The following is a 72,089-nucleotide window of genomic DNA, read 5'->3' on the forward strand; positions in this document are numbered from 1 at the left end:
AATAATTATCAATACATGTATGTAAATTATGTATTGATGTTTTTTTACGAAATGATGTACGTTTTCTCATTCTCATTCTTCTTCTTCTCCTCCTTCTTCTTCTTCATCTCCTTTTTATTATCATAATAATTATAATGATAAATATTATTTTTGTTATTATTATTATTATTTTTATTATTATTATTATTTTAACTTTTAGTATTATTATTTTATTATTTATTAACTTCATATCGGTTTGTATTTAGACGAGTATGTCAAACTACATTTGACCTTATTGGGAAAGCTTGTTTGCATAAAGTCCTAGACTATTTAAATGATGTGCTCATTTTATTTCTGGCGAAAAAAATGCATCATTATAATCATTATGTTAAGCTTGTATGCATAGAGACCTAGCGCTACTAATTTAAATTGTGTCTTAGTACATGCAATGTACTGCATATGAACACATTTATGTTCAATTTATGTGGAAACATGTACGAGTGTACTATACGATATTTGCATTATTGCTTTATAATATTTAGATAAAAACATTATATTCATATTACATAATAAATACCTTTGATCTTCTTTAAATTATTTACCTGCATTATTGAAATGGTAACACGGGCTTTACATGCAGCCTCTATTAGGTCGCAAGATTTATCCTGCAATAGTTTGGACAGTCGCACCAATAAGGACAGCACATGCTCAACCGCAACCAGAGTGACGATGAAGTAGAAGTTTTTGATGGAATAGCTATACCCTGCTGCCTTCGTGGCACCGCGATCATTAGCTAGCTCGTCAACGGATGTCACCACAGTTCTGAGGAAATAAAGAACGTGCATATAATTCTATACAGAACGAAATATTTGTGTATTTATAACTTAAATTGAAACGGGTTTAACGAACCGTTCTGTTCCTGTACTGGTTTCAACAAAAGTTTAGTCGTGTTTATCTCGGCGGCAATGGCATTTAACCCTTGTATGTTTGCAAGATTTTTAATTATGAAAATGTATAATTGCGTTAATGCATAGCAATTTTATGACAATATTATAAACGTGGTAATATTAACCCGTATGAGCACAGGATAGTATGTAAGGCGTCGGATCTGGCGGCCGTGCGAGTCTCGCACAAAGACTGTTACTTGGATCGTTTATCCATATATTCGCGGCATACACTGTCATCATTTACATTTTCTTATAACTCAGATAACTCTTCGTTAAAAGAAGTTGAAATCAAATGCGACAGTTTGTACTGTGGACATCATATTTCTTCCAAGAACTTCCTCCGGCGCATTGATTATTGTCAGGTTAAGACTATGTGACTTACAGTGTGTATAGACTACACCTAGGATACGGGCTTCTAATTCTAGATTGTTCTTTTCTGTGGATATCAGACATGTTGCAATTTGCGAATACAATGAAGTCTTCGAACAGTTCACCTTTATTTGTATCGTTATATCTTAAACATAGCGTCATTTGCACCATCGTGCTGGCATCGGTCGCTTCGTCGGCAATTAACCGGAAATATTTGGATTTATTACAGGCAATTATTACGTTTTTATCAGAAATCAAATTGCCATAATTGCCTTTCAATTCATTTTTTTTTAATGTTTTGGGATAGGTACTTGGATCTCGGGTAGCCATGATCAAGGTGTTGTCTTTGTATTTATTGTTTAAAAGGCAGTCCCTTTTTTGCATAATTTAATATCTAAGAATCAAATGAAATGATATAGAACCATTCTTTTTCCGAGTAGTATACTTAACAAACACATCACTATCAGTAATAAAGTTATTTTTTATTTTATAAGAATAGTTATAATATAACAACGGAATTTATTGGCTTGTTATACAGCACTCTATATCTTCTTCTAACCTCTCATGACTGCTGTGGAATTATCTACGACCTGCCCTTCTGACTTGGCATGATTTCCAATTACTTTGAATGCATTGCGCCAGTTTTGAAAAAGATGTTTTACAAGTGTGAGGATCTGGCCCAGCAAATAAATGACAAGGAGCACAGAAAACACCGTCATTTTTGATAGAGTGGAAAAACCAGTTGTATGTTTCAAAATTTTCGCTTGAAGAGCTCTTTGTCTTTCTTTGGCGTATCTAAAACAATAAATGGTACACATGTACTGATGACCAACGTGCATGTATCAATATCCTTAAAAGCAAACCCCGTTTTGCATAATTTAATATTTTGGAAGAAAATAAAATTATATAGAACCATAGCTTTTCCGAGTAGTATACATGAACTCACTTTAAAAACACTGATCAGTACATGAAATAAAGTTAATTCATTTATAACAATTATAGATAAACAAAATCAATGTCTTCCCTCGCCTATATTATCTTTTGTGCAAATATCATTTATATAAATACAATGAATAAATTTGAAATGTCAATGTAATAATATACAAATTAGTATCCTGTATACATTATTTGGAAAACATTGCTATGTTCGAATCCCATTAGTAAGATACTAACCTAGAAGGACACGTATATTTATGAACATCGTCCCAAGTCGCGGTTAACAACTTGCATTTTTTATTGTCGTCCATTGTCCTGCCAAACATGTCATCGTATGGTGGATTCGATGACGCTGAATTAACCGCTTCGTAAACATCATCTTAATCCCAGTACAATTACAGCAAAAGGGTGACATACTTATCATCTAGTATACTTAATTGTTCAAGCAAAAGAAAACGAAGAGACACATTGATAATTCTAAAAATATTATTATTACGCGTCGTCGTTACTGGCTATATTTAGGTTGTGAGGCTGCGGTCAGGGTTGGGGTGTCCACCCGTTGATTGTCCTAACGATACCAAGCCAGAAATGATTGTAGCGTGTATTGAAGTATTAAAATGTATTGATACGCACTAGCAAACATTGACCTACGCAGAATGAAATGTGTTTGAATACAGTTAAAACCACTACCCAACTCTTCATTGGTATGCGGTATTTAGGCGTTATTTATGGAGTACTCCCGGCTCAAGGAGATTTTTAATTATGCATTAATCGTTACAAAGACTCTAAAATAGTTAAAATGTTTTTGCTGCGCAAGATTCCAATGGAAAAGAACGAGACAATAAAGAATTGGGATAGGGACCTGATATAATAATTTAATACTTTGTATATTTGTTTATACACAAGTTATTTAGCTATATTTACATACTCTGTTTATAATTGTTATATCAAACAGAACGATGGTCATTATTGTGTTACGTCTTTTTTAATTATAGAGTTATTGTGTATTACATTACAATTACTTGTGTGTATATACGTTTGTGTCTTGGCCTTATAATACCATTTAATACCACATGGAGATACCAAAAAGCAAAGATAACGCGTATTGAACTTACTCCCCAGTGAGATTGCAATGCCCCTGAATTATCTGTAGATGACACTTATATAAGTATCCCAAAATTGATATGAGTTGAAAGGCATTCAGTTATAAAGCCATTTCAAACATTAAGTGCAAACTTTCATAAAGTTAAACTCGGCAGCGTGTACAGGCCAATGGATTTTTGTTACATTTTTTTTTCATTAACTGTTGAATCAAAATTCACGGAAAAGCTTGTAAGCATTGTTGACTTTAAGATAATTTGTAGGAGTTCGTTTTTCGTATATTCTGCATTTGCATTGATACGTTAAAATCGGGAAAAGGTGAAGAGCCTGCTTCTGCATTCATAAGACATGAAATTGGTATGTTCGTCAACAGAAGTGCATATATGAGCCTGTCAATTTAACTAAGCGAAACTTGAAAACGCTAAACATAGACATACACAGTGTATAGAGTGACGATGGTGCGCAAATTTTTCCGCGATGTTCTTTATTTGAAGGATATTTTAATTGTTGTGCTGACGCCTTTGATTTTGTTGCCGTTTCTGCTAGTAGATGGAGCAGGGGAGGTAATGTAAATTATAACACTATTGTTGACTTTCATCCATTTACTAAAATATCCATTATGATGTTTGACTTAATGTATTCATATATTCATAGTCATTAATTTGAATTTCACCTCATTCAATATTTATTCTGTCATGCTTTTCATTTAAGTCTTGAAAATTAAATTTCCAAATATCAACGATCATTCCTAATGTTTCCTTACGACGTTAAGTTTGTTGCATCAAAAATATACACTGATATCAAATGCATAACCGTCTGCTGTCTTATTGCCCGTTTGCATGCTAAACACCACCGCGTGTTGTTCGGAAACGGACATGTTCTGTACATGTTCTTTGGATATACTCAAATGTTTAAGCAACAACTGTTAACGTTTGCAAAACCATATGGACCGCTTTATATGTTTTAAGGAGCTATTGGTGTATTGCAAAAACGTTAACGGTTCTTCATGTTTATATCATGAAATGATTACGTACGATGGAATCACAAGGTTTATAATTTATGAAAGTGAAGACACGTTTATTTTTAAAAGCGTCGTCCATGTTTTTTCATGTGTTTTAAGTGTACGTGTTATCTTTTTAAATGCCCAAAGGCGAAAACTCTCCACTTTTTGTCAGTATAATTGTTAAAAAAAACAGCAATGGTTGCATAAGGGTTCTTGAACGCTTTTTTTTAAAAACAATCGAAAATGACGTTTATCGTAAAACTTTTATACTATAGCTAATTTGTTTTTTTTAAATGTATTCAAAAAGAATCAAATAAACCTCAAGTGATAGTGTTTAAATGGCGAATTTCATAAGAAAACAAAAGACATTGTGTGCATATTCAGTGGCAAGAATATGTCTATCAAATGATATACCGTTTCAACACATTTTCTTTTACATTCTATACAAATAACTGAAGTTCAGAGTTACAAATGGAATAAATAAAATTAAAAACCCGTGACATAGTAAGTAATGTTGCATGACAGACGAATGATAGATTTTCGGCTGTCCGATTTGTTTCTTTTCATACAGTTTTTTTTAAACACTATGGTCTTAATTCTGTACAACTATCTTAAATGTAAATATTTCAACTGAAGATTAAAATCCCGTAGCATATAATACAATGAAGTCGCATAATCTAAAAAGAAACAAATAATCGGTTGGCGTATTTGCTTTCCTTTTAATATCTGAAATCGATTAGTTGATAGAAGACGGGAAATACAATCTTCTTAGTGTTTGTCCTGAAACAAGTTCTTCCATCTTGGCAAGAACAGAGATGCTAAACCTTCCATTTTTGCATGGTTTTTTTAATTCATTTACAGGATTTGTCCCCCATTTATCAAAATAACGTAAGCTTAAAGCTTAATTATCATATTTTATTCAGCCATATTAATATCTTAAGCTTGATTTTTTTAAGCCGAATCATAGTTAATCATTATTATTTGTTTAACTCATAACAGCAATAAACGGCTGTTTACTGCGACAGACATTCAAATTTCCATAAATTGTATACCTAACAGTTTTAAATCACCACTACGATTATCAATTTGAACCCAAACAAAAGTTTATAGTCGTGATGTTAAAAGGTAGAAACCCCATTAACATAAAATTATACAGTTGAACACCGCTATTCCGAACACCGTTTATCCGCAATTCTCGCTATTTCGAAATTATTTTTCGGTCCTGATTTTATTCCTTCCTTGTTTAGCTAAATTTCTAATATTTTATCCGAAATCACTAATCCGGAAAAATAGTTATTTCGAAGTAAAAATTACGGTCCGATTTGGTATTTCACACCTATTTATCAATTCTTATTTCGAACTCGATCATCTCATAGTTTTTCACACCATGCTTCGAATGCAGTCGGGCATCGGCTTGAGGTGACAATGGAGCACAATTAGTGCTTGTTAAAGAATGACATCGTTGTCAGAAAATAAGCGATTCATTTGGGTGCTGTAGTGTGTATATAATTGCTGGTTAACACAACCTGAATATCATTCTCATCAGATTCGATCGCCGCATTGACTACTCGAACCGCTACCGAACATTCCAAAGAAGGCCCGGTAACTCCTGTGATATGTTCCGAATGCATACATGTGCTGTCATTTTGCTTTAAAATGTTTAATGTTGTTTTAAAGAAGTATAATAACGATTTAATAAACAATGATTCAACAAACATGTATACGAAAGATCACACAAACCGAATGTATCGTATTGGAAATGTATAACCGACATTGCAATCTTCACGACTTAATATTTCACGTCATCTATAACTCGCGAACGCTGTCATTTTCTGAAAATTGTTAATCCGAAATATCGCTATTTCGAATTATTTTTTGGGGTCCCTACGATTTCGGATTTACGGTGTTCAACTGTATATCAATAACAAGTGTTCTACAAATAGTATGCAATGATACATTTTTCTCTCTCACTTCTTACGCAGGTTATTTGTGACAAATGACAATCAATACAGGTGTTGTGTATTGTTCTATATTAAAAATGTTTAATAATTTGGATATGAACCAATGAATTTCTAAGTAATTATATTGTACATTCCAATCCAATGCAATTACAGGGAAGAGCCATGTAGCCAAACCTTTAAGGGCCTTAAACACTGCAAACGTGGGTGGGAAAAGCCAAAACTTTTTTTTAAAGTTTATGTTTTATTTAGTTTTGAGGAACCCTCTTTTTCAGGAGTAAAACATGAATCCTTTTCAAAATGTTTTAGGTAATACAGAGTTGACCATTAACGACTGACGAATTTTATCAGGTGTTTTATCAAAAAGCATTTGCACTTTTTCGGAAATGTCTGTTTTATGTATTTAAATGCCCCAATCTACCGCATCTACATTATATTATGTTTTTTTGATGATATCGTACAAAACACGGAAGATATTCATTAAATAAAAGAAAATAGAAAAGTAAGGCAATATATGGAATCACCACATAGCTACAATACATCGTTTTGTGGTAATGTTAACTGTAATGACCCTGAGGCATATTCATTTGTGTAAAGACATTTCCGAAAAATTGCAAATGCTTTTTGATAGAAGATTTATTTTATGTAAATTGTTTAAGTACAACATGTTGTAAACTATATGTATCAGTGTGTGTATATCGCGTGATAAATTACGTCATAAAAGTTACGTTTGATGGCAACATATTTTTCAAAGGAAGACTTTAAACAAATATAACTTAACTATTTGGTCACCATTTTAGATGAAACATGGCACAGTCTATGCTGCTAACATACTCCCCCCGCTTCGGTCTTTAACTAGAGTTTGATTGAGAGTATGGTTTCTAAAAACACTTCGAAAAACACAGCCTGATGAGTAACTGTCTAAACCTAGTTTGGAAACAGGTTTGTCAGAATCTAATCACCTCATCAAACTCCGGTAATAAAATGAAAGCGGGCTCTTCATTTGGCATGGACTGCCATTTGTTTCATTTAAAGTGACGAAGAGAAAGTAAAGTTATCTTTGTTTTAAATCATCATTCGTAGCAAAACATGCCTAACGACGTAGCATATATGACGTAATTCACCACGTGGTATATTCACACACTGTGTATTATGCTTTTAATTATTCAACCTCAATACTTACATTTTCAGGTCGGAAAATGTGCTTACTGCGTTTGTATAATGGCTATCTTCTGGATCACAGAGGCGCTTCCTATTGCTGTGACGGCACTGATTCCCGTGTTCCTCTTTCCAATGGTTGGCATTCTGTCTGTTAAAGACACGTCACACGAATACATCAATGTATGTATGTTTTGCACTCAGGGTTAAAAATAGGTTGAACAGGGGAAACATTTCTTAATAAACAATCTAATAACGTAAGTTGAAACATCTTGGTTTTGGTTTCGCGAATTGTTCTATGATATACATGTTTCAATATCAAACACGTATACCTTTATACATGACAAATTCTAAATGTATCATGACACATAATATTGGATTTGAATTATTATTTCAATTACCAACTTCTATTCAATAAATTGTCTTGGTAAATCACAAAAAGCCACACAATCATTCAATTCAGAATTCTCAATAGCGACTCAATTTAGCACATAAGACCGTTGTAAGTTCAAAATATCGCATGATTTTATCGAATAGATAAGTGAATTATATAAAAACATGTTTTGACACAATTGTTTTTCGCAATAAATAATAAAATTAAACCAACGTTTTTTATCTACAACATATAGAATGCGTGTTTAACAAGAATTGAACCAGGTCTTATGTGGTTAAATGTGATTAGATGACTTGACAACCAGGACCAGGCCTCAAATATACAGCATTGAATCTACATACAATCTTATTCAGCTGATCAACCTTACTGCCTATTTCATTTTTGTATGTTCTCAATAGCACAATGAAAGCAGCGAACACGTCAAGTAGCCGATAATTTAACCAATATTATAGTTAAACCCCAACTATCAAGGTCATACATCATTTAAAAGTTCATATATAAACTCCATTTAAGACCTCTAATCATGTGTATTCTTGCTAACGTGCCCAAGGGGTGAGCCTCTACCATACATCTCAAAATGGCGAAAATGGCCACTTTAACTTTACTTTTGTGTAATTTTCAATTGTTTGCTTTTTGTTGTTATTTAAAAATGGAACCACGCTTGACCTAACGTTTCAAGGACACAAACATGCTGTTTGTGGGCGGGCTGATCGTTGCCGCCGCTATTGAACACTGGAACATCCACAGACGTCTTGCCCTAAAAATCCTCCTCAAGGTTGGATCTGAGGCGAAATGGTGAGTAGCAGTATTTTCAGTTGAGTATTATTTCTTTGTTCAACATTCATTTTACTTTTATGTTTGGATTTATTTACCGTTAATACTGTAATGACTCTTTAAACGAACTGAAGGAGTTTGAATAATATTTTTTACGTATTACCTTAAAACTTTAAATATGCAACATGTATGTGTAATGTCGTCATCGTGGTTACAACGTGGCGAGAACGTCGAACAACATATAATTACGTAGGAAAACGTAACCGGTCGATACGTTCTTTTGCTTTTATTGGCGCAATGCAATGCCGCGGTATGGCACGCTATTACTCGTTGCGACAGGATTAAGTACGTTATGAGCCACGTTATGCTATGTTACTATACGTTGTTTGAGGTTTCGCTTCATTTATACTATGTTGTGGTACGTTTTGTCACGTAATGGTACGCGTAAATGATATGCGTTGGCCCTCAAAGATGTCAGATGCCATCTTCCAGAGGACCATTTGTACCTCAAATCATTTGTGGTCTTCCTAAGCCCATTTGCTTTATCTTCCCTGAATGCTGCAAAATGCATGGATCAACGCATGCCTTCAAAATATGTTGCTGAAATAGTTCAAAAGAAGGAGAAATGATCGGGCTAGCGCAAAATCTTCAGATACTTGCTTCTGCAACTCAATGATTTTGGCCAGTACCATTAACTCATGGCAAAGCTTAGAAGGAATAATTTGACCTCTTTTAAGAGCTTCTTCATAGTTTAACGTCTCCAATTCTTGGAGCTGGTGAACAGGTTGACCACAAGAACATATAATAATGACATCTTGTCCGAAAAGGCGATGGTTTGAAAGCTGCGGTCACTATCCGTCACTTGCCACTGTTGTCAGCTACCACTCGCTAATATATTCATATTATAGCCCATACGACTTTTTCCTACAAGGTCAAAAAAGTCTAAGTTCATCGTAGCAGAGTATTTTGAAGAAAGCCTCAACATCCCCACTGCCCTAGACGATTAACGAGGTGCCAAGGGAAAGTCAACACTAGATAGCAGTTTCCACATGCCATCGGAGAACTAGACGCGAAGCCATAAAAATAAAAAGGGGCGAATCAATGTTATGTAACCTCAGAGAGCACATCGTCACCAACCGTGTCGGCTGGCTACATTAAGACTCTCTACCAAATGATGACAAGGTTAGGCACTGCAACATAATTCTTGAAGAAACATTCGTTCTCCAAACATTACTGATGAAACCTTTCGCAAGGCGGCACTTGAACCATGGAAAGAGACAGTTGCATGGTCAAAAACGAATATAAAAAACTGGCCGACCACTTCACCTGTCTGCTTAACATGTCGAAGCAAAATCCGAGTACGGTCCAACGACCTCGCCTACGTTTGCCTGCATGTCATGATGAGAGTCCGCTAAGCGCACAACCATAATGACCTTGTTGACGAAGAGGACAACATTCACCAGGTTATCCCGGAGACCTGGCAACAGGTGGCGAACTGGGACGATATGCAACACTTGATGGGGTGGGGGTTAATGTCCACAACAGGGCAACCAGCTTCGATGCATAACGAAGCACAGCGTTGAACAACTTCGCGACTACGAGTAGAAAGCGTGGAAGCAACAAGGCATAACACGACTTTGTTATTCGTTTGCGTCTGTCAATCGTGTCATGACGGGACTACAACGATGCTAAAGCGTGGATTGCACGTGGCGACAACGAGTAAGATTGTTGCATCCGACTGAACTATTCAAAATCGTGGGTGTCAGAAACCGGACAGACGCGGCCAAACATGATAAATCTTTGAATTCTCGCATGAATTTATCGTCTGTTTGAGGTGTTTGTACGTGTGTATGTTGCCATTGCCTTGTACCTCTTGTAAACACAAGTTTGTTATATACAAAAAAGAAAACCTGTCATATCCCTGTATTTTTAACTGTATAACTGAATTAATATCATTTTCTCATTTGGTCCAGGTTGATGCTAGGTTTGATGGGTCCGACATGGTTTCTGTCAATGTGGATCAGTAACACCGCTACAGCCGCAATGATGGTGCCAATAACGAACGCTATCCTTATGCAACTGAAGAACACAGAGGATGAATACAAAAACACTGAAGGCATTTATTTTTATCACTGTCAACAAGGATAATTATAGTGAAGTATCATTTCTGAAGCTGTAATTTTGTTGAATTCGAAGAACTATCTGGGTTATTTCAAGTGTTCATGTATTCAAAGCTATGATACATACGATGCTTACCAATCATAAAAGACGTCACGATTTTAGATTCGGAAAAATATGCCTTTAATTCATATATCAATGTTAATATATATGGATTAATCGTATTAAATCAAAGTCTACTTATCCATCTTAATATCTGAAAAACCGACACATTTCAATTATTGTAGAGACAATATATTTTTTCAGTTGAATTTAAGCATTATTGATTTTCACTAGCATTCGACAACCCTGCTATGGAACTTGATGAGATCGCAGTGACAGTTCTTCCCGAGGATGGCATAGCCAATGGTGAAACAAAGAAATTGAAAAGAGAAATGAAGACAGCAGACGCCACTAAACTAGACGATATTCCGTAGGTACATTGTTGATATCAACATACTAGACGATGTGATATCCGTAGGTATATTGTTGATGTCTCTACATTAGAGGATATGATATCCATGGGTTTATTATTGATGTCACTACACTAGACGACATCCCGTAGTCATAATGATAACACATCAAGACAGTATCCCGTAGGTACATTTTTGATGTCACTACACTAGACGATATCCTGTACGTATATTGTTGATGTCACTTCACTTGACGAGGGTATATTGTTATGATCAAAATAAGGGAACCTCTGTTGATTCTCTGGTCCAAATTCTTGAAACTTCTTAATCTTAAAAGGCTTAAGCAGCTTTTATGTACTTAACTGTGAGTTATATATATGAAAAACGGTCTATTGTGAATATCATAAAGAAAAGTCTGAGTTAATGTATATGTAAATCAAGGAAAATGAGCTTAGCTGAACCTCATTTTAGAGGACTAAAGATCTGTCGAATAATATGGGCCTGATAATTAGTGAAAAATTAACATAATTGTTGTGCTTACTTATATATTTCCGTGGAAAAACAGAATCTGAAATCCCCCAGATATTAACAAGTCAAATAAAGATTTATTTTAGCGCAATATTATCAATCACGATATCCGGATAAGAAAGTCAGGTTAATGATATCTTGTTATCCCCAAATATTTTGAGGTTGTAATATGTCGTCAACTTCAGTCAAGATTAGTTTTAAGTGTTTGCTTTTCACCATTATAACCATTTAGAAGAAGAAATTGATAGCGCATACTTGTTTTTATCTCTATTTAACATGTGCATCATGCATGGATATTACCTGATTTTCTTTACTTAAGCCAAGACAAAATAATGTTAGGTTTCTCATTGAAATTGTTTTTTTTAAATACGTGAGAGCGCGGATTTTTATTTGACATCACTTTGATTTATAATATTTGAGCGGTAACCAACTAAGTCATTTGATATTCCTGCCTAAAATGAACTGCAAACATTATCAGCTTCAGAACAGTTCCATAAGTCACATAACATATAAGTAAAATGTTTTTGAGTATTTTAATAAAAAAACAACAACAGTACATGCATCATTTTGATTTTCAAACTGTGTTCGTAACTACATATTAAACCTTGAAATATAACGAATAAGGTGTCCGAGCATGGGGCGTTAATATTTTGTTTGCGTATAAAGTGGGGATCGAAAACAGGATAGGTTTTCGAACTCGGCCCTCAGAGCCACTAACTGTACGCGTGGTCGTGCATGGTAAAATACAGTTTACTTTTGATATTGTTCTAATTTTTTGATGTTTTAAATTCAAATATAAACACATCAATACAGTTGTTGATATTATCTGCACGTTTGAAATGTGAATAGTTGAAAACTGCTTTCGTCAACTTTGGCTATTTCTTAATGGAATGGTATATACAAAGGTAAATCTTTCAACATAGGAAGGGTAGAGAGAATGGAATGGTGGTCAGATTCTAATTCATAAAAGACGTATACGTGCACATGCCTACACTGCATTTCAAATAATAGTTCGCTTTTCAAATATTAATCAAAACCTGCTGTTGTTAATAGCATTCATTGACGTTGTCACGTTATACGGTAAAAACAAACGGTAACTTCTTAAACTTTGATGTAGTTTTCAATGCTCTTATTGCGCATTCTAGAATTAAAATCCATTTATTCTAGAGATAATATTTTGGAAGACAACACAAAGGAAGCGTTTACTCGCCTCTGCAAGTGTCTAACATTGAGCATCGCGTACGCGGCCAACTGCGGTGGCATCGGCAGTCTCACAGGAACTGGACCAAACCTTGTCATGAAGGGACAGCTCGACATGTAAGAAGACATACACCAAGTGTTTTCTTCTTTGTTTACGCTGACTGCCCCAATCCTGAAACCCGAATAGTTATTGACGGGCAATTGACTGAAATTGATGTTTGCTGTATGCATTCTGTTGTGTTTTTCTAAACATAAATTTTATAAAAAATGCTGCTGAATCAGCTTCAAAGATAAATTCAGCTTTGATGTTTAAACACCATATTTGCTAAGGACAATAAATAAAACAATTTCCAATTCGCTTTCGGCTTTTCCGTTCTACAAGAGCAAAGTACAAATCTATAAAAAAAAGAAACGTAACCTCATTATTACATTTATAGTACCCTGATCACTCGTAACGCCTGTTGCTTTGTTTCCAGAGTCTTGGAGGAGTATGGCATTACGCAGTCCCCAATCACCTTCGCATCGTGGATGGGGTTCGGAGTACCTCTGTCCTTTACCTTAGTCATAATTGTCTGGATCTGGCTGCAGATCATGTTCCTCAGATGCAAGTAAGTGATTGAAGTTTAAGCCCCCAGTGAACTCGTGTTTCATTGACTGCGAGGTCATACTTAATTTGCACTTACCATTCCAAGACAGCTCCTTGTTAACTATGCGACTGACATGCGATATTGGTTGAAATAAGGCTAGTTGATATTCCACTGTAGTGTCAATTGTTTTATAATATGACTACCTCCTGTTCTTGAGATGATCAGAAAGTCGAGGATTGATTTAAAATTAAATGCTCATTTTTCTTCATTATCGAAGCATTGGTTGTTTTTCGCAGAAAAGCTGTTTTTGTCATCAAATTCTTGGTAATTTGAATTTAATACAGAAAAAAAAGTTGAAATTTTCAACCTAAATTGGGATCCTGTTCAAGTTGAACTAGCTGAAGCAAAGCTATAATGTTTTGTTTTTTCATCATAGAAATTGTTGCGGATCCAGAAATCCGGAAAGAGCAGCTAGGGTGAAGGCTGCAATCCAAAGGGAATACGAAAAATTGGGACCAATTACGTGAGTGGATATGTTTCAAACTGTAACTTAACGCGAGCTATATTCGATATATATTATATAACTGTATATAGAAGCGACAAAATACCGAGACAAATTATAGAGCCGCGTGTTGGCATAATGTAATCCTTTTCAATTAAATAAAAGTCGTGTTTCTTTTCGGTAAAATGATTAGTATTTGTTTTCAGAAACGGAAAAACCATCATTTAAATATGACAGTTTACGGTCCTTTCCTCTCAAGATAACTATAATTTCAGATTTGGTCAAGGTGCAGTGATGGCTCATTTCATTGTTCTGGCGATCCTATGGGTTACTCGTGATTTGGGCGGAGAATACGGTTGGGGAAAACTCTTTAAACAGGGGTCAGTTATTTATATTAGTTCACGGACTAATGCGATAAATAAATCTCAAAGTGTCACCTTGTGTCTCTAAACAGGGTTTACATTTTACATTTTACCTAAAGTTTTGACTATTGGACGTGCCCCTGAAGTTTTGACTATTGGGCGTGCCCCTGAAGTTTTGACTATTGGGCGTGCCCCTGAAGTTTTGACTATTGGGCGTGCCCCTGAAGTTTTGACTATTGGGCGTGCCCCTGAAGTTTTGACTATTGGGCGTGCCCCTGAAGTTTTGACTATTGGGCGTGCCCCTGAAATTTTGACTATTGGGCGTGCCCCTGAAGTTTTGACTATTGGGCGTGCCCCTGAAGTTTTGACTATTGGGGGTGCCCCTGAAGTTTTGACTATTGGGCGTGCCCCTGAAGTTTTGACTATTGGGCGTGCCCCTGAAGTTTTGACTATTGGGCGTGCCCCTGAGGTTTTGACTATTGGGCGTGCCCCTGAAGTTTTGACTTTTGGGCGTGCCCCTGAAGTTTTGACTATTGGGCGTGCCCCTGAAGTTTTGACTATTGGGCGTGCCCCTGAAGTTTTGACTATTGGGCGTGCACCTGAAGTTTTGACTATTGGGCGTGCCCCTGAAGTTTTGACTATTGGGCGTGCCCCTGAAGTTTTGACTATAGGGCGCGCCCCTGAAGTTTTGACTATTGGGCGTGCCCCTAAAGTTTTGACTATTGGGCGTGCCCCTGAAGTTTTGACTATTGGGCGTGCCCCTGAAGTTTTCATTTTCTTTCATGCTTTTTGATGAAATATTGAGTTTTATCAGTGAAATAATACAGTGAAAATATTATTTTGATATTTTCAATGCAAAATAAGGAGTGAAAATATCATTTTTCAGAACTACTTTTAAAATCAATAGTATTTATTTCCCCTTGATCAAAACAGAACACTTCACTTTGAACCAGAAAATATTTTTAAAATAATTATATTTAAAATAAGAAATAATGTTACATAAGTTAAAATAAAGATATTATATTTGGAAATTTACAACTTACAGATTATTAGAAAGTGGTTATGCCTATCCCGTTTTTCAAACAGTTTGTTGACTTGATCTAGAAGCCGTGTGATGTTGCATGGATTACATAGCTTATTGGTTGTCTTTGCAGGTACGTGAAGGACGGTGTACCCGCGGTGTTTATAGCCGCTCTTCTCTTTATATTTCCTTCTAAAGTTCCAGAGGCATTTTGTAGAAGAATTGACGGTAATGGGTAGAGATTTCATGGTAGTTATTTCCACAAATACATGTACACTGAATGTTTTTCTATGGACGATAATTAGGGTGTCACTTGTCGATACACACTGAAATTAGTTTAGTAGACTAGTTGACGGTTATTAGTCAATCTTAAGGGTGGCACTTGCACATACACACTGAAATGAGTTTAGTAGAACAACTACGGTTATTAGCAGCTCTCCAAGGAAGGTACTTTCAGATATGCACAATGTTGAGTTTTGCCTGTGTTATACATAGACTGTTTTATAAAAAAACAAGCTTTGCAATTGTTGCAGTTTCCATTAATTATTAATTTAATTTGGCCAGTAAGCGCAGAAGTCAGCGCACTCGCTTCCCATGAAATCGTCCCGGATTCTGATTACCTAGTCGGACAAGTGTTTCCTCCGGTAACTGAGTCCCCCCCCCACCCCCGCATAAAAGACACCACTCTCGCGTAACATCGTGCCAGCGAGAGCAATACATATAATGTTGTATAAAGTGTTAATACAACCAATAAACATACATACTTTCTAACCAACTTCAGGTACCCGAGCTCCGTTAAAGCCTTTATTATCGTGGCGTGCGGCGGTGGATAAGGTACCATGGGGTGTGGTCTTCCTGCTCGGCGGAGGCTTCGCTATGGCCAAGGCATCAAAGGTAACATGCATGAGCAATTGTAAGTAATATGAATAAAAAAAATCCTGAAGTAAATAACAACAAAACTGAAACAAAATACCACGTGTACATGCATCCTGGGTATCGAAAATAGAGTAGAAATGTGACCACTTATAATCAAGCTCTATTAGGAGGTGGGGTATGATGGTCGGTTTAGTGTTCGAGCCATCCAATGAACTAAGATTGATTAAAATATATTTTCCCTATTCGAATAAATAAGACTACCTAAATCATGCTGCATACTATATGTATATTCTACAGGAATCCGGTTTGTCCGCCTGGGTTGGGGAGAAGCTGTCAGTTCTCGATTTTCTAGAGCCATGGGTGCTTAACCTCGTGCTTTGTTACATCATCGCTGCCATGACGGAAGTGACGTCAAATACCGCTACGTGCACGCTCATGATGCCTATCCTTGCTAACCTGGTATGTACATTTTAACAATGGATGCATTCTGGATGTTGAACTTTATAATTATCCAATCAAATCACTTTTATCTATTACCCGTTGACGTAGTCACGGATAAAAGAAAATATTCCTAAGTATGGAACCAGATGACTTAAGAACAACTTTTCTGTCTTTTTAAATCAATAAAATGGATTATTATCAAATCGCTGAGAACAGTTTTCATATGTATGCCAACAATACAAATATCCTTTCGTATAATTTGATTAACTCATTACATTTACCCGTGCTCCAGGCAGTGCACCTGAAGCAGACTCCCATATACCTGATGTTCCCAACGGCCATAGCAACGTCATTCGCCTTCATGCTGCCTGTGGCCACGCCTCCTAACGCCGTCATCTTCTCCTATGGCTATGTTAAGGTCACGGACATGGTATGTTTGTTTGCTATGGCTGTTATCTTATTGGCTTCGCCTTACTCAATTTTGATTTTTTAAACCGAATTTGCTATGAGCCATCTATGTCAATTGATATTTTTTTCATCGACTGATTATGAGAAATAATTGAATGATATATTTAATCATGATAAAGTGTTCAATTTTAGTGTTTAACGCTATACTAAGACAATATTTTCTTGTGCTCCTGAAGTGTTTGATAGTAAAATGTTGTTGTTATTTGAAACATCTAAGTATTGCTTATTCCTTTGTTTTGTTACTTTTTACCTGTAAATATGTTAAAAACAAGCTTGTTTATATTATTGGACCTGCATTTTCTCAACTATGTGCGACTGCTCGCAGTTCAGCTCCATCCCTAAAAGACCAATAACAACAAAAAACAACAACAACGAAAAACCCTCTATCATTGAAATTACCATGAACATTTACTCTTTCAATTTCAGGTTAAGGCAGGCTTCATATTGAACGTAATATGTGTGTTGGTGCTCATCGGGTTCACTGAAACGCTTGGAAACAAGCTGTTTGACTTTCACACACTTCCGCCGGAAATAGCTTTATATTACAATAACACGACTTGACATAGAACTTCGTAATGTAAACAATTGTTTTGATCCTGTGGATATATTAGCTTACATGAATGATAAAACAAGGTGGCAATTAACCGACTTTATACGTCTTGCTGTATTAAACACACGTATACACATTTTTATACAACATTTTGTGTTCGACTGTTGTTTAATGGCACAATATCATGTATATATTGTAATAACATACAACTTCGACGTATAGTACATACCAGTAATCTTATGTGTCAACTAGACTAATAATAATTACTTCTCAGTATAATCATGCATTAGTTTGTTCAATCCAATTGTATTGTACCGTTGTTTTCTGTTCTTAAATATGCAAACTTGCATACGTTTTGCTGATTATGAACGCAATCCATTTCCAATGTTATCATAGTATACAAAACATAAATTATATTCAATCCATGTTTTGTGTGTTGTATATACTATTTGCACCGATGACGAGATCATGGCTTACCATATGGAGTCATCGTTATGTTTGGCATGCTCAGTCGTGCCTGTGGACTGCTTCCTGCGATATACATTACCGAACTTAGGCTATACCTGTACCAAATCCGAACCGAATTCTTTGTATTTTTTCATTAATTAGTTCATATTTAAATACACATATAATAAAGGGTGTGATGCTTGTTTTTCTATGCTTGGGTCTTTTAAAGCCTAGGTGCCGCTTAGGATAAAATATTTATGGAAAAAGTGAGTTTATGGCTATGATGGAAAGGTTTCCAAATGTCTTATGTTTTTTATGAAAGTCTTGGTGGTCTTGTGAATAAGGTCTCGATTAACTTGGATTATTTTTTCTTGATTGACCGGCGTGGGTTTGCACCCCACTTAATCCAACATACGTTTTTATACTATAATCCTACTCCCAACTATAACTGTATTTATTCTGAAACTTCGATATCATAGACTGAAATAAGTGTTTCAGAATAAGCTATTAAAAACTCAACGCGTCTTTAATAGTTAAAAATGCAAATCATCCGTATATAAAGTAACATAGAATTTTAGGTTTTGTGTAGGTCACGTGATTTGCAAATTTCGTGACGAAGTTGTATGCGCTAAATTTTGATTATACTAAAAGTAACTCTTGGTTTTGTTGCATTTTGAAAATGCAATAAATGCATTTTTGGATTGTAAAAATGTAAGAAATAGGTTAAGGGAAGTCATTTGGATGTACATACAAAAATAAGTTTACATCACACATAATGGAACTTTAACGACCATTTAACTTAGCGAAACGTGCTCATCAATTTAAAAGAGCATAATCTAAATCACCGCACCGTTCTTGTCAGCTTAATTCAAAGCTACGGTCAAGTGATCCACTCGAATGATGCTACCATACGTTATTTATGGCTGGTCTTAAAGATTTATCATTTCCCTTTGGCAAAAATACAATTTTGTAATGGCTGTTACTTATGTTATTTTATTATGTTGTTATTTTCTTATTTCTTCGATCGAGCAACCTGAGCGCTTGATTCAAGGAAAGTTATGCAATTAATATGATTCCGGACCACCGTGGAATAAATACTCATAAATGTAAAACCAATGAAGAGTTTAAGAAGTCACGTGATTGTAATGATGAAATATTTTAACAAAGTAAGTAAATATGGAGGGCAATTAATCCGATTAAAGCGTCATATCAAGTGACCTGCAGGAAATCGTAGCAAAACAGTTATAACATAACAACCTGATATAACATAAAGTTTATTTTGATGTAAACATATACATATCAAACTTTAATGTGATTCCAACATACATGTGAATGGAATTAAATTCTGATAAATAAATATTAATACCAACATCACAGTCATACAAAGTAATCAACAAGTACAGAATATTGTATCTACATAACATAGTATTATGTTACTAGTATGAACTATTTGTTTTTAATCATGTTTAAAGATTTACAAAATTAAATATATTTGGTCTTCTCCAATAAAAAAACTAGAAATATACTGTTCACGAAAATCCTTATATGTAGTGCAAATTAAAACAAAGAGAAATTCGTCTTATATATCATTGTTTCAACAAAAAGACCATTTTCACTTACTCCTTAGATTTTTTCCATACCGTCCTTGCACGACTTATTATTGTTTTCACGAGACATTTTAATACGCACATAATTTAGCCAGCGTCATCGTAAACAAGCAATTGCTCTCGATTCGGGGCACAAGGCCGTTTCTAAAGAATGGCGTTGAAAACTGTGCCAATACTCACCGAATCGAGGACGTTTTTCAGCCAAAACAATGAACCAGGAAAAATGGACGCACCTGACCTTACTGCCCTTGGTATTATAACAGTTCAAAAAGATTTTTTAACGATGATTCAATATTCGAGCAATTGTTTTCTTCTGTTATTTGTTTTGTATTAAATCAAATGCTCGAACATTCAGCTTCAAAGTTAAAAAACGTTTGTCTTCATAATAAATAACACTGTAACTTGTTTATTTCAAATATATTTTTATATAAATTTCTGCAACATTTTTTTAACTTTAAATTATTTTCTTATTATCTTCACTGTTGTTACTTCACTGATAAAACTCCATTTTCAACGATAACATTAAAGAAAGAAAAAACGTATATAGTTGCTAAACTAAGTAAACTCGATGTATCGTGTATTCACCCGACTTTAAACATTTAAAGAAAGGAGTGAAAGTTTTACGTGTTCATAGAGATTGGATATCCACCATTTTCTTTTCAAGGCAAGATTTCAATTTTAATCAAATTTGCTTGAAAGCTTAAGGCTTTCTGTATGCTAAATGTTTGATAAACGGAGTAAAAAAATACTCTTGACTCAAGTAAAACATAATAATTAAAGACGGTATTGTGTCAATTAAAATTACGCCGCCTGTAAGATGCCATATCATTTACAGTACTCTACTTAATCTAAGCCGATTTCAGAAACCGTTCATTATTAGCTCATTTTAAAGTCAACATGACACTAAGATTGTCATCTTCCTTCTTAAATGTCTCAAAATATGCATTTAATAGGTCAATGGTGATCATCCCTTGCTTAGTCTCTGATCGATACGGCGACATATGGCTGCATCGTGACCTACGCACAAGAAACAGATTTGACAAAGGGCATGAATAAGTAGTGTTGTAGTTGAAACTTATATACGAATCCATAAACTGATAAGAGTTGGCATACATTCATTTATAACGACTTGTCAAAATAATAAATTGCAATCTTGAATATAGTAACAATCGGCATCGTGGTCAACCAGTGTTCGAAATTAGTTCGGTCAACCAGTGTTCGAAATTAGTTAAATCGAGCTAAAAATGCCCGCCGCGGTTGTAACAGGCTGGAAATTATATAGCAGGGATTGTTATTAAGATAATACTATGTACTAGTGTTAGAATTCGGGATTTTTCAATCAAAAGTCTTATCTAGATGGCTTAGTAAAAAAATACGTTTTCTTGTTTTTAATAACTGTTTGACCAAATTAAAACGATATAATTTGGTTAAGTTGGCAGCTCAAGTACATTTGTAGGAGCGCGTTTGTCATATATCCTATTCAAAATATTCAAATTGAAGGTTATTAATGGACATAGATGCATTGCTCGCCTTTTTTAGATTTCGTAATAAGTTAAAATTGCTTTAAAAGGGTGTGTTATTTAAAAAAAGAATATCTACAAAATTTATTTAAACAAACTCGCAAAAATGAACAAAGTGGTGTAACAACGAGAAACTAAAAAAGTAAAACAAGGATATAGACAGATAAAAGACGAAAATGCTTCGCAACTTTTTCCGAGATCTTCTCTACTTGAGGGATATTGCGACTGTTGTTATGACGCCAATTATTTTGCTGCCGTTTCTGTTGGTAGAAGGTGTAGGGGAGGTAATTTAGAGATGTTATTTCAATACTATAATTAACTTTCATCGTTTGAAGTGTCATTTATGATTTTTTAATACATTTTCATCAATCTAAATTTCGCACGTTTATTCTCATACATGTGATGTTTATTTACGCATTGTCCATTCATAACTTTCTAAAGATGCACTGAGACATTTAGGTATGTTAATTGCCTTATTAACAACGATATTAATCAACATTTGTTGTATGACAACTGATTACTGTATGTTTAACAACCACGCTGAGGTTTAATTGCCTATTGTCATGCTTTTTTACTATTGTTCATATTTTCTATATCGTGTTTATACGTGGCGTTTGAGCCTTTTGCAAGTTTATAGACATTCACATATTATTATCAATACATTTTAAAATACTTTAAACAAATTTCAAATTAATTATATTTAACTAGATACACTTCTTATGGTTGTGTTTGTATTAAATATCTGAAACAAAGCAGTGTTATTCAAAGAGCATTTTCGGAACAACTAATTGTTTTATTTGTGAAATAACACGCTTTTTAAAAAATAAATATATGTGTAAATGCGTCGTAATAAGGGCGTTCTTTTAACAGTCGCGTTTTGTTTAATTATTGAACTAACGGACTTTAGTTTTAAATTTGTGTAATGCGTCTTATTAAATGCGGTCTTTTAACGGTAGCGTTTCCGATTTCTGCTTCTTCACTGATTCTTATGTTCATGTTCAGGTAGGAAAATGTGCGTACTGCGTTTGTATGATGGCGATCTTCTGGATCACAGAGGCGCTTCCTATTGCTGTGACGTCACTGATTCCTGTGTTCCTCTTTCCAATTGTTGGCATCCTGTCCATCAAAGACACGTCACATGAATATATTAATGTATGTATTAATGCCCTCTATTGACAATAAGGTTGGTCTTTTTTATTTCATTCAAACATCATAACATTTATTACGATCAGATCAACCTACACGGAAACAATCAATTATCCTTTCTATATCCGTATGAGAAAAGTTTAAGGCATTTATCTTTTTGTATAAGGTTTTTATTATATAAATCATGGTATTAGCCGAAGTGCTTGTCAATAATTAACATGTTAGCAAGGGATAAAACGTTGGATTTCTCGGAAAACGTTTAATATTTTTAAACACGATGTACACGAAAGTGTTTGTGCATTCAGGCCCTTGAAGGCCAATGCATGAATTTACATGTATTTGACATTCAATTTTGTTTAATTTTGTATTACTACTTGGAAATTGCTGTTGTAAATAGCAATGGATGGAAATACGCTTTAAAAAAAAACATATGGAAATTTTAACCGCGCTTTGCTGATACGTGGAAAAATTAGATAAAAATAAGACTGAGAATTGCTTTAAGTTTTTTTTTTGTGATAAATGGGCCAAGCTTTCAACGTTCATTCATAATTATAAACTGAACATATTTTATATATTATATAAATCCTTTTTTTCTTTAGCTCATGTACTTTCCTGCCACTTTCCTTTCTGTATCGTTCTCATTAAAACATTGGAAATGACGGGGACGCGCAGTAGCCGCCATTTACTTTACCAAGAAAAAATTAAAGGAACAAGGAGCAAGGCCAAAAACACTTCAACCTATTTTTTGTAATTTAAAATAGGGAATAAGTATGAACTAATGTTTCCAGGAGACAAACATGTTGTTTGTGGGCGGGGTGATCGTTGCGGCCGCCATTGAACACTGGAACATCCATACACGTCTCGCCCTAAAAATCCTTCTCAAGGTTGGCCCAGATACAAAATGGTGAGGATGGTTTGTCTATAGAATGAATATTACCAAATATCTAGAGTACGGAACACACGCAATGTCGATTTAGAACATACAAAACACATTTAAAGAAGTTACCAGTAAAGCTCCAGCAGCTTATGTTTAAGATCCACTTTCTGTCTTATAACCTTTAAGACAATTTATAATACCACCTAAGCCAATGAAATGATATTGCAATGAAATATAATAACTCTTTACTGTAGCCTCAGCGTCTATTAGGATTTTTATTTCACCCTATTTCAGGTTGATGTTAGGTCTGATGGTCCCTACTTGGTTTATGTCTATGTGGATCAGTAACACCGCTACAGCTGCCATGATGGTGCCAATAGCGAACGCCATCCTTATGCAATTGAAGGACACAGAGGATGAATATAAAAACAGTAAAAAAAGTATACACTGCCCGCTCGAGTAATTGTAGTGAAAGCTTGACTATGGTTTTAAAGGTTTTATGATTTTTTTAATTATTATTTAAACAGTCGATTATATGGATACATATGATGTTTATCTTCATTGGGATCATAACTAAAGATAAACGTTTGACAAACAATGTTCATTTATTGATAAGACAATTAGATATAATACATTGGTATAATTGCAGAGACATAACAAAAATGAACCTGTGTTCTCCATTGATTTTCACTAGCGTTCAACAACTCTGCCATGGAACTTGATGACATCGCAGTGAAAGTGCAGCCTGAGGATGACATAGCCAATGGTGAATCAAAAACATTGAGCGGAGAAATACAGAAAACCGATAACAATTTACTAGACGGTCTTCCGTATGTATATTGTAATGATCAAGATAAAAAAAGCCCAATTAGTTTCCTGATTCTGTTTCATCAGTTTATGGGATAGATTATTTTCACATTTGCACAAATGTTTCCATGAAAAGAAAGAAATGGAAAAACCCAAACAAAGTCACAATAGTAACAATGGTTTGCTCGATTTGCAAACAAGATATCCTGCTAAAACAGTTCACGGTTTTTGGTTTGTTGTTATAAGTAGTCAACACAATCTAATCCTTGAACATTTTATGTCGCAAACTCAAGTACTTGCCTTACGTCATGAAAACTTCTTAATAAAACAAAAATGCACGGGATTAGCATACAAAGCATAATTATGCATGTATTGTATACATGGCATAGAGATAATAAAAAATGGGATATATTGTCAATACCTCGCTAATCATACACGAAGTAATTTTCATAAAGGCATACCTAATTAAGATGTTGTAGGTCTAACTCCTCTACGTAAGCATTCTTAAATTTATATCCATGTAATATAGAGAAAATGTTTTGGAAGACAACACAAATGAGTCGTTTACTCGTCTATGCAAGTGTCTATCGTTGAGCATCGCGTACTCGGCCAACTGCGGGGGCATCGGCAGTCTCACAGGAACTGTACCAAACCTTGTCATGAAGGGACAGCTCGACATGTAAGAAAGTATATACACCTAGCATTTTTTTCTTTGTGTTCGTTCCATGTCCCCATGCGGTACCCCAACTATTATTGACGAACTATTAATGTAAGCGGCACGTTTGTTCTCGTGTGTTTTCTATTTTTATCGGTTTGCTAATGATTCAACGTACGTACATGTTCACGAAAACAAGTTAGATATACCTCTACAAAACAGCAACCACAATAATAATCCGAGATAAATTAAATCTTGGTTACTGCACAAACAACAAAAGGAAAACGAATTCGTTTTCGTTTGGTTTTTGAATCTTCCGTTCAATATTGGCAAACAAAAACCCAGACTACCAAAAACAATGTTAGCTTATTTCGTTTTCATTATCTAACTCACTCATTTGTTATCAACGCCTTGTTTCCAGGAAGTTGGAGGAGTATGGCATTACGCAATCTCCAATCACATTCGCCACGTGGATGGCGTTTGGAATACCTCTGTCCTTTACATTAGTCATCATTGTCTGGATCTGGCTGCAGGTCATGTTTCTCAGATGCAAGTAAGTCATTCTTACAAATATTCTGCCTTACGTAAGTTACGGTACATTGAAAATGTTTGAGTTGTTATTTATGATTAGTGTTTTATTGTTCTGTTGACTGTCGTTTGTGGTTTATGTTTGTGACGTTTTGAATTGTGGCCGTATGCACACTTTGTTCATAAACGTTCAGACAAGGCTGACGTTCTGTAATGGTCATAAAACCCCAGAGAGTTCAATATGGTTTTCTCTGCCAAGGCGGTTAACCCAACAAAGTTTATCCGAACAGTACTACAACATACTAAATTAAAAATTACAACATATATAAAGTTATGTTTTCTATCCATTAAATATCAGTTATACTTAATATCTATGTTTAATAATTTCAGTAAAAGATATACAATTGTCTTTCTTCGTTGTATTCATCTTCTTGACAACGAATTTCAAAAGAAACAAATCAATATAAAGATACTCGAGTATCTCTTGGAATCCCAAAATGTCTACCAGTTTCAATAAATAAAGAAGTTTAATGCTGATTTCTGCCTTTACATAATATGCTACCTGATGCGTTCTCCAAAGCTATCAAATTGTCTTGGATTAAACTAATCCCCGGCCTACAGTATGAACTGTTTCTTTCGCTATGCCGTCATTGAATTTCCAATTGTATTTATAGACGGCATATCATAAACGTTCGGTCGATTCCGACATCGTTTCTCTGTATTCTAACAAAATGTGTTTAGCATTTTGTTCAAGTAAAATTTTGATCAGGTAATGAATAATGTTTTTCTTTTTTTTGTTAAGATAAAGTTTTGATAAAGTAATAAAACCGTATCGGTTTCGGGCAACAGTTCAGAAATAATTGTATCTAACGATATTTTGATATTGTCTTGTGACGCTCTGGGTCTCTCGTTATACGTTATCCTTTTGTTTTGTTAAAAAGGATTTTAGTTAAAAACTAGTTCACCAAGCTTGTTCCTGTGATTGCTATTGCTATTTTATCCTGTTCAGAAACGGGGAATCGTATTTTATGTCTTCGTTTTTTAACGTCGAACTACAGCTTGTGTTGCGTAACAAAACAGCTGTAATTCGTGCATCTAGGTGCTTTTATTATGCCCTAAAATCATATTGGTTTAATTAAGAATACTAGTTTCTGTTGTGTGACATGAAGACAGGACATAGTTGAAATGTCCTTACTTGATAAGGCCCTCATAACGTTTCATTACATGCAGAAGTAATACTATATTGGATTTTATCACAGAAATTGTTGCGGATCCAAAAACCCGGAACGTGTAGCTAGGGTGAAGGCTGCAGTTCAAAGGGAATACCAAAAATTGGGACAAGTCACGTGAGTTCCAGATTATGTATATAACTGTTAATTTAAGCGATACATTAACAAGATTGGAGCTTGTTGTGGGCATACTTTTATTCTTTACTATTTAGTAAGCTTTTCGTTGCCTCGTGATAAAATGATTGGGAGTTTTTTCAGACAATACCACACCAAAGTATGAATATATTATGGCATGATAGTTTAAGAGCCGCTACCCTTATAACTTGGATGAACACTGAATTTTCAGATTTGGCCAGGGTGCAGTGCTGGTCCATTTGATAGTTTTGGTGATCCTATGGGTTACGCGCGATATGGGCGGAGAATACGGCTGGGGAAAACTCTTCAAAGAGGGGTGAGTATAGTTTGCGGATTTATCCTGAGAACTAATCTCTGCGTGTTTTGTATTCCCAGAGATGATTCTTATAACAGTATACAATTTTGTTAGAGATTACTCTGTTTAAATAATCATTTAAGAATAGGTAGAAATTTCAGCCATTTCCACCTCTTCCAAAAAGTCCTGAAAGTAATAAAACAACATATGTATGAATCTATTTTTTCTTTGAAGAGTTTAGGTACTCAAACACTTTCGCGAAAACAATAGTTAGATTATCAAACGTGTTCGAAAAATCCATAGGGGATATTATGGTAAAAGGTTGTTATAGAACTTTGAGTTTTTTTAGTAAAGTCCTTTTTTCTCTAGACCGATGGTCGTGTGCGACTCAACCAACAACCAAGTGATACAATTCTAAAGATCAAGGAACTAACCTAGTATATCTTTTATTTTATCACTGTTAGTATTTTTAGAATAAAGATAACAATAATTTGCTTTATGAAAGATTTCCAATTCTACGACAAGCGAAAAACAAAAGATTTGCGCATGCGCACTAGGACACTGTGTAACATAGTCAGAAAATGCTCCCATTGTGTTCATTTCATACAGGTTGTGCATTAGATCCGGTGATATAGTATTCCTGGAAAGATTGTTATAGGGCATAAACCTACCATAGTATTTGAAATGAATAATTCAAAAACGCATATCTATGACTTAAGTAATTAAGTAAGCTAATTCTTTTAAATGTCGAAGGCATTTTTACTATGATTTGAAGGCTTATCGCCGTATTCGATGAACTACATCAAAATACATGGATGTTTCGAAAGTCGTAGATCTTTTTGTTAAATACGGTTTTGCAAGGGAAATCCAGGTTTGTGCCTATTTGTTTTATTAGCATTTAAATGTCAGCCTCAATTGGAAAGTTGGACAGGAGGCGACTTCCTTATTAAGTGTATAAATATGCCAAGAGTGTGTTCATCATCTCTGACTAATTCTCTTGCATTTAACATGGCCATGATTCAAACATTCATTTCCGCAGCATTAAAACCCTCCCATAGATTCTTGCTTCTCCTTGCAGGTTCGTGAAAGACGGTGTACCAGCGGTGTTTATAGCCACTCTTCTATTTATATTCCCTTCGAAAGTTCCTGAGGCATTTTGTAGAAGAACTAACGGTTGTAAGCTAGACTCCAAGATATTTACTTCCACATTTACACTAAAATGAGTTTTGTTGTTGTTATACTTTTCATATTTTAACCATGTATCATATCCACCTATTTGTTTGCATATGGTTTAAAGGTTTAAAGGGCAATTAGCCGAGTATAAATATACATTGTAAAGGAAGCCAGGACTATACTTCAGGGACCCGCGAGCCGTTGAAGCCCATATTATCGTGGCGTGCGGCGGTGGATAAGGTACCATGGGGTGTGGTCTTCCTGCTCGGCGGAGGCTTCGCTATGGCCAAGGCATCAAAGGTAACGTGCATAATATTTAAAGTCATTGTAAATAATCTGCTAACAAATTCACGAAGTTACTGTCAACAAACGCAGTATTGACTTTCGTAAATCGACAACAACGATCTAAATTCACAAAAACGCTATGCATTAGAGGTTTGTTACATATGTGTTCCATAATCATGCTCAATGCTTATTTATTAGATGTTGATTTTCATACATTTGTTACCGACTCAGAACGAGATATAAAGATTTTAAAAATATTTTCATCATAATGTTTTCGCGGACGTTGAAGTGTTGACAATTTCCCAAAAATTCAAATAAATAATATTGTTTTTTAATGCATTATAAGTTCGTTACCCTGAGTTCAACAGTTGCATCACACGATGTCACTTATAAGTAATCTTTCTAAGGGTGTGTGTTATGGTGGAGCGGCTGAGTTAGGAATTCAGATTGATTTAAGGCCACTTCCGCTATATCCTTTTAAACAAATTTAAATACATAGCAATACAGTTACTCAGATCATGTTTCTTACCGCATGTATAATTTAACAGGAGTCCGGCCTGTCCGCCTGGGTTGGGGAGAAGCTGTCTGTTCTCGATTTCTTGGATCCCTGGGTGCTTAACCTTGTGCTCTGTTACATCATCGCCGCCATGACGGAAGTAACGTCCAACACTGCCACGTGTACGCTCATGATGCCTATCCTGGCTAACCTGGTATGTACATTGCACCATATGTTTATAATTATTCAATCAGAAAGCTTTTATTTATTATACGTGTTATAAGTCGTGCGAATAAGAAAACACTTCCTTCTAAATATAGGACCAGCTTTATTGCCTTTCTAAACTCGGTAAAATGGCATACACCGATATCAATCTGTCAGAACTGTTCTAAATTATATAAATGAACTTTTCGTTTGAACGTTTTAATAAGTTATATACGTACATGTTCTCAGGCAGTGCATCTGAAACAAAGTCCCATTTATCTGATGTATCCAACCGCCATAGCTACCTCATTCGCCTTCATGCTGCCTGTGGCCACGCCTCCTAACGCCGTCATCTTCTCATATGGCTATGTCAAGGTCACGGACATGGTATGTTGGATTGCTATGACTGTTATTTCGTTTTCTTTGGCTAGGCTTCGCTTAAACCTAATTTGCGATGATTACTTTACGTCAATTGATGAATAAATTGCACAGCCTTAATTCATCGTCCGATAATGGAAACTATTTCAGTGGATTTTTTTATAAATTCAAAGGTCTTATCGCTATACTAATACAAGATAATTATTGTACTCCTAAATTGTTTAATAGTAAAAGTCATCGTCACATTTCAAACCATGTCGTTATTGTTTTTTATCTTTCAACTCTGTAAGATGTACACTAGAGACTTTTTTACACAAATCGGTGCAACAGGTCAGTGACTATTTTAATTTCAGGTTAAGGCAGGATTCGTCTTGAACATAATCTGCGTTTTGGTGCTCATCGGATTCACAGAAACGCTTGGAAACAGGCTGTTTGATTTTCACACGTTTCCACCGGAAATAGCTCTACATTACAATATCACGGCATAACATTGGACTTCGTATTGTAACTGATTGAATATGATCCCGTAAATATAATTTTTCGATAAACTTTAATACATAGTTCCAGCCAACCGAATATATACATGTTTTTGTAATGAAAACATATATACATATTGTAGGGGGCTCGCCCTAGTTTCACGCTAGTGAATGTACTTGACGCAAATTTATATCACAACTTCGCTTCAACTTATTTTAAGTCGTGTGAACATGCTCAGCTTGGCTCTCAAGTAACCAACTCAACTCTGATATTACGCAGACATTCTGTAGTTCTTACCAATTGTCAACCACGTATTGGAAACAGTTTATAAGTTTTAACAGTTTTATTGCATTAATAAAGATGAAACATCACTCGAACTGGGTACAAATGTTTATACAGAAATATTATGTATTTATATCATAATATTCATTAAAAGTCACTAGTTTTCGCTGGAGCGCACGTTCCGAAAAACCCGTATTTTATAATATAATTTATTTGTTATATTATTTATTAATCTAGCGGTGTTATTTCTGTAGTTCAACGCGATTTCAATATTGTTCTGGTAATGCAATCTAAGCGAGAAAACTCACAAAAGTCACCCTACTTGCTTATAAAAGTTGTCTGTGCGTTATATCTTCAATATGTATACTGCACTAGTAGGACTTTGTCAATGAACGTTAGTAAAACTACTTATAAATGATCAATTCATACAAAGTCACATAAGTTATACGTTTGCTGAGTGATTATTTTATCAAGTAGTTCTTTAATGTTACTATTGTAATTATTTCAGTTGAAACTCAGATTTATTACTTTAGCAAACGTAACGTGGTTCTGCACTGAACAAATGCTTGACTCAGACTCCTTGCCAACGAAAATCTTGGCGCTTTTATACTCGCACAGTTGGCAAAACGCTACTACCAATAAGAATGACGGCAATGCCACCCAAAACGTTGGCAGTGCCAAGAAAAATTATGGCAGTGACAACGATTTGAATGGCAGTCATGTGACTGCCACAAAATAGAACGTTTATGTGAATCAAAGGCAGCCATCTTGGAAAAATATGTAACTGATACAAAGAAAGGCTCCGGACATAGCCTTAAGTTTTGGAATGTAAACATAAACAAATCAAAAAGATGAGTCACCTTATACATGACTGCACTTGACCTTAAACGAGCGGAAGTTGCGCAGAAAAACAAAATGGCTGACATTGTGCGAGTACAGAAACTTTACGATAAATAATGCAAGAAATATGGATATAACGTCGCACCAGCGGTGAGGAAAACAAATGCATCTTAACACCAACATATCGAGGAAAGCTATTGTTGAACGATTTAAATTTAAAAGCATGCATCTGTTGAAAACGTTCACTAAATGCTTACAATTACCGGGTGGGGTAAAGTTTATCTGAAATGCACTTTTGGCAAATGTAAATACAGAGTCAGTTCATGATACTTTTACCCCTCCGAATATCATCATGTTCTGAATAAAATCGGGTAAGTGTTAAATAAGATAACTTTAAATTATATAGGTTACATTTATAATATATTTATGTCAATAACAAGAACAAGTTTAACTTTAAATTAATGTCTTGTGTCCCAAAATCCGGGCACAACAATATACATGTACTTTAAACGGCATTTAGTTTGTTCGACTGTTGGTCAAGGGCACACGTGCATATATGAATTGTGTTCACTAAGTATAGCTTTGCTTTGAAACATGCCAGATGACACATGTTTTTGATCCCAATTGTATTATTACGTTCTCTCTTTTCTACATTTGAAAACGTGATGTAATATACGAAACGCATAGGTTTCGTTTTAAAATAAGAATTCATATCAAATTGAAAAGAATCCATTTCCAATGCAAATATCATACACAAATCATATGGAAAGTTTTATTATATTTTGTTGTATGCGATTACCACCTTTTGCAATAAAATTGTAAATCGTGCTTGTTAGTTAGTAACACAATGCATGTTTACTTTGCAAGTTTGCATCGTTGACGAGGGCATGTTAAAACGTCTTAAGTAATTTGTCTTGATTGGCTGGGCCTATGCCGTGAAACAGCCGAGCCCTATTTTTTTAGTGTTTATATCGGGTCAGTCGAAGGTGCGCACGACTTTAGTGTCAGTCATAAACACAATTTATTTCGTCGAAGCAATATGTACAGCTAGTGGTTTTAAGAGCCAAAATGTCTAACCTACTATCCTCGCCTCTATAAACCTATTTCGATGCCGATATTTTGAGCACCTCATAATCTTTTGCACAAGGTTGTTGTTGTTGTTGTTGTTGTGTGTGTGTGTGTTTGTGTGTGCGTGCGTGCGTGCGTGCGTGCGTGCGCGCGCGTGTGTGCATGCGTGCGTATGTGTGTGCGTTTGCGTGTGCGTGCGTGCGTGCGTGCGTGCGTGTGTGTGTGCCATACTGATAGAAAAAAACACAGAAATGTTATACTATTTAAAGTGAACATACATGTGTTTCTTGTACTCTTTGTGAACAATTAATGAGAAAAAAACAACTATTAGTGTATTATACAAAAATATATGCACATGCAGAAATTTTCCTGACAAACAGCCAGACGCAACATTTCAAAATGGGTTGGAGTCACCGCTTTGAGTTGGTCTGCTGAGGACTGTCAATCGTATAAGTTGCATATCAAGTGCCGTTTAGAATTTTTATCAGTTGAATCTAAAACAGCGGTATTTTGATGTTCTGGAAACATATCATCGTGATATTTGGCGAAGTTAACTACATTACAATTAAATGCTGCTGAATATTGGATTACATCGGAGTTGGTTTAAACAATTTAATTCTTGAGCAAAAATAAACAACATTTCAATTTAATTAAATAATCAAAATTCAGGGTTAGGATGGTATAAACAATCTAAGGAGTTCCTTTTCCAGTTATGATGAATAACAGATGGCATTTAAGGCAGGTATGACTAATGAAGTTTCATTCAAGCTCATACTTATAAAAATGGTTTAAACAGAACAGAACAGAACAAGTTTAAAAAATTATTTCGATACAAACATATACAGCTTAAACTGCTGAATCGTGGTTTTGGGCGGAGTAAACACCTGAACAATGAATATTGCATGTTAGACTTCAAATGAATTACTTTAATTTAGAATCAAATGTTTATGTTGGAATTGATTGAATGTATTTAAGTGAAATGCAATATCAGAAAAAAGAAGGTTAAAGATATGTGAGTATGCTTGGGGTCGTCGATCACTGCCTTTCAAATGTTTTTGACATGAAATAAAACGATGAAATGCATCTAACAGAGAACTATTTTTTGTTCAGTCAGTGTTGCATTACCATAGTAAAGAACGGAAATTTACCTAAATAAGAGAATGAGCAGTAATGAGATTTGTTGCGTTTGTTCAGTAACGAGAGGACACATGCGGAGAATGTTGAATGTTTACCTGATTTTCGCATCTACAAAATGGTAAGGGAATACTATTTTTACATAGAGATAATGATTCGAGGAACTACAATCGTTGTGTAGGCGAGTGTGCAGAACCTGTAGCCGACGTTTCCCATTTTATAATATTCTAGGTGGTTAAGGTATCCGAATAGAGGTACGATTTGAACCCAGCAACAGTGTTTACAGACTTTGCCTCAACGGGAGACAATTCCATGCAGATTTTGTTTAAGGAGAGAATTAATTAATATACAAAGATGTGCGAGTTCGGAAACTGTATATTTTGTATTAATTTCTAAGAGATGTTGTGGCAGCTTGTCCTTTTGTTTTTGGGACCAAAGCTGACAGATAACCTAGCAGGCTTATAACCATTTCTTTTTTTATTTTAAAGAAAAAAAGTTTGTGTTTCTCTTGTCTTGTATTTTCACTCCAACCAAATTTGATTTTAAAAAAGCGCAGAGAAACCAGACGATTACAACCAGTAACAAAACATGCCCATTTTATTTGTGTTTTGTCTAGTTCGTCTTTTACATGTTAACTTTTATACCAGATAGCATCTGCATACTCCAAGATTGGCCCAAAAAGGGCAGAAAACCCCTCCAGATACCGCCTATCAAGTCGATAATAAAAACACGTTATTTTAATAACTCTTGACAAGGCTTTATCTTTGATGTAATAAATATTAACATGCCGACTGCAATCATTAGAAAGAAACATACCTAGATGTTTGTGAGATTCAACGGAAGGCATAGCTGTGTCGAACATATACACTTGTAGTTGAAAGGGTTTATTGCTTTTCCAAGATATGACCATTGATTCCGACGTTGTAGAATTGAAATTAACAAGTCATCTGTCAGCACAGAGATATATTGATGTGTTTCTGTAGTTTTAATATTGAAGCCTGAGGGGAGTTATCTATGACAAAGAGACTAATATCATCTGCAAAAAGGTTTATAGTTGAATCTATCTCATTAACAATATCGTATTGTACTCAATGATCAAATGGGGACATATAAATAATCCCTGTCGCATTGATTTCAGATAATGATGAGGTTGCTCCTGGAATTACAACATATTTTCTAAGTATTTTGAAAACCAAGACAATAAACGACCACACATTCCCGCTTGTTTGAATTGGTAAAATAGAGCACAATACTAAACTTTATCAAATGGTTTACTTATATCGAAGAAGACAACTCTTACTTTAAGACCATCTTCGAGAGCTTTACAAAATCTATTATAGACGTAAGTAAGCTGAATAACGGTAACCAGGTATGAAATCTGATTTAAAAACGGGTAAGGAAATGTGAATGTTTGTGAAAGGATTTGGCGGATCATCCTCAATTTCCGCTCCAAGGGTATAACAGAATAAATAAGTGAATCATTGAATAATTCTCCTAAAGGTTAGTTAAGCAGAAGCTTCACGTAGGATACGAATTGTTGATTGGGTTGGAGTTAACATAATTATTATGCAGTGCTGCTGATTCATGGATATTGGCTTTAGACAACACCATAACTAGTTAACGTTGCTAAATGGTGGAGTTCGGCTGAGTTAACAACGCAACTATTCAACGTTACTGTATCTAGGAATGGTACAGAGTTAACAACTTACTATTCAATGCAGTTGAATCGTGGGTTGGGGGGAGGGAGAAAACACCAAAACATTTCAATGCTGCTGAATCGTGGTTTGGGGCTGATTAAAAACAGAACTATTCAATGATGATGTATCGTGGTTATGGGCGGATTTAACACCAACAATATTCAAGGCTGCTGACTCGTGGGTTGGAAATGAGTTATTAACAAAACTATTCCATGCCGCAGAATCGCGGTTTTGGGCGGAATTAATGCCAAAACTATTCAATGCCGCCGAATTGCGGTTTCGGGCGGAATTAATGCCAAAACTATTAAGCTATTACTGTTGTCTCGTTTTGCAAAAGGCTGGGACCTGACTGCATAAGCAAATATACACTTTTAGTTCGCTATTTTTGTTCGACTAGACATTAAATGAACATGCATTCATTTGACAAATATATTGTAAAACATGGTTTAAATACATTCATAACATAATTTTGGACGCAGGAGTAAAATAGCCCATGCTTTTCTTTTATGTATAACTAGTGTAATAAATAACTAGGCAAAAAGGTAACCGCATCACAGCAAAATGCATTCATAAGCGCTGTAAAAAAAAACGATATCAGAAACGATGTTTTAAAAGAAATCCTGTTGTCAACAAACTGAGCTCCACGATTAAACGTTGAAGAAGGCTTTATCCATACAAAGGACTGCCTGATCACCAGAAAATACCACGTACAGAAATTGAATGACAACAATGTTCCTGCGCACCAGATTATGCAAATATCGTGGCACAAGAACATTGCATCTATAAACAACTAAAGCCACATAAATCAAAATCAATGCAAGAAAATATCCAGTGAAAGTACCCCCATCTGCTTTCATGCAACATGCTAGATTTTTGCAGTTCGCCAGCAATACTCAAGTTCACACAGCCACTGATTTCACGTCAGATCTCACTTATTCGGGTGGGCTTTTAAACTGTTTAGCTGCTCCAATTCACTGAAGTAATAGCCATGTGTACATGCTTCAAAATGACAAAAAAATCCATGCTGTAATCACCCAGCTACAAAGCGAATTTGCACTATTAAAAGCGCCTGAAACAGTGACTAACGGTATTTTCAAACTTCAACCGCCAAATGATATGCACATTCTAGCACGATTACAAATGACGTCAAGCAGTTATGACATTGTTCTAACTAATGATTTGCTTGATTCATATATGGAATAGAATATATATTTTTTTAGTTTTTAATCGAAAGATTTGAAAATCGGTTGACATTGAGACATGATTTATGTTTTTAATGGTTAATCGACTTTTTTATGTCGTCATATTTTCTTTCTCGTAGATGAAGCATCCTAATAACGCCTTATGTAAATTATTCGCATTTTGAGACATGAAAGTGTATTGAAGAAACTTTGACCTAGATTCGACCGTAATTGAGATTTAAATGTAAAATTAGTGGTTTCACCACAAAATGAACAGTTCTTCGCTGATCGGATCTGACTTCAGTAGCTACTTTGTTTACAGTTCTGCTCGTGAAAAACTAAGAAACTATTGAACCAACTTGTACTAGTTCTTAATAACAGGACTTTTATAGAGAATTAAAGAAACTGTTTAAGTTTCTTGAGCAAGACGTTAGTGACGATGACATAGCTGGTGTCGTCAAGAAGTTTGACTTCAACAGAATGAGACAGATTAAAGGAAATCTTTTAACTGCCGACCAGCAAGAGAAATTTAAAGGAGATTACAGAACAGGATTCACAGATATTATGTGTAAAGGTAAAAGGTATTGCTACATTCGTAGTCCTTGAATAATTATTAACCTAGGGTTCTATGTTCATAGTCCTTGTTTATTTTTTTCTATATACGTATTCGTACACCCATTGAAAAATATTTTAACTTAGGTGCTGTGTTCTTATTCTTCAAAGAGGAATCGATAATATACTACACATCGGAAATATTTATATGAAAATATTTACTTTTCAATCCATGGATAAATATAATTATAATTTCATGTCTATATTCAATGGTTGAGTTAATGGATAATGTCTGTAATTTAGAAACATTAAAATATAATTTGTAAAATGAATTCGTTTACAAAAATAAATAGACAATCATTTTTTATGGAGTATTGACTTTTCATAGGTATGTTTTAAGACTAAACACTGGTGGGCACTCAAAATATCGGCCTTGTTTAAAAATAATATGAATGATCTATAATTTGTACTGCAGGTTATCTGATATGCGAACTTTGTGTTATGTTTAGGAATATCTCTGCAATTTTCTCCTCACGATACCTTTAGCACTAAATTAACAAACATGAACAAAATCAAACAACAAACCTGTATCCTCATTAATCTTAACGTCGTTCAACATTTTATCGCAACGTATCAGAAAAAATCATAAATTGAAAAAAAAATCATTTTAATTTTAAATCTTTTTCATTGCTGTTTGACGTGATATTAACCGTGATAATGGTGAATTTGCCAATAGTTTGCATACCACATATCACGGCTGCTTATAGCCAGTGGTTTACACTTGAAGATAAAATGGACACCCATAGAAGTGTGCAATCCTTCATTTTATATTGGTTATATTAATACAATGACAACTACAGGGACAAACCCATTAGTCAAAACATAACTTTTTTGCTGTAGTTAAATACTAGTTAATACATTTTACATGTTTCAATTCAGGAGAGCTTGGAGACTGGAATAACTTTTCCCATTAAATAAAAAGCATGCAAGTTGAGAAATACAATTTTGACCTCATTCCTTCTACATGTGGAGCACATGGTGGTTTCCTTTTATAAAATAAAAGTGCCCCTTTTCATTCATTTATCACCACTTCTGTCTATGTTCAACCGTTGTTTTTTTTAAACGGAAATGTACACTTAAAGGTTATTCCCATCTTAATATTTTATGATACGATGTTATTACAAGTTTAGTAATACTGCAATTATGTCATCAGTTACATTTACGTCCCCCAAATCAATAGTGAATCTCGTTTACATATTGTTTATAAACAGCAAAGGGACAGCTACTGTTTATACATAAACGGTTTGATTATAGATTTGCCTTCACATGAACAATAGCGTGTTTGTGTTATGCTCGTCCGAATGTTATACTGCGAAAAAATACTGTGATTCATACTGTACCTGATAAACTAGTTCTTTATATTATATATAACGAGTGTTGTTTGTGGAGTTTTGTGTTGTTTATCCATGTTTCTGGTTTGTGATTGTTTATTGTATTCTATGACCCTGTGCCATTAACGGGATTTATGTCGTATCTTTCGACTACTGGACTTGTTTCTGTAGTTTCTGATATAAATATTGTAACCGTTGTATTACTGTTTGGTGAGGGTCAAAATTAAAAGGGATTTTAAAATGGAGCAATTTAGAATAAAAGAGTAAAACATTGAAATAAACTTATTTAAGGTATCCTCATATAGTTTTACAAGTTATGTGACCTTGTAATTTAATTTCGTTGACCGGATGGAGAGAAGAAAATATTTACCAGGTGAATGATATCTAGAGAAAAAAAATAAGTGAAACTATACATGATAAAGTAATGTTATATAAGATTTAAGATAAAAACGCTGGAAATAAGTTTGAAGTTGTTAGTAAGAATCATTTGAATATATAAATCAAAATTTGTTTTTAAATATAATCGGTCAACTAATCATTTAAATTATCAGAGAAAAAGGAAGTCCAGAGGAATATATATATATATATATATATATATATATATATATATATATATATATATATATATATATATATATATATATATATATAGAACATCTGATGACACCGTCGGGATTGTATTAGAAATAAAAAAAGACAATCGTTTCAATAAATAAAAGTACACATAACACGGAAGGATCAAGAACTTTAAGTTAGAGGGGGCGTAACATAGGGGCGTAACCTTTTGACTTGCGCCCCTCTCTCAGAGCCGAAATTAACTTGGATTTAAACCTTGACGGGGGTTGGGGAACTTCTCGAAGTTAAAATTAACATTGTTTGTTCGAATGCTGCATTTTGGGCGTATTTTATTACATTTGTTCTTCTATATTGCAGGAAAAAGTAAAATTGGACGATTTCGGGTGGGGTCGGGGGGGGGGGGGTGCGGGTCTCCGCTTGTGCATCAGAGATAGTTAATTTAATAATAGCATCCATTATTCCAATACAAACATAATAATGTAAATAGTTTGCCTTGGTTTTATTTCAACCGACCAATTAAATCGTGGTTTTAAACTACGCTCGCAAGAGCGGCGCGATGACGTAAAATTTTAAAGTGTAAATGCTAACGCGAATTACCAAAGACTGTGCCGTCCTGTATGGTCCATATAAGTGTATGTGCCATAACATTAAAGACTAGTCTTTGAAATTTCGTTGGAAAAGTATTTGTCCGGTATATATTTTTAATGTGCTACCATAACATTTATGCTCTTAAATATATGTCTATAACAAAATCACAAGAAACCCAAGTTATAATTTGAAGTAAAAACGTGCATACTGTAAAAAAATAGGGTTTTCCCTGTTTTTGCTTTCATGCGATGGAATAAGAATTTCCTCCTCATCATATGACGGAAATGAGAGCTTGGCAGCAGCCACGGCTGCGGGTGCAGACAAGACCGAGGCCGCCACCAAAGGTGCAGCAGGTACCTGGAATTAACAGGCAAACATAACAATAATCAGGCGATATAAAAAGGACGATAGTGGAACTCTTTATAAATTATAGGTGTGTACTATGATGACGATATCATTAAATATCCTTATAAACATAAATTAAATAGCAAAATAGAATAAAACACCTGAGGCCATAAAGATGACGAGGACTGTTCCGCCAACAGTAGATAAGCCTCCAGCGTACGTAATAAAGAGTTGAGATGGCGTCATATCGGCTATGTACTTTTGAATTAACATAGCGGATTCAGGCGGAAATTGCGACGGCGGTTTTGAGCATATACATGATATATATTCATAAAAAAACATTCGAACATTTGACAATAAGGCAATAGTATGTCATGGAACAAAGCACAAAAAGAAATGCAAATAAACAGTCAAATAAGATTTGTATATAAATAAATGTGAAAATTAAGTGCCGTCGTCAATAATTTATGGTGAAATTTCAAATTTGACTTCTTTTATAACGTTTAGTACAACTTACAACATGTAAGAAAATATTTCCAGATGCATTAATCCCTTCTGCAGGACTGATTCCTAACAGAATGACAGGAGCCGTCCGACGGTTTCAACGAAAAACTGGATTGCACCGAGGTACGTGAGCACGGACATACCAACTATAATCGCCATCGCCTGGGGTAATGCCTGAAACGGTTACATATACCAACTATAACAGCTGTCGACTAGGGTATTGCCTAAAAAGATTACATATACCATTAATATTACAGCTATCGCCTTCGGTAGAGCATGAAACGGTTACATTTACCAATTATAACAGCTATCGCCTTGGGTAATGCCTGAAACGATTACATGTACCAACTATAACAGCTATCGCCTGGGGTAGAGCCTGAAACGGACACATGTACCACTTATAACAGCTATCGCCTTCGGTAGAGCATGAAACGGTTACATATTCCAACTATAACCGCTATCGCCTGGGATAGAGCCTGAAACAGTTACATACACCAACTATAACCGCTATCGCCTGGGGTAGAGCCTGAAACGGTTACATATACCAACTATAACCGCTATCGCCTGAGGTAGAGCCTGAAACGGTTACATATTCCAACTATAACCGCTATCGCCTGGGGTAATGCCTGAAACGGTTACATATGCCAACTATAACCGCTATCGCCTGGGGTAATGCCTGAAACGGTTACATATGCCAACTATAACTGCTATCGCCTAGGGTAATGCCTGAAACGGTTTCATATACCAACTATAACAGCTATCAACTTGGGTAATGCCTGAGACGGTTACATATACCAACTATAACAGCTATCGCCTGGGGTTGAGCCTGAAACGGTAACATATACCAACTATCACAGCTATCGCCTGGGTTAGAGCCTGAAACGGTTACATGTACCAACTTAAACCGCTATCGCCTCAGGTAATGCCTGAAACGGTTACATATACCAACTGTAACCTCATCGCCTGGGTTAATGCCTGAAACGGTTACATATACCAACTATAACTCCTATCGCCTGGGTAGAGCCTGAAACGGTTACATATACCAACTATAACAGCTGTCTCCTTGGGTAATGTCTGAAACGGTCACGTACGTCATAAGTGGCCGGTTTGCAATGGCAAGAATAAATAATAAAAAATGTAAGGATTTATAAGTCAACATTGCATAGCAAACACTTTGCTGAGTAATAAATGGCAAGGGCGTTTCTTATGATGAGCAGTAATTTACATTTAATACATTTAAATGTTAATCATGACCTTTATGCATACACATGAAAAACCATTTCTAATAGATATAATTTACTTAAGCTGTAAGCTTTGAAAGCTAGGCGTTTAATAGTAACCACAGTTTTATCTACAATTAAACTTACTCCAAACACGAATGGATGATCTGTGTATTTCTCTCCAAACATAAACAAACTGCCAGCTCTTCCGTTCCTTGTGAACTCTTGAAGCCGTTCACCACACCATTGGATGATGGAGGCGCCCCAAGTTGTCTTGAGTATCAACAAGGCCATGATAAACTGCAGCGTCATGGGCCAGAATATGGTATGCCAGTTAACATAAGGAAGGATACAGCTTTGGAAAGTTTTTATTAACATAAAATAATCGGTTGCCTGCAGTTTACATATATACGTCATTTTGCATAACCTTTAAGTCTGGCATTATTTTAAGTTCAGTTTCAATGCAATTTGCTTCGCCGACTGCTGACTGTGTTATAGGCTTTTTTATGTTTCATTCGAGGCTCATGATATTGAAAGGTTTATCACTGAGTAAAGCAACAACTGAAAGAAATCATGCATAATGTTATTGCATTTAAAGTATTACATAACTGCTGTTCGTTTTGTTTTTGAACTGTTGTAACTAAGAGAGCATGATGGCAAAGCATTTGTTAATACTTAGATTCTTTCAGGTGCCCTATGTACAAATCGTTTTCTTTCCTTTTTTGTGCCAATTTGGCCATAATGTTCATTTATTGTACTATCATTATATCTTACTGATTACTGATATGTTAAATAAGTCATCCAAAATTCATTTGAGTTAAAATTCGCAATTTTGTATCTCATTTGAGTTAAAGAAATTGCATGTTTTGTATTTCCCAAGGTCCAAAAGTAATGTTTTCAATTTTTGTTTCTCTGTGAACTTTACATATCCATTTTCTACTCATAAGACCCTTTCAATGATACCAACATGGTATGGGGGTCGCCTTTCATCCGAATTTCACATCATTGTACATCGGAAACCAATAGCAATTGCATAGTTTTACGTGGTTTTGGACTTAGAAATCTGTTATGCTATTGAGCTTGTCCCAATAATTTCCATTGTTTTACTTAGATCGATTCATATTTTCGCGCCAACACTCGATCATATTTCTTCAAGATTTTTTTCTTTTTTTAAAATGCGCAATATTTCTATGAACATATACAAAATAACAAACCTTTCTTCTATTGTTTGAAGACACAAATGCAAGTAGTGGAAAGCCAAGAAGACCAATCAGTGATTTGAGATTTTCTGGATTCTTCATAGCAACAAACATGACTACATAAAACACAAAAAAGCCACCATCGCTATGTAAAAAAACCTGTAACGAATTTATAATGAGATGGTTGATCAGGTATGAAACAGTGAAGGAAGAAAGTATTTTTTACGGGTCTGGTCCATCCACATTCGAGTATACTAATATAGGATCCAAACCATAAACAACAACAAACAAACAAACAATGATCTACCATTTGAAAGAAGTCAAAAGGTGATATCCAACATCAAAATGTAAACAAATTTGTTAATCACAATTATATTAGCCAACCTATAGTATCATCATATTAACTATTGCATTCATTAAGTTTAAAGGTAAGATTCACGGCAAAATTCTTGCTTTCTTTCTCAACAAACATGTTTTGTCTGTATAATTAAGTCAGAGAAAAAAAATGGAGTAAAGGCATTTTCGCGCAATTTTGTTAGATTGTAGAATTGAACAAATATTAAACCTCTTCTTCCCCTTAAAATAATAGCTATAGTACCTTTTGACATACACGTCTGAAGTACAAGTTGTTATAAGAATAAGACTTTTGTTTTAGATAAAGTTTTACCTTTTACACAAAATTGATAAAAATAAATTACTAAAATTGAAATGCCAACTTATTATGTCGAACGAAATGAATCTTTATGTAACGATTTGTAGGATAAGACATGACATAGGTTGAAAACAACAGTTGTTTTTCTAAGGTGTTTTACCGTCAATGTCACTTAAGCGAGTCGTTAAGAGTATCAGCTATACGCACTTTTAACGTGTTCTTCTTAGATGCGTGTGTTGTATGTTTTTGGTGTTTGTATTTCTGTAAATTGTGTTTAAACGTTTGTGTCTCTAGTTCATTGTCTAACTATTAGTAAAAACAGAATTGAACTAACCAGTTTCTACGAGACTTCTCTTTCCTTTGGCAAACTCATGCAAAACATGCTCACTAAATTTTACAAGTTTCACGTAGAAGTGCGTCCTCTTCAAGAAATGCCAGACAATGAGCCATATACCAAAACCCGAAGCAACAATTAAACGCCACGATCCTTCATCTCCAACATGTTAGGAGACAGCAAACCCGAAAAACACGAAGTAGGCAATCAAGAGTAACACTCTGAACGCAAAGACACATTTGTCTTGATGTTTGGAGGCCAATTTTAGTAGTTCCCGTAGAGAATCCATTTCAAGAGTTACTAAATTATTTTTTGTAGACGAGGTTGATGAACTCTTTGAGCGTTTCTTTTCTTTTAGTCTCTGGCTGACTTCACGATTTTGACCAGAGTCAGAGTTTATTTCTTCTGTGGTTTTGGTCTTGTCGGGAGCCCGAAAAGCATTGTCTTGCGAAGTAACTGCATTTCCATTGCCCTCTTTGCAGTTTCCATCTATTCTTTCGCTGTTATCTAGCATGGACAATTCCATTTTTTCTTTTGTATTTAGTTGTTCAGTTGTAGGAATGCATCTAAAAATATCTGAACTCGAACTTTCATTCTGTTTGTTTGTAATTTATCAAAAGTCTTATTAATATCCGTAGATACTTCATTTGTATTCACCATTGCGTTTCAGTATATGTTGAGACGTGACTTCAATTAACAACTCTTTATTAGTAGAGATTGGTATCATTCATGCTCATGTTCTGAAATATTTTCGTAAAATGCGATGCACTATAAATATAGTACATATATTTTGTTTTACTTATCAATAATTCATATGTTTTTAATTTCACGGTTTTTAATTCTGTCGTAATTACATTCTTTAGTGCATATATAATTTGTCAACTTTTTATGTTTAATTAACACATAAAACCCCTTGATTATGCTCAAAATTTGAATACCTGAAAATGTTTTTATCAAATATGTCAATGTCACTAGCAAACTATCATATGAGCTGATAATATCGAAAATTAATTTTTACATGCTATGATCTGAGATGTTACTAACGGAACGCATTTCAATCTTACTTAAAGCATACCTTCATATGAGATAATACTAATGGAATGCATTTTATTCCCGCTTAGCATACCTTCTTATGAGATGATACAAATGAATGCATTTTATTCTCACTGAGCATAGTTATCTTCCTATGAGATGATACTTACGGAATGCATTTTATTATCACTTATCATAGTTATCTTCTGATCATATGAGATGACACTAACGGAATGCATTTTATTCCCACTTAGCATACCTTCTTATGAGATGATACAAATGAATGCATTTTATTCTCACTTAGCATAGTTATCTTCATATGAGATGACACTAACGGAATGCATTTTATTATCACTTAGCATAGTTATCTTCCTATGAGATGATACTAACAGAATGCATTTTATTATCACTTAGCATAGTTATCTTCCTATGAGATGATACTTACGGAATGCATTTTATTCTCACTTATCATACCTTCATGTGAGATGATACTTAGCAAAGTTACCTTCAAATGAGATAATACTAATGGAACGCATTTCAACATCACTTAAAGCATACCTTCATTTCAGATGATACTGAAGGAATGCATTTCAATCTCACTTATCATACATTCATATGAGATGATAATACCGGAATGCATTTCAAACTCACTAAGCGTACTATCCTAACAGATAATGCTAAAACGAATCATAATGTCAGTTATTACTACTATCTTCTTTATTTCCTCCATTACTGAAGATATACAAGTTATGTACAAATTATTACAATAAACATATTATAAATGGAAGGGTTACATAATGTTTAAATAATAATAAAAAAAACATGGTGATGTTCAATGCAGCATACATGTAGTTAACACAATATGTGTACAGCTTTTGCGTGTCGGTCAGGTACATGCATTTACATATGTATACATACATGTATATATTTCTATAAACGTCAGCAGCATGTCTTGCGTGCCCTACGCATTACCTTCCCTAAAGGGGAACTTTAACACAGTCGAAGATGAACTTAAATGATCGTTTGAGGAAAACAAGGTTTTCCTCTTCATTCAACAGTGGTAAGATAGGAGCACCGAGGAGTCTTAGTAAAAAGAAAGTTTCATCTAGATGCAATAAGTCTGCTAGGAATTGCGTCCCAAAAACATGAATGTCGCTTATAAATGACGTGCGTAATGTCGATGTCGCAACGCATACATGTACACTATGTACTAGCACATCTGTCATTGGAAAAGAACATTGATCGCAAATATTATGCTGGAGTTTGACGCTGCGGCACCAATGTCTTGCAATAGTGTTCATTATACATCTGTATCCGCTGTGAAAACACACTTTGTATACAATACATGGACGGACGTTTGGGTGAAGAACCCTAAAATATTGAAAACTGTCATCACAAAGCACACGCGAGTTCCACTTGCTCTCTTCAAACTGGTAAACTAAGGTCTTAACGTGGCTCTTCCAATTTGATTTGCATGGAAGCTTTGATGGATTAACAATCACATCGTTAACAGTTGACTGTAAACCATATTTGCATAGGATAAAACATATATCAGGTACAAAGCCATACATGTGAGTTCCAACTTGTGATAAATATAATAGATACCTACGAATAAACAGATTTCTGCTAATGCAGTGGACATTTAAGCTTAGGAGTTTGTGCAAAAACAGAAGCTTTCTAATTTCAATGTCGCAACTAAGCTTATGCAAGCCAACTATCGCTTCACACATATCAGATCTAGTCAATATCGTAAACCCCAGTATCTTTTTTACAATAAAGTGTTGAAATCTATTGACTAAGTTAGCATTTGTCGTAGACATGTTACACCAAAGCTCACAACTATATAATGCTATTGGTTTGACAATTTTCTTATATAGATCTATAGAGATCAGTGGGTTGATTCCATGGGGACTAACTCCCTGCGCAGCCATGGAATAAAATGCGTTTCTCGCCTTCTGTAATCTTTCTTCAATGCGAGTGGTATATTTTAAATTATAGTCCTGCCTTATACCAAGTTGAATTACGTAGCTTGATTGTTCAATGTACATGTTTCCATAAAGTATTCCGATTGGTGGTGCAGTTCGTCGTTTTGTAAAGACAACCGTGTTTGATTTCTTGACATTGACTTCAGTTTTCCAGCTCTGGCAATATGTGTATACAATGTCTACTAGGCGTTGAAGATTAAGGGGAGTGACTGATACTAGTGAGATATCATCCGCAAACGATGGATTACCTCCCTTGACTGACATAACCATACCTCCATAATTGCTTCGTTCAAGGTCGACGAGAAGTTGGTCGACGTAAACCAAATACAAAAATGTTGACAGGACCCCTCCTTGCCTAACAGAACGCAGAACGTCAAACGGCTCTGATTTAAGTCCTTGCACTCTTATTACACATTTCAGGTCCTTGTACGAGCTTATTAAGAGTCTCAAGAATTTCCCAGTGTACCCCAATTTGCCTAACTTGAAGAAGAGTCCCATGTGCCAAACGGAATCAAAGGCAGCTTTCTGGTCCAAGCAGGCAACGTAGGCATTGCTTCCACTTTCAATTTGATGGTAGATCGTCTCTTGAAGGTTAAACGAGGTAGTTATGCAACTGAGATCTTTTTGGAAGCCTTGCTGCTGAGCTGATGGAAATTTTTGACTATGCACATTGGTGTTTGTATTTATCCTTGAAAGAAGCATCTTTTCAAACAATTTACAAAAACACGGATTTAATGAAATCGGCCGATAGCTGCTTGGATCTGTTTTTTCTTTTCCCTTTCCCCTGAAGAGTGGTACTAAAATGCTTGTTTTCCAAGTTCCCGGTACATTTTCATGGAATAGTATTGCGTTGACTAACCGTACTAGCGCTAAAATTTGTAGTTTTCAACGGAACAGACATTACATCATCCCCCCTTCCCCAACTTCCCAAGCTGAAAATGAGTTACAAGCTTAGACATTTAGAACATATTATGTAAACTCTTAATAACTAATAGGAGTTCGCTCGCTCGCTAACTCCGCACTATATATATACATGAAGTAGTTCCTATTTATTAACATATTGTTGATGCCGGTATTTTCCTATTGTGATAACTCTCTAATTGGCATTGTGCAGCAGTAGTTTGCATTCATTTATATCATACGATGACCTCTAATTGCATTACCAAAAAATTAGTATTTGTAAAGCTTCATCTTGCCCTGTCTGTGTGAAATAGAGGATAAAACGAAATTTATTTTAAAGATAAAACAATAAAACGGGCGTAGTACCTCATGTATGATGAATAAGTCTGAATGCCGAATATTGTTTTTACCAAGTATATGGAGTTGTTTGTTTAACTGTATGGAACGAATGATGCGAAATACTTCAAAATTAATTAAGTAAGCTTAATAATGATTTATTGTTTATTCAGACGTCATTATAACGAAGTCAAACGAAGTTTGAAGGAGAAGCATATAGGTTGATGCCCTTTTTTCTAAAGTCTAGACACCAGATGGTGGAGCTGCAAGAAAAAAGAAAAATTGTCAAAAGCTAAATGTTTTTTTGTTTTAATTTTTAGCTAAGTTGTCACAAATTCCTTAATTTAAAAAGCGCCAAAAGATCGCTATTTTTTCGGTACACAAATTAAGTTAATTGAGTTAAACGTTATAATGCATTAAAAAAAAATAAGAATTGCATCAATTTATTATGCCCCATTAAACTTCAAACAATTTTAGAAATGACTTTAAAACAAATGACAAAAATATTGTCATTTGATCATGGAAAAATCGTTGTCATGCTTAATTAAATTCATACGACATTGACGTTACACGTAAAAGGATTATAACTTTTGTGTTGGAAGAGAACCTAGAAAACTTTGTCCCTACAGTCGAACCCTGATGGCTCGAACGCGCTTGGCTAGATTTTCTCGTTGGCTCGAACTGGATGTTAAGGACCGTTTTTCTACTGAATGTAAGAATTCTCGCTTGGCTCGAATTTCTTGGGGCTCGAGGTATTTTTGCCGGTCTCTAGGAGTTCGAGCCAACGGCTTGCGACTATATTTTTACACACAAACCAATAAGGGGTTCAGTTACAACTGGGTATATTCATAAAGGGAAATAAGGAATTAATTTAATTTAATAATATTTTATTGCATGAGAACACATTTCAACATGACAATATCAATACAAATTTCAACACAATATTTAGACCGACATTATAAAATCAAGCATGCAAAGGGATTGGGCCACGAGTAATGCCAACATCAGTTACGGTCCTCTCTCGAAACGTCACATTCTATACCAAGCAAAGGTGTTTTATAAGAAAAACAACAACAATAAGATTAATATCTAATGTATATTGCATTGTTTAAGTGGAAAAACATGATCAAGTAGAAGTTGTAGAGAAAGATGTGTGAGAGAAAGAGAGATCGAGAGAAGATGAGCTCCTGATACCGATTGTTAACTTAGCTAAAACGTTCCATAGCTATAATTGCAAAGTTATCGCCCTTGAACATTAATTTCTTAACACCAAATTTTGTTCAATGCGATACGCAGAAACTAATGAAAGAACTAGAATGAACCTTCATTCATAATTTCGTTACGTTGTTTCTGGACATTTCGGCAGTGTTTCCGGGCTTCTGTGGGCCACGGCTCGTCAACATCAAAACTAGCGTTAAGATGATATACGCTTTATTTTGTAATGACTTGGTTAGGTTAAAATTACATTGGGTGAAATTTTAAGGCATTCTTTGTTATATATTATTGGACCCTTTAAACTATACGAAAAAAACCTCAAAAAACAGTATAAGAAGTTGGATTTTAACAAAACCGTTAAAGATGCACTCTTATTCCCAAAAAGGATTTATCACAATTAATAATATTGTTTTAATACTCAAAAAATGATGAATAAATGTCGAAAACAATGGTTCTAATGACGGATACAGAGTTTAATTTGAAAGTAAGGAGCATAAAACACGGTATTTCTACCTTATGAGACTATAGTAGATCACAGTAAATCTTTAAGCATTCACCAATCATTTAATATTTTTACGCTTTCTGCTATAAAATACTCGGTTACAATTTTGTTATCAGTAATCAATATTTTCCATTAATGCATTATTTAGTAAGTAGTTTAGGGTTTATCAGTCAAAATTGATGTTAAATATACATGTATATGTACTGATTTTGAATAAGAGTGTCACTTTAACGTTTTAAAATGAGGTTTTCGCCAACTTGTTTGTGTCTCCAAGTTTTTCATTGCTATTCCGATGATGCGACCATTTGTTGACTATATTTTTATAATAGCCGTGATCCACGGACGACCGGAAACACTACCGAAATGTTCATAAAAAACGTAACGGAAATAATTTAGACAACGGAAAGGGCGTTAAGCACAGTAAGTAAATGGTGTTATTCTCGGTCTATAAGTGGGATATTGAGTTCAAAATCATGTGTAGGGTACCAATGTTTCGGATAACATATTGTTTCTATTTGTTTTCACGATTACTAGTTAGTATAATTGCACTTTTTTGTCACAATAAAGGTGTTAAATATTCATCCGATTTATTAGTGTGTTTCAACGTGTGTTGCTAAGTATCAGATGCAAGATATTTATTTTTATTATCGTTTTTGCATACATGGAAATCATAACAAAGCACAAATGATTGAATAAGTACGGAGCAGACATATATATTTTTAACGACACCATAATGCCACTATTGGCCATCATGCACATGCGTTACCCCAAAACCCTTCCATATTACATTGTAAGTACATAGGACCATCAAAACATGTCAAAACCCTTCCATTACATTATAAGTACATAGGACCATCAAAACATGTCCTAATATTCGCGCTGGTGTTGTCAGTAGTGGCGAGTTTAAATGACGTGTTTACCTCATATTTTCAAAGACCTATGTCTACGTGTTGCGATTCATGTGAACCGCGTAAAATTCAGAATTATTCCATATTTATACAGTTTATATTCCATAGAACGTTTGCTTTAGGTCTATTATTTAAAGGCCGGATTGATCGAAAAGAATCCCTTTTTATCTTTTTATAATTTCATAAGCAAATGCCATTTGTTGACAAACGTCTGTTGATGTAGTGAGATTTCAACCAAAGACAAAACGGCAGTTGCAACTAGTAGTCTGCATTACTGACTGAGATATCGAAGTTGTAGATAGGTTTGCTTGGATGTGTTTCCGATGACATTGATCCGCAAGCGTGCTATGACCCAAATGTTTAAATACGACTCGATTCAAATATTTATGGTCAGCAAATGAACCAATTGCCTCAACAAGATCGTATATTTTTAACGCTTTTTACAAAATAAAGGGCCTAAGTGAGAGCCTATGTGGGCGATATTTTCTCGAGAAAAGTTACGACTTCATTACAGAATGAAGCTCATAACAAAATTTTTCATTTGGTAAAGGTTAAGTCATCATCAGAAACGGTTTAAGACTTGTAAAGGTATCTTGATGACAATTGCATTAAGTTTTTTTTTTTCGTATTTTGGCTAAATGAAATAGGATACTTAAACGTGTCAAGCTAAGATAATATAGTAGTATACGTTTATTTTAACACAATTCTAATAATATAATTTAATAATTTAAAATCTTATGATACAGTTTAATAGATTCAATAGAACAAAATTATCAAATATATTATAACATAGTTTGGGTAAATATACAAGTCATATATACCACAATCACACAACGAATTCCTGAGAAATAGTTCAATGTATAACTACTGATATGCGACATCCTCTTCAAAAAGTAAACCTGAAAAATATAAACATGAAACTATTGAAAATACTATTGATATGTTTTCTGGTAGCCATTGCAGTTTTTGCCTCTTTGATATTTATAAATCAAATAGTGTGACAAAGTTTTTATCAATGTCAACATAAATTCGGCGTTTCGGTTGGTACCAAATAAGTTTAGGTTTCAAATCAGTTTCAAGAACTGTTTATGTGTTTTAAAAGACTCAAAAACTGAAAACCAGTTTTATAAAAAAAAATATATATAAAAACACCGGAACTGGTTTTTGTAACTGCCGAAACCCCCTTCGGAGGTTTGTAGTATCCGAAAACTAGCTCATTTAAAAAAAAACACGGCGGACAGTTATCCAAGACGTGTTATGAAACAACATTTAGTTGAAACAGTCAAACGACCTTCTGCGGTGTCATTGTTTTGATGTAATTCAGCAGTAATGGATATATGCAGAAGATCCACTATTCTGTTGTAACGGTACACACACCATACATTTGTTACTTCAAGCAAAACTTTCGAAACAGCCGAAACCTAGGAAAGCAAAACTGAAACTAGTTTGGTATAAAACAGAAAGCCTAGAATGAGTTTTATTATATATTACGTTGGTGGTGGATCCTAGGTCAAGTGGTAAGAGACTTGACTGCCAACTCAGGCGTCGCAGGTTCGGTCCCAGTGGCGGTACCAGGATAAGACGTTAGAGGGTATTAACTAAGGGGCGTGACCTTTTGACTAGCGCCCTCCCTTTTAACACTTTTTAGTGCGAGTTGGTGCATTTAAGGTGTATTTTATTACTATTTCTGATATACTGAAATAAAAAGTAAACTTAGATGATTTTTATTGGGAAGAGGGGGGAGGGGGCAAAATACCAACTGCCTTTCGTGAGTAAAAGACAAAAAAAATGTCTAATATGATATTATTAACGTGACATCTGTAAAAGGAAAATACGTTACCTGCAAAGCAAGCTGTAAGGTAACTAGCAACAGTTCCAACTACCATGGCACGGAATATATGTTGTGTAATCTCCCCTATACGGTGTGGCACGATGGCTTTGAACGATCCAATAATCAGACCCATGATGGCGAAGGAGGCAGAACCACACAATGCATAGGTGGCTATAATTTCTGACCTTGGCTAGAAATTAAAAGGACTATTTTATTCAAATGAAAAAAACTCGTAAAATATAAGAATTGAAAAACACGGACTGTTTTTCATTTTCCGATATGATTATAAGAACAGTTTCGTTCAGCATTCCTCTCATATATAAAAACACGAGGTTATAAACCAGTGGCATTGCTCCTCTGATAACTATATTAAACATAATATTCATTAAGATGCAAGATGACCCAGTAAAATGAGGTATATTTTCAAAGGGTATGCACGAAATACCTTTTCAACAAAGTTATTTGATTTTTTTCTTCAACGGAAATCGGACGTAAATTGATGTTTTTTGGCAATTTATAATGGCAAACAACCATGTTTTGTGTTATTGTTTCCTTGTAATGTTAACACTTTGTTTATCTCGTTACATAATGTACGTATGGGGTCACCTGGCATCCAGCATTGCTATATTTGTGTATCGGGGGTGGGGGGGCGTCTCAACAAAGATCTTTGTAGATTTAAGTCATACATTGAAGTTATCTTAGTGTCATAGTTTCATTGTAACACTATTTCGCTAAATATTTATGTTAACTGAACTTTAGCCAGTATTAAAAATTAACACAAAGGTCAGGAAATGAATAAAAATCCATGTGTTGCCATTTGGGACGTTTGAACAGATTAAAGATTATTGGAGTTACTGCCAAAATCCCTTATTGAAACGTACTCCAGGCACCTTAATAGTACATTTTAACTCACATCCAGTATTCCGCCTATGAGAGTGGTGTTTGTTTTCTCAAGCAAAATATCATTTCCAACATAGGACCACGTGTTGTTGATACCTCCAGCAACGTAATCCCGAAACTTTCCTCCGTTCTGATAAAATAGTACAAAGCAAATAAGTACTACCAAGTTTCAAGTAATAGAATACTATTCATCCATAATAAAGGAAGTGCGTGTTATTCTTGTAAAATATTTGTCACAAATTATTGTATTAAAACAACTCGCTCTTGCAGCGGAAACGGATTTTTAACCATACAAATCAATGAAAACCGATTAATATATGTCTAAGCTTACTGAAACGATTGATATCAAACTGTCAATGCGTCAAATTTTACCACTATCATAGGTTCAGTTTTGACTTCCATACTAGAATAACTCTTACTAATCTTTAACACTCTCCGCAATGATTGTTCCAAGTTTTTTACTTCCATACCAGAATAACTCTTACTTAGCTTTTACACTCACCACAATGATTGGTCCAAGTTTTGGGTAGGCCACAATTGCAAGACTGAATGTCCTCACGCCAAACAACTGTCCCAGAAACAGGCAATCTTCATGTCTCGCCCCCATCATGTACGCGAACGGATAGAAGATGTACGATAGCAGGAACTGGGGAAAACAATTCAGATTTTTTTTTATTGAAAACAAGTATCTGCTTCGCTTGTTACTAATTGTTTCTAAATTGATTATCCTTTGGAGCTTTCCTTAGATGGTCTATGATTTGTTTCTTGTATGTGATGATGTATTTGGTTGTGTTTAAAGATGTTGTTTGCCATACGCAGGTCATGGCTTCGTGTTTAATGACAAACCAAGTAATATACCGCCCTTTTCTATGGTTCATGGTTTTCAATATTGTTTTATCTATAAGTTTATTAAAACTACGTAACCAAAATCTTACTTCAGCACTCATATCGGCGACCCCAATTCTGTTTCCGAACCAGATAAGGGTATTGTTGATCCATTCCAGGATAATAACAAATGTCGTGATGTAGAACACTGCTTGTACAGTCAAAACAATGCTCTGGTTTATTCCAACGATGATACTGTGCATCAACGACGTTGGTTTCCTGGATGAACAGAGAAACACAAAGAAGGATTTATTGAATATTAAGAAGGTATTATTTGTTTTCCGTTAATGCCTGCATGTGCCCTCAAATCTTAATTGACCCCTTTTATGGAAAAGGGACAACCCATTAAAACTATCAGAGCTTTATTTTCTTGCAGTTGTATATTGATTAGGAGTAACTGATTATACGTAATACTTGAAACAGTTTTGAACAGTTTGAAGTCACATTTTAGGGAAGATAGATAGATAGATAGATAGATTTATTTCAGAAATAAAATGTACATAAACATAACATTTAAATACATGATAAAAATACAAATAAATAAATGCATCCATGTTAAAACCACATTATATTGCTAAGGATAACACAAAAAGAGATTAAAAATCCCTTATTTCCATTGTGGGATATTTTATATAAATTGGTTGACATAGGAAGACATTTTAGAGCATTATAAAATGAAATATTATACCTTAAAATTTGCTTTATAATGAAGAACATAAGATAAATCTATCCAAGACATGATTACAAAAAATATATTGGAATAAAAGAGGAACAGTCCTAGTCCAACAAGTGTGTTTTAATAGAGGACTTAAACTTATTCAAGGTTTTGATCTTTCTTAAATCTTGTGGTAAATTGTTCCATAATGAACACCCACGGTAGGCAAATGACTTTTTACCAAAACTGCTGACCTTTGGGTAAGAATAGCGTCCACTATTAACGAAAGTACATGTATTTTCACTAATGATCGTAGTTTACACTCTAAACCTAGTACTATAATTGTGTGCAGTACTTACAGGAAATAAATGTTCCATCATATAGGAAGGGGCTGTTTTAAAAACATGACAGAGAGTTATAAAGTCTACTCTTTTTGCTACGGGTAACCAGTTTAAAGTGGTGAACTTATCCTTGCCAATATGGGATCTAAAATCTAAATTTAAAATAAGCCTCATAATTTTGGTCTGGGTAACTTGTAGCTTGTTTCGCAAGTCCTGGGTAATGGAATTAAACCAGACAGTAGAAGCAAATTCAAAATGGCACTGAATAATGGACATAACTAGCAGCCTTTTAGTGTGTTCGTTAAGGAATTCTTGTTTCCAATACAGAAACTTGAGTATTGCATTAGCCTTTTTAATGACTGATACAGGCATGTCTTCAAAAGATAAGCAGTTATCAATGGTTGCACCAAGGTACTTTACTGAACTTTTAGCTACAATGGGAACTCCTTTACAGGTGACATTGAGACCACCTTGTGATTTCAGCCTTTGCTTGGACCCAAATAGAATTGTTTCTGTCTTGCCTAAGTGCAATGAAAGTTTATTACATATAAGCCACTCACTTACACTTTCCAATTCATTGGATATGGCACATTCTATTTCATCTTTATGTTTACCAGGAACTAGAATTGCAGAGTCATCCGCATACAAGAGCAACGTATGCTTTACAACTGCTGGCATATCATTTGCATATATTTAAAAAAGGCAGTGGACCTGAAATGGACCCTTGAGGCACACCACATGTTACATTTGCTTGTGAAGAAAATGTACCTGAGACAGATACTAACTGGTGCCTGTCGGACAAATATGATGAAAACCATCTAACAGTTGATTCATTTAATCCAATATCTCCAAGTTTCATTAACAGTATACTATGATTGACTGTATCAAAAGCTTTCTGAAGGTCTAACAGGGCCATACCAACAAGGTATCCTTTGTCCATATTAAAAGTAATAAAATCTGTCAAATGAAGAAGACATGTTTCAGTAGAGTATTTGCGCCTGAAACCAGATTGATAATTAAATAAAAGTTCATTATTGGTCAGATAATCTTCAACTTGGTCATAAATAACTTTCTCCAATACCTTAGAGACAATACTTAAAATAGAGACGGGGCGTTAGTTGCCAACTTCTGTTTAGTCATTTTTCATGAACAAAGGGACAACACGTGCCGACTTCAAGTCGTCTGGCACCACGCCCTGAATAATTGACAAATTAATGATATGAGAGAGTGGATGTGCTATGTAATTTGCAGCATCCTTTATAAATTTTGAGGGGATACCATCATGTCCAGTGGCTTTGTTGGAGCTAAGACTGTTCAAGTATTTTAAAATTTTACATTCAGGCACAATTGAAATACCATAGCTGTTTGGTTTGACACCCTTAGACAAATAATATTGTGAGACAAAATTTCTTCTAAACTTGTTAACACATTTTGGTAATTTATCAACGAGATTTGCAGCAACAGATGTGTAAAATGAGTTAAACTTTTCGGCAACCTTCAATTTATCAAAACAAATTGCATCACTTATGTTTAAGCCAACACTACAAGTAGATTCACTTTTCTTGGAAGGTAAGCCTAGGTGTTTAAGACTATTCCATAAAGATTTTGAATCATTTTTATTACTTTCAAGAGAGATTTTAAAATATTTTTTTCTTTGCTTTTGCAATGCAACTTTGGGCCTTATTTCTCAAATTTCTAAACAGACATAAATAAACAGGAATACACGGTTATGCATGTTTTAGGTTTTAGATGAAGTGTTTGGGTGTCCAAATTATTTCATCATAAAAGCAGCAAAATATAGATAAGAACACACAGAAATATGCCCTGTTAAGATGTTCTTGGAATAATAAATGGGAACAATACTTAAAATGAGCAGAATGTTGCTATTGCAACAAGACCAACTTGAACCATAAGACCTAATCTTTTGCAAACAAACATTTTTAAAGTGTTTCTAAAGAAAATCAAAGGCACCATCTACATATTATGTTTTCATTTTGTTTTAATTATCTCAAAAACAAGGTGCGAAATTTTTTTTTTTTAATCCTACAGGTAAACCTGTTATGTATTCTTACTCGAGGAAGTCCGGTCTCGTAGTGGGAGTGCCGTTAGCCCCAGCCGGGATTGGTGGCACTTCTTCATTGTCCACGGAGGGAAATGAAAGCTTTGAGGCAGCAACAGCAGCGGGGGCCGACATTGCTGAGGCGGCTATAAGAGGCGCAGCAGGCACCTTTAATGTGTTATGGTATTCTATCAATCATTAGAATACATTGTTGTCCAATATAAAACTGGTATTCTAAAAGCATTTTGTGCGTTACTGAAAGTAGTTAGAAACTTCTGACAAACTAGAAAATTTGGCAGCGATTAAGTATCTTCTTCACTTTTTACTAGATAAAAATATCTTAAACAAAAATACAACATTAAATATGGATTTTCATTTATATTTGTGCTAATATAACATAAATGTGAATTTTGCAATGTACAATTGTGCCAATACAAAATAAATGTGGATTTCGCAATCATGTACAATTGTGCCAATACAACATAAATGTGGATTTTGCAATGTACAATTATGTTTGTAAAGCACAGTTATTCATTTCTAAATTCACATCTACGCTGTAATTTTAGCGATTTGATAAAGATGGCTACATATTCTTGATATATTTGACAGAAATAAAACAAGGAAAATGATAACAAAAAAGTTTCAAAACATCGACAATTTTTGCCACAACCAAAGGGGTATACTAAATATATTATCAATTTCCCCTTTTTGTAGTTTTTAAGACATTTATGTGAAATCATTACGAAGTTGAACATTATAAACATGTATTTCTTGAGTTTAAGTTGAAACCAATATGTTTGCTTAATGAAATAAGACTTTTAAACCTGTAACGCGTAAGATATGTTAACAAATGGGTCCTATAAACATAAACAGTGGTTCTTGACATGCTGAACCAACCAACCATTGCCCCCTATTGGTGATGTATAATTGCTGATTTAAGATATCATTAAATACACCAAACTGCATTTAATTGTCAATATAACGTTATACAATATTGAGCTGGATATTATTTTACTCTATAAAGCCAAAAATAAAATAATTGCTAGATTTTTATCCTTTTTTTGAAATTGGGGCGGGAAGTGACATTTTATTGTTATTTTTTTCATTTTTCTTAGATTATCTTAACAATTTTCCTTGTTTATAGGTGAATGTTTACATCGACACCGGCTGATATGAATACACGCCATTCCCGGACAGTACTGGGTCGATACGCAAATTCAGAGCCCAGTTCAACATTTGTATTTGGGTCAATTAAATTAAAGGGGCGGCGGAAACAAGAAGGGAAGGGCGGAGATGAAAAACTAGCAATTAATTTATTGTCGCTAAATAAACATGAATGTATAATAGCTAATTATTTTATTTTACTGATTTACACTTACACCTGAGGACATGAATATGACCAGAGACGTTCCTCCGACGGTAGACAACCCCCCAGCATACGTAAGAAACAGCTGTGATGGAGTCATATCTGCTATATATTCCTGTATCAACATCGCAGATTCCGGCTGAAATAATATATTAAAAATCATCAATATGACACAAAGATACATCTAAGGATAATAACAAGAAAGACCATTGATGCAAAGCATCAAAGGGCGCCGTTTAATAGTTTATGCATTTGTTATATGTTGAAAAACAAGGAATGTCAAGGCCACCAAGCATATTACAATGCATCGAACCGCATCCATGAAATTCTCAAAATATGTGTAGTATTCTGCTTAACAACATAGGCTAAAGAATTGAAATTGAAGAGTTTCAAGTTGAACATTTCATTAGGGGTGTGGTACATTAATGAACACGACAGAAATAGGGTGCTTGTGCACTGTACTTTTTGTCATTGCCACCTATCCATATACCAAGTTTTATTTCAATACCATGAGTATTTTGAAAGTAATGCTCTGGTCAAGAAAAAGAGGCAAAGGACAATAATTCTGTAATTAGCTGAAATACAGCACTGCACTTCCTCTTGTTGTACTTTACCATTGAATGATGTTTAATGAAATTCCAAAAAGTAGTTTTCTTGTTATGCTACGGACAGGAAAAGGAACAAAGGGAATAACTCTTGCAATTCGCTGAAATAGAGTTATTGTTCTTGTACACTGCAGTTCTAATCATTTAGGGGGAGGGAGCAAAGTCACCATGCTGGAATGACAACTTGAAGGGAAGAGTAAGTTTCTTGATTATATGGGGAATTCAAAATGAAGAAGTGACCTGAAATAACCACTTTTGTAGTACTTTAATAAACATTATCATTTCGTATGAAAGTTACAAACATAAATAGAACATAATTATTGAACTGTGATATAAAAAGATATATAAAGAGAACATTGTTTACTAGATGAAATGCATTTATAACATAACATGCCTTGTTTTTAGCTGTTTAATAATACTAAAATGTATGAAATTGGACAAATTGCATAAAAACTGGAGTTATAATGTTAACTTCTCCATTTACATGGTAAAGAAGAGTTGAAAATGGATGTTTTTAGTTCATAGTGATATTAACACAAAATAGCATGTGTCTTATAGGACAATGGCAAATTTTTCAAATATGATAAAAATAATGCATACAAACTGAATATGTATCAGACTATGCATGAAAGTATAATACTGTTTCTATTTTTCACAAAGGTTTTGAAATACAACAATGCACATATAAGCATAAATAGGCCAAATATGCACAAAATAATAGTAAACAATGTGTGAAAGTGATACTGAACACTTAAAATAATTTCTTTGTGCATTAAATGAATATATACCAGAAAAGCAATACTAAATCAAGTCCAAAATGTATAATAACATGAAGAACACCCCTTTATGAATATCTTCATAACAAATCAGAGTACATGTAAACAATAATCATTTATATAATTAGTATCAAATGTGTCTACTTTAAAGTGTGTTTTCATTTGCATTAAATTAATATATACCAAAAAAGCAATTATAAAAATCCTTAAATGTAAAAGAAACTGAAGACAACAAAGAATAACACCCATTTATGAATATCTCCAAAACAAATCAGAGGTCACCTAAACAATAATCATTCATACAATTAGTATCAAATGTGTCTAGTTTCTGTGTGTCTGTTCATTATCTTTAAATGAGCATCTTTAAAGTGAAACTCTTATTTGAAATCAATACATATAACAGGGCTTCCATTAAGAATTTGAAACTGGAAGTATAAACTTCCTGTCCATCAATTTTGGAAGTTTTACACTGAAATGTGGAAGTTAAAATCTCCCGAATACAATATCTTTTTCCACTATTTTTCAATTAGAATGTTAAAAATCAAGTAATTTGTAACTTTAACTTGCTAAATACAAAGACTTATATTATAATAAATCATTTTATCTTAAGACTGATTGAAATTGTGACCATAAAAGTAATATTGACACACGGTTTGAATATTTTGAACTTCCAAGCTTTCTACTTTGGTGGTTTTCTTCAAAATTATGGAACTTTTTGTACTTCCTAGAAATCAATTTTGAAAGTTTTAACCCATTTCTAAGGAGAAATATACTTCCAAACTTCCTTTAATGGAAGCCCTGCATATAATTGTATTTATAACACACATCAAATTGACTGATAAAACAATAACTGCTTACTTAATAATGCATTTACTAAAATATTGTTTACTGATTAATAACAAGCTTGTGACTCTGTTTATAATAGCAGAGAGCATGACAAATATTAAATGATTCGTGATTGCTAAAAGATTTACTGTGCCAGTGTGGTCTTCTATCGTATCACAAGGCAGAAATACCATGTTTTATGTTCATTCTTATTAGCAAATTGAACTCAAAATCCTTCATTAGAAACATTGTTGTTGACATCTATCAACCCATTTTGAAAAATCAAATCAATAATATTAATTGTGATAAGTCTTGTTTGGGAGTAAGAGTGCATCTTTAAAAAATAGTGTGTGTTTTTCACTTTATATGAAATATGTACCAATTCAATTTGACAAATGAGACAAAAAAAATAAGTTAAGAAATAGAAGTAGTAATTGTACATAATAGAAAACAACAACAAAATTGACAAAGCTCAATATTACAGGAAATCTATTTGAAAACAAAAATCATTAAAGGCCATAATTATTTAAACTGAATTAAGGTATTTAAGTAATACACACTTTAATAAAAGCTTTCACCGACAACATAGTTATTATTAAGGTACACTATGGGACTTTTATCCAAATTTTGAAGATATTTTACCGTGAATTAAAAAAGTTATTTAAGTTTCATTACACCCAACCCCAAACTCCAAGGGCTACAAAGAGCGACAAGTAAATATTTTGTCTATATTTGATTTTTGTTTCACATTATCAGAGCTTATAAAATAAACACAACAGTTTCTGGTGAAATAAACTTCAGTTAACAGAAAACATAAGTTCAACCGAACAGCATTATTGATACACATGCAAAAATATCATTTTGATTGATCTTGTGAGTCTTCTGAACAGAACAGTAATTCGATGTTTGAAAATATAAAGCAGTTTTATAAATTCATAAAAAATAATTAATCATAAGACAACCTGCTGTAATCATTTTAAATATTTTCTATGATGTCTAATGAACAATTTAAAAGACAATTTATGATAGTTTACCGTTCAATTTTGAAGAAAATATACATAATGTCATGTAACCATACATTTTTATAGCTAAAAAAATGCTTAAAAATCAACCCTTTTCTTGTAAAAATTGATAAAGCTTTATTGGACTTATTCATAAAATGTAATCATTTAAATAAATGAATTTTACATATGATGCTTACTCAGAATTCAGATTTAAAAACAATGAATGTACTTTCAAATTAAAATATGTAAAGAAACAAGAACACTATGTACATGTAGGCGGTAATGCCCCTCCAAAAATGTCAGAGTGAAAGCTCTCAACTTATTTGTCTTTTTAATATTATAACATGTAAACAGTCTCTGTAGGTAATCTATGTCTATTTGTTTTATTTTGTCAATGGTATTCTTACATTTAGAATTTTTCACATTTAGTCTTTACTCTTCAACATTTGAAGTTTGGTCTGTTCCCATGCGTTTGTACTTGTAGTGTGTGCACAGATGATAAATACTCAATGCTGATTTGGTTTTCATGCCCCTTCAGGTACTTTACCCCTATAGAATGTTTAGTGCTGTAAAGGAAAAAAATGTACTTTAAAAGCCTTTCTAACTTATTAGTATAGATAATAATACTGCCATACATATACAAAATAAAATATAAACAGTTTAATATTTCTCGACATTATTTAAAAAAACAACAACAAGCTGATACATACATGTAGATAATATATAAAGAAAATTACTAAATTTATCAATAAAATTCATCATCATCATCATCATCATCATCATCATCATCATCATCATCACCACCACCATCACCACCACCACCACCACCACCACCACCACCACCACTTGATTATTGAATACAGTGAGTTTATAAAACAACAAACACCAACTCAAATATGTTTTATATGAAATACTCACATCATCTCTATCAGATGTGACTGCCTTGTGGATGACATGAATGTCAAATCTGTCTCAATGATCTAACATAGTATTTAATGCAGGCTGGAATTTTTCATAACCCCAATTTGTTGACTTAGTAATATTCAGTCATTTTCCTACCTGAAAGAAATTAGACTTCTGATTATCAACCGGCAGAAACTACAACTGTGAAAGACAAATGCACATAACAGTATCAATTATACATTCTGCACTAATATCCGTTTTAGCCAAGAGTAAGTTGGTAAGTTGCTGATTTATTGCATGTACAAAATTCTATTGATCGATAACTGATATAACAGCTGACCTTGTCCAGTGTACTATATTTTCACCTGCACACGTGGAACGACTACGCTGGTCAAATTCCAAAGTATACTGCAGAACATTAAAACGTATACACTACCTTTTAAAGAGCTTCTTTCAATGTTCCATTAAATAATGGCAGATAAAGCTGATACAGACAAAAAGCGTAAGCCAAGCAAGCAAAGCATAAGTGAGCCGAGTGAAATAGAAACCAGTGTGACGGAGGATAAATCTCCTGATACTAAGAAAAAGAAACAGAAAAAGAAAAAGACAAAACACACAGATATAGAAGCGGTCATGGAAGACGACGAGTATGAACTAGAAAAATCAAACGAGAAAGAGATTGCTGGAATTAAAAAGCAGCTAAAAGAGATCGCAAGTAAATTAAATAGCATGGTGTCAAAAATCGATAAATCGACAAGCACACTAGAAAAGAAGCTTGAACAAGTCATTGATAAAGATAGCGAGGGAATGAATATAAGAGAAATCATAAAAGAAATGTTCACTGATATGAAGGAAAGCCTTCTCGGGTCAGCGATACTCAGAATTGAAAAACTCGAATGTCAGCAATTTGACAGAGAGTCTGACAAAGACAAGCAATCCAAGAAAATAGAACAATTAGAAAAGCATATCAAAGATAGAGATCAAGAAATACACGCACTGAAGAGAGATGTGATTGAAAACGAAACCAAAAGAGAGTACTCACAGAATGATTTTGAGCAATACACACGCCTTAATAATATCGATACGAGGATTGCCGGAAAATGACGAAAATCCGAGAGCTGAAAAAGCAGAAGAGACAACCGAAAAAGTGGTAAAACTACTCAGTGAAAGACAAATCAATGTTATATATGACGACATTGATATTTCTCACAGGTTATGGAAAACTGTACGTGGAAAACGAGATGTGATCGTTAGATTCAAATCACGAATGAAGCGTGACAGTGTCATGAGAAATTAGAGAAGTCTTCGCGGTTCAGGAATATGGTTGTTTGACGATCTGACAAAACTCAATCATGAGGTATTCATGAGTGTCCGCCATAAGATGAAAGACGAAGTCGATCAAGCGTGGATTTCGAACGGCAAAATCCTATATAGAGACAAATCGGGCAAGGTTATTCGGGTGGACTACGACGATTATGACAGTTGGCTAGATCTCCCTTGGCCGAACACGTAACTTTCTGGTGCACAGTGTAGTAGCAGTGGTCATCGGATTAAACTGTCCATACATTATTTGATATCATGCGCTATTATTGATCCTATTTAGAACGTATCGTGATTATTCATCAAGGTCATCCGCTTGTCAAACATAAGTTAGGTAGTCAATAGCATGCAGTAAACGCATATTGTACATTGTTTAATTATATTATAAGATATATAGCTTTACACATCCCATTCCTGTTTAAATATTATACGAATACACTTCAATTTTACATAATCAAAATCCATTAATGTGTATAATGAACAAAATATATTTATATCACTAAAATATTCAAGTATATGAACTGTTTACAATACTGGTTAAATACACATGCATATCTTTTATTTTTCTTAGAATACGCACACTTCTGTATAAGCACATGGGTGTTTTTCATATAAGAAAAAAAGCATATTGAATCAAAGACGCAACAGGAAAGACATTTTATTATGATATAACAAAAAAAATTAAAAAAATGTAAACATTTAAAAATGATAATCACTATCAGCAATGCCTTTTTGTTTTGTTTTCGTTAAAAGGCATGGATAGACATTGCTATGCATCTTAAAAACACTTTGCGTCAACATATATCCCTTGTTTTATTTTTTGACAAGGGTTGATATGATTTGATATATCGTCTTATCAAAATTCATGTATTTTACAAGTGTTTTATAGAAACACATAATATATTTTGGCTACACATATTATGACTTTTCTATACACTTTAATATTATATGTGCTTTGTATACGAATTCGACCTTAGATAGTTACTTCAAACTATATATTTTAATATTTAACTCGTGAAATAGCTTATACCTCTCAATTTGTGTATTTTGTTGTTTAGCTATACTTATAACGTTGCTTGAATAATTTATTATTGATACATATAAATAGAAAATAATCCTGCACGTGCACATAATGAGTAATATATATATTATACATGCTCATGAATGTGTGTTTGTGTGCGTGCGTCTCTGAGTGAGCTCGTGTGCGCGCGTGCGTGCGTGCGTGTGTGTGTGAGTGTGCGTGCGCATGCGTGGGTGTTTGCTTGTGCATGCGTATGCGTGCGTGCGTGCCAGATGACACGAACATGTTGGTGAAATATAACACACAGTAGTTAAAATATTGCTAAAATCTTGGTTCATGACAACGTGCAAGCACACGTTCAGAATATGATACTCTTTGTTATACGCGCACATTACGTGCATGTGGGAATATATATTAAATTTATTGTTATGTTCATTATAAACATTAGTTAAAATATTTCTATAAAATATAAATATCATACAAGTTTTTTTTTTCCATATATATTGTTGTTTTTTTAATTTGTATAGGCTATGAATGACATGATATTTAGATACATTATGTTGTAAACCTTTTTATATTGATTGCAATTTTTTCACATGCATATTGGCAAGCTTCTGAAATGTGTTTACAATCACGACCATACGCATCAACGATTTTATATCTTTTGTACATGCAAATAAAATCTGCCAATCATTATACACATACACAATGTTTTACACATTATACAATAGAGGAGCATTCAAATATTTAGCCCAAACTTCTTTATTTAAATCCGCATGGATTGCACATTATGTACTATAAATGTAAGAGGCTTAGGAAACAAAACTAAAAGAATGCAAATATTCCAGTGGTTAAAAGAAAAGAATTATATGTTTTATTTGTTACAAGAAACACATTTTCATAATAAAAACAAAGAACAATGGGAAAAAGAATGGGGCGGGTTATGTTACTTTAGTGGTTCTTCCACAAACAGTGAAGGCGTTGGAATCCTTGTTTATCCAAATTTTCCAGCTAGCGACATAATAAAATACGAAGTTTTATTAGGCAGAATTCTAGCAATTGAACTATCTATCAATTCCAAAACATTTATCATTATAAATATATATGGCCCTAACACGGACGACGTAAACTGCATATACACTCAGACACACGATATATCATAGGCGGTGATTTTAACACAATAATTGATGTAAATCTAGATAAGAAAAACGGAAATATCAACAAACATAATCGTTGCCGTAAATATATAATCGATGTTATGTCGACGTTTAATTTAATTGATATATGGCGTTTGAAACATCCAGATAAAAAGCAATTTACATGGCATTCGAGCACAAAACCAAGCATTCATTGCAGATTAGACTATTTTCTAGTTTCAGACATGTTGCAAAATTATATTATTGACTGTAACATCAATGCAAGTTTTAAAACAGACCATTCCTTAGTACTTTTGAAGTTTAACACACAAGAAAACAAAAGAGGACCAGGATACTTTAAAATAAATAATAGCTTATTATTTAATCAAGAATATAAACAATTGATTAAAGATACTATTGAAAACACTGTAAACATAAATAATGAAGCTAATCCAGTCACCCTGTGGGCTATAATTAAAGGCAACATAAGAAACACAACTATAGCATTTGCATCTAATCTAAAAAAGAAAACAAACATAAAAGAAAAAGAAATAATAACCAACATTGATAATCTAGAGAAAAAAATACCCTTAGAACATGATCATAGCAATATTTCAGAACAGATAATGGCTTTAAAATCAGAACTTAAAGAAATTATTTTAAAAAGAGTTAACGGTTCAATCTTGAGATCAAAAGCCATACACATTGAAAATAATGAAAAAAACACGGCATATTTTTCTAATCTTGAAAAAAGGAACGCAGAAATGAAAACTATGAATAAACTAAGAGTCAATAATAAATTAGTTACTGGTCAAAAAGATATACTCAATGAACAACACAAATGTTATAATAAATTATATAAGAAAAACGAAAATATTGAAACTGATATGTCAATGTTGAATTATACCAACACTAAATTGAATAATGAACAAATTGGATCTTGCGAAGGTATTTTAACCGAACACGAATGCCATAAAGCAATACACGAAATGAAAAATAACAAAAGCCCTGGTTCTGATGGTCTGTCAGTAGAGTTCTATAAAACCTTTTAGGATAATATAAAACATTATTACTTAAAATCTATTAATGAGTCATTTAGAACAGGGCACTTGTCAAATCTACAAAAGCAAGGAATAATCTCTCTCATCCCAAAACCCGGAAAAGATTCAGAACTAATTTTTAATTGGAGACCAATAAGTTTGCTAAATGTCGACTATAAAATCGCAACAAAAGCCATAGCGAATAGAATAAAAAAACATTTTACCGAGCATTATTAGCCCGTACCAAACAGGTTTTATCAAAAACAGATATATTGGAGAAAATGTCAGACTCGTAGCAGAATGTATATCTCATTTCAAAAAGACAAATACACCTGGTCTCATATTTTTCGCTGACTTTGAAAAAGCATTTGATAGCTTAGACCATAACTTCATGATATCGTGTCTAAGGCATTTCAATTTTGGTCAAGATCTTATAAATTGGGTTAAACTCTTCTACAATGATATAAAAAGCATTATAACAAGTAACGGATACTTTTCAGAGGAAATAAATATTGAACGAGGAGTCCGTCAAGGGTGTCCCCTTTCATCATATTTATTTATTATATGCATTGATATACTGTCAAACGCAATACAAAATCAAAATGATATAATCGGCCTCACAATCAATAATATAGAAATTAAACAATCACTTTTTGCTGACGATGCCACCTATGTAAATAATGGTACAGAAAAATCCTTCTCTACACTTATAAACACAATAGAGAATTTCGGTAGAATATCTGGCCTAAAGCTTAATTCGAACAAATCAATTATACTTAGAGTTGGAACTCTTGCCAAATCAAGTTTAACATACTTCCCAGATAAGAATTTTATTTGGACCTCCACGAATGCTAAAACACTTGGAATAACCTTCACTAATAATGAAAAAGAATTATTAGAACTCAATTTCCTCCCCAAATTACAACACTTTAGAAACTGTTTGAAAAGCTGGAACCATAGAAAACTTATACTTCTTGGGAAAGTTACTGTAATAAAAACATTTGCTTTACCAAAAATCATATATCCCTTAACGGTTTTGCAAACCCCACCAAAAAATATACTTGATGAAATTAACAAAGATATATATAAATTCATATGGAATAATAAGCCTGAAAAAATAAAAAGAACTTGTATTACAGAAAAATACGAAACCGGTGGTTTGAATTTACCTGATATATACAAACTCACTTTATCGATAAAATCATCATGGGTTAAAAGAATACTGGATCATACCTATAAAGGTCAATATAAGCAATTATATAATATTCTATTAAATAAATTCGGGGGTGACCTCGTATTCGAATGCAATTTAAATGAAAAACTCATCAAAAAGATATGCTGCAATAATCCCTTTCTTCTAGATATACTTAGTTCCTGGACAGAAATAAATCAATACACTCCTAAACCACCAACAAGTAAAATAATCATATGGAACAATAAATCAATTAAAAATAATTGCAATACATTTTACATCAATGAGTGGTACGAAAAGGGAATTAAATATCTTCAACATATTTTTGACTATCGTACCAAACAATTTTATTCATTTGAATATATTAAATATTTATACGATATCAATACTAATGATTATCTCACATATTTTCAACTCTTATCTTGTATTCCACATGAAATAAAAAATAAAATGAACTTAGAAACACAAGAAAATACCACAGCAAACACACTTAAACATAAAATTATGTCCAGTAAAACAAAACCAAACAAGCTTTTATACTCTATCCAACAAAAAGGTGAAATGAACCAACACTTACAGAAAAAATGGATAAAACACTTACATTTGAATAGTATTAATGATATACCCTGGAAGTCAGTGTATACAAAATATATAGCTTCGACGAATGACATTTCTTTAAGAAGCTTCCAATATAAGTACATAAACAGAATCATACCGACAAATACTTTCTTATATAAATACAAATTAACCCAATCAAATTTATGTGATTTTTGTCAGGAAAATATTGAAACACAAGAACATCTGTTTTGGGAATGTAAAATATCACAAGACTTATGGTCACAATTGATGAACTTAATAAATCAAAACATTACTCCACTTGTTTTAGATTTAAAAATAATAAGTCTCGGATACAATGATAAGTCACAACATTCAAACATCGTAAACTTTTTGATATTGGTAATGAAATTTTTCATTAGTAACATGAAAAATAGAGGTATAATTCCAACCTTTGCATTCTTTTTGAATTATATCAGACTAAGAGAAACCATAGAACGAGAAACTGCCCTCGTTTACAATCGAATACATATCCATCAGAAAAAATGGAACCTTTTCAACAATTATTTAAAATCTTTGAATGCTCCATACACCAACAACAACAACAACAATATTTAATGCTCCATACTCCTTACTGTCCATTAATCATCATTCACAATAATAATACTCAAATTTCAAACAGTAACACCAATTATCACTATTTTAAAAACCTACATAAATAACATCACTCTACCAAAACGCAACCAAAAACTCATATAGATCCAGTTGCATAGTATTAAAGTATATTTGTTAAAATAGTAAATACATCATTATCATTGCTTGTATACTGCTTTATATGTGTTTTTCTTGTGAATATTTCATAATAAAAAAAGAGTAAGTTGGTAAGCACAAATGTGTAGTTGTTGTGCATATGGTTGATAATGATTCACAACAGTACGGGGTTTTTACGAGACCTACACCAAGCAAATGAATGTCGCTAGTGTCAAAGCTGTCGTGGCTTCCAGCCCGAAACCATGTACGTCTTTTCTTACAGGTTTATTTTGAAAATATGCAGTTTGTAAACAAATAATGGATATGTTCATGTATTATGGTATGTTAAAAATAGGTCACATACCAAAACACATCATTTTTAAACAAAATTTTAAGTCTAATATTTTTCGAAGATAAAACAATCAAATAAAAGATTACATACTCATATCATATAATGTGCATAAGTACATTTAAAAATAGAAAACATGTACATAATGCACCAGTCAATTGTAACCATGGCCCCCCAGGTCCGGGGATATGCCGGGGATAGCCAGGGAAACGGGCTGTGTTTTTACCTTTCAGGTGGCCCTGCAGTGCCGGGTGAATGCGGTGGTTTTGTCTTCGAGCAAAATATAGAGGGGAATATGCCTTACCTAGGCTCCCTTGGGTGCGGGGGCATATGGCAGGGATTCGGCCATCAGTTCGTCCTCGCAGGACGAGGATTTTACCTGGGGTTGGCTGGACCGAAAGTCAAAGTAACCACGCCCCACCACCGCATTCACCCGGCACTGCGGGGACACCTCGAAGGTAAAAACACGGTCCTTTTTCCCCGCTATCCCCGTAGGGGTGGGGGGGGGCCGTGGTTACAATTGACTGGTGCATAAGTAGATGTAACATGTATATTTATAATAATATATAATTATAGTACATGTATGTAAAAATATTAACACGCTGTCTTAACATTAATAAATGATTTAAGAATTTCAAAGATAAATTAAAAAACAAACATTTTTGAACACATCAACTTACAAAACTACTCAAAGATACTTACATAGATAGCCCTTTGATACGAATATCCCAGTTCCATGCCGATTGTTGATATTCTTTTTTTCGACAGAAAATCTTCTCTTACGCGTATAATTCACTTATAATCCATGTTTTACTGTAATGACTCAAATTGTCGTATATCGTAATCAACTGTCAGTGTGCACTTTTAGTGTTTAGTTATTTTAAATGTATATTCATGATAAAATCATCACCCGAGTTTTCAACTGCTACGATGTAGAAATTCCATTATTGACCTATGAATAGCGGGAAAATACCTTCTGGTTCTAAAAATAGCAACATCAGGTATGTGTTACAACTCGGGGACAATCGTAATAAAATTTACTAATGTCACCTTCAACACATTAACAAATAAAGTTAGGTGAACATTTAATTCCAATATCGATTAGATTAAAGACAAAAGATTACCTCATGGTTAATCAATGCAGTAAACATAACAAAACAACATAAAACATAATTATTCCCATTCACATAATTACCGGTCCACACATTTTACATTTCCGGCACATGATATTTCAGATATTTCAGGTAACCAATCGGAAAACGTAAACGAATCGGGAACAGTTATTAAACTTATTTGTCGTTCTTCCGAAATAATGTTTTGAAGATAAATTGAAGACTATCTATTCAACCATAAAAAGCATTTTTAACATCCATGCAAACGCCACCATTTGCATTTTGTAATCATTATGAAATAACAGTAAATTAAACCCAACTGTCAACCAATTTAAAAACCGCTCCTACCACTAACTAAAATAAATTCCCATTCAATAATAGGCGCGCACTTCAGTGCGGCGCCAAACAGATTAAACGAAGCGTGCCTAAATTGCATAGCGAAAAGCATGCAAACATATCGATCAATGAAAAACATTGTATAATTTAAATAAACCACAACCACGAAATCATCACACTACTGCAATAACTCAATAACTGCATATAAAAATAGAAGCCGATATTGAGTTCTTGCACTAAGGTGACGAGATGACAAATCATAAAGCGAATTGAAACAGCACTTAAGAGATTTAAATACCAGTAGAAAAAAGATAAAATCGAATGTAATGCACTAGTTTACAAAGCAGATAGCAAATCACATTAAGTCTTCTGGCAAAAAAAATCAAAAGGCTATACAAAACTTTACTCAAAATGTTTGTAAAACGCAAATGAAAAAAACAATAAAAAAATAAATAGAAATGTTTATTTTAACAAAAAACAACAACACATTTTCGTACCAAGCAACATTTGAATGACAGTACATATTGTGGCATAAGTCAGATTTAACTTTCGCAAAATCAAGGATTGGCGCATCTTGTCAGTTTCGCGAAACTGTTCAATCGTTATGTGACATGACCGCGTACAGATCATCTGAAGATCACGATGTTCGATCGATATGGTAGTGTTTTATTCATATTTTTATTCCTCATTTAAATTTCTCACAA

At 34.1% G+C, this 72,089-nt stretch overlaps 4 protein-coding genes across 5 annotated transcripts in view; 3 read left to right on the forward strand and 1 right to left on the reverse strand.

Moving 5' to 3' along the window:
* The first annotated feature begins 3,623 nt into the window (after window positions 1-3,623).
* LOC128232729 (Na(+)/citrate cotransporter-like) lies at window positions 3,624-10,767 on the forward strand. Its single transcript, XM_052946443.1, has 4 exons — window positions 3,624-3,895; window positions 7,485-7,634; window positions 8,525-8,640; window positions 10,593-10,767. The coding sequence occupies exons 1-4, from the start codon at window positions 3,788-3,790 to the stop codon at window positions 10,765-10,767; spliced, it is 549 nt and encodes a 182-aa protein (XP_052802403.1). The 5' UTR covers window positions 3,624-3,787.
* Window positions 10,768-11,083: 316 nt separating this feature from the next.
* Window positions 11,084-17,815, forward strand: LOC128231813 (solute carrier family 13 member 2-like). Its single transcript, XM_052945014.1, has 10 exons — window positions 11,084-11,209; window positions 12,885-13,034; window positions 13,394-13,525; window positions 13,941-14,027; window positions 14,282-14,386; window positions 15,523-15,617; window positions 16,171-16,283; window positions 16,563-16,724; window positions 16,999-17,136; window positions 17,601-17,815. The coding sequence occupies exons 1-10, from the start codon at window positions 11,091-11,093 to the stop codon at window positions 17,733-17,735; spliced, it is 1,236 nt and encodes a 411-aa protein (XP_052800974.1). The 5' UTR covers window positions 11,084-11,090; the 3' UTR covers window positions 17,736-17,815.
* Window positions 17,816-21,474: 3,659 nt separating this feature from the next.
* LOC128232733 (solute carrier family 13 member 2-like) lies at window positions 21,475-30,026 on the forward strand. The gene is made up of 14 exons (XM_052946449.1): window positions 21,475-21,582; window positions 22,301-22,450; window positions 23,233-23,348; window positions 23,616-23,752; window positions 24,016-24,151; window positions 24,658-24,807; window positions 25,205-25,336; window positions 26,571-26,657; window positions 26,887-26,991; window positions 28,049-28,128; window positions 28,331-28,443; window positions 28,977-29,138; window positions 29,378-29,515; window positions 29,860-30,026. Exons 1-14 carry the CDS (start codon window positions 21,475-21,477, stop codon window positions 29,992-29,994), a joined length of 1,749 nt encoding a protein of 582 aa, XP_052802409.1. The 3' UTR covers window positions 29,995-30,026.
* Window positions 30,027-48,750: 18,724 nt separating this feature from the next.
* The window catches only part of LOC128230137 (solute carrier family 28 member 3-like), a 35,252-nt gene continuing 11,913 nt past the window's right edge, over window positions 48,751-72,089 (reverse strand). The window contains exons 5-12 of one of the 2 annotated variants that reach the window (XM_052942177.1): window positions 58,475-58,600; window positions 57,109-57,263; window positions 54,091-54,259; window positions 53,658-53,801; window positions 53,169-53,285; window positions 52,265-52,445; window positions 51,246-51,323; window positions 48,751-48,835 (exon numbers count right to left, since the gene is read on the reverse strand). In XM_052942177.1, the coding sequence (XP_052798137.1) occupies window positions 51,289-51,323; window positions 52,265-52,445; window positions 53,169-53,285; window positions 53,658-53,801; window positions 54,091-54,259; window positions 57,109-57,263; window positions 58,475-58,600 (927 nt within the window). In that variant the 3' untranslated portion in view covers window positions 48,751-48,835; window positions 51,246-51,288. Of the gene's footprint in view, window positions 48,836-51,101; window positions 51,324-52,264; window positions 52,446-53,168; window positions 53,286-53,657; window positions 53,802-54,090; window positions 54,260-57,108; window positions 57,264-58,474; window positions 58,601-72,089 lie in introns of those variants that run through there. The other variant, XM_052942176.1, reaches the window with a different exon arrangement.

Source organism: Mya arenaria, chromosome 4 (genome assembly GCF_026914265.1).
Source record: "Mya arenaria isolate MELC-2E11 chromosome 4, ASM2691426v1".
NCBI lineage: Eukaryota > Metazoa > Mollusca > Bivalvia > Myida > Myidae > Mya > Mya arenaria.

What these genes read in the sequence shown, in the direction of transcription:
- LOC128232733 (XM_052946449.1), top strand. Translation starts at nt 21,475, where the DNA reads ATGCTTCGCAACTTTTTCCGAGATCTTCTCTACTTGAGGGATATTGCG. An exon ending in CGTCACATGAATATATTAAT is followed by an intron (nt 22,451 to 23,232) that starts GTATGTATTAAT and finishes TAATGTTTCCAG; the next exon opens with GAGACAAACATGTTGTTTGT. An exon ending in ATGAAGGGACAGCTCGACAT is followed by an intron (nt 24,808 to 25,204) that starts GTAAGAAAGTAT and finishes CCTTGTTTCCAG; the next exon opens with GAAGTTGGAGGAGTATGGCA.
- LOC128232729 (XM_052946443.1), top strand. Translation starts at nt 3,788, where the DNA reads ATGGTGCGCAAATTTTTCCGCGATGTTCTTTATTTGAAGGATATTTTA. An exon ending in TAGTAGATGGAGCAGGGGAG is followed by an intron (nt 3,896 to 7,484) that starts GTAATGTAAATT and finishes TTACATTTTCAG; the next exon opens with GTCGGAAAATGTGCTTACTG. An exon ending in GTTGGATCTGAGGCGAAATG is followed by an intron (nt 8,641 to 10,592) that starts GTGAGTAGCAGT and finishes CATTTGGTCCAG; the next exon opens with GTTGATGCTAGGTTTGATGG.
- LOC128231813 (XM_052945014.1), top strand. Translation starts at nt 11,091, where the DNA reads ATGGAACTTGATGAGATCGCAGTGACAGTTCTTCCCGAGGATGGCATA. An exon ending in ACTAAACTAGACGATATTCC is followed by an intron (nt 11,210 to 12,884) that starts GTAGGTACATTG and finishes CATTTATTCTAG; the next exon opens with AGATAATATTTTGGAAGACA. An exon ending in ATGAAGGGACAGCTCGACAT is followed by an intron (nt 13,035 to 13,393) that starts GTAAGAAGACAT and finishes CTTTGTTTCCAG; the next exon opens with AGTCTTGGAGGAGTATGGCA.